The following is a 72,089-nucleotide window of genomic DNA, read 5'->3' on the forward strand; positions in this document are numbered from 1 at the left end:
TTGGAAGCTTTGAGGCATTTTTTCGATTAGTAAAGGTGGATAGTTGAGTCATAAAATTATAATTTTATGTTCTATCCCATGAAAAATTTACAATGGTATATCATATACTCAAAATGGTTTAGTGATGAATAAGAAATTGATGCTCAAAGTAAGTTGTGAATTATGTTGAGGAAAATGGAAAGCTTAGTCCCACATTGGTTAGATATCAAGTGTGAAATATGTTTATATATGCGAATCAACTTGATGGAATGCTTTCCGTCACGCGTAAGGGGTGCAAATCCAAACCAGCCAGGGTTGGGGGCACACTCGCACAACGTGGGCGACATGAAATGTTTGGACCAATCGGACCTTCTAGGCTTGCAGATATTTTAGCCCAATACATAATCTTATTTTTTTCCTAAGTAGAGCTTATTTGTTTGAAATTAAATGGCTCTTTTAATTCAAAAGTTAATTTGGGTTTAATGGCTCCTTAATTCATGGACACATTATTGGCTCCATTTGTAAAAAAATTTCTAAAATTTTTTCATTTGAATATTATTTAAAACCAAATAATTTGTAAGAAAAGATATACATTGAACTTTTTGAAATTTTGAGAGATATTTTCCCTGCATACTTTTCAAACTGTTTTCGGTGATAGATGAAGGCAAGGCTACTATTCGTTGATCACTGCAGCTATGCTACTGCTGTGCTCATCTTGTTGTTGTATCCTGGGAGACAGTCAACCAACGTACCTCCAGCACGAAATGAACGGGTGAATCTATCTTAAGGAAATTGTGAAAACAGTCCTCAACTACCAGTCCGTTTTTCCTACCTACCTATGAGTATAGTATTTTAATTCAGTCTTTATTTCTAAATTTTATGATTATATATATATGTATATATGTATATTTAAATTGTTCTCATTCGATCTTGTGATTTAAATAAATATTTACATTACTGTTTATTTTACAAACGTGTGTGCAACAATCTTAAGATAGATTTTCTTTAATACTTTCTAATTCGAGACGAATAAGACACCGAGGAGAAATTGTTTTCTGTTTTCTCCAGAACTAAAGGAGCAGCCGAATCTGTCTTAAGGAAACTGTGAAAACAGTCCTCAACTACTAGTCCGTTTTTCCTACCTATCAATGAGTATAGTATATTAATTCAATCTTTATTTTTAAATTTTCTGATTATATATATATGGATATTTATATTGTTCTCATTCGATCTTGTGATTTAAATAAATATTTACATTATTGTTTATTTTACTAACGGGTGTGATTACTAATATATATATACATAGTTTTTTTAATTAAGAACAAGTTAAATATTCATAGACTAACTTATTACAAACAAGACATAGCTAAGCAATTTCTTCAACTCAAATCTCGACAAAAATAAGGATTAAATTAATTTAGGGGATTTCAACAATAATGCGTTAAAGGTTAATATTAAGGGTAATACAAGAAATGGCTTGTTAGGCTCAAGGGGGTTTACTAAGGGTTAATCATGGAGGTAGGCTTTTCATGGCATGAGTGGGTTAATCCTAAGTGCCTTAATCATTTTGATATATCAAATCAAATGGTGTGGTCTCGTCATGCATAATCAAGCAAGTTCTAGAATAACAGTTCAATACTGACGCACTCAAAGCAATAATAAAAGTGAGCATGAAAGAATTAATAGATGCTCAAAAGGCTCAACAATCTCACAAAAAATTATGGCTTTTTGATGTTTAAACTCGTGAATTCCAACTCAAAGTAATACCTAGACTTGGGGAAACAACCTATAATTTTAAATTCTTAAAAATCAACTTATCATGCTTGATTCTCTAATGTCTTAAAGTTTAAATAATCAATGCATAAATCCCTATGTTTTAATTCAAGATATATCAATCAAAATCATAAATTAATTAAAATTTATCCTAAGTATGATATGAGAGCTTTTCAAGAGAACAAGGTGATTATTCAGGGATTTTTCTGATAATGAAATAAATACCTCCCCCACACTTAAGATGTACATTACCCTCAATGTACAAAGATAGGTATTATAAAATAAAAATAAGATAGAGAGAGAAGTGAAACTTCCTGTATGATGAATTCCTCGAACTAGAGTTTTAGAGAGTAATCGGTTCGAGAGTGGAGGAGGATACTCTGGAGGTCGTAGAGGTTCATTAGTGTAGTACCCAAACCCGGCCCAGACGTTATGACAGGATCCGACATGCCATATCGAAGCGTTCAAAACATTTTATATTGTTGATCCAGAAAAACTTACTTAGTGTTTTAAAAGATAATTTCATTATAGGTTAAAGTGAATGGAAGCTGTACACCAGGTAGGAAACCGAAAAAGAGGTGGTGAGTCCATCGGATTGCTTAAGTACCAAGGTCCCTTCGGATCCAATCCTAGACATGCATACCGCCATTGCCACACCTTAACGTCATGGATATTTCTAGGAAACCGATTTGATTAAGTCATTTTTAGGAAAATTGATTAATTTCGGAAAATACTTTCATTGCGGAAGCTTTGCTTGTTGTCGTGTTATTTTGAAATCAATTGTTGTTTTTGAAAACACACCCTAAAGCTATCCAATTTCAACAGTTAAAATAAGTAATACATATTAAAACCATAAAAAAATAATTAAGCGGCCTTATTACAATTAAAAACCCAAAACTTCAAACGTAAATAAAAGGATGTCCAGTTCACCAGAAGAAAATCAAACTTTCAGAACGGGTGGCCACTTCGAATTCCCTCACAGCTCCAAGCCCACTATGGTTGGGGATTACTTGCGTGGATGAAAATAAAAGGGGTGAGTTTGGGGAAACTCAGTGTGTAAATTAACCCAACCATAGCCTATATTAGCTCAAACCACAGAAATAGAATAAGTTGGCCTTAGCCCAGAATAGAATTCAGAATAAAGCCCATAGGCCCATAACAGAACAGAACAGGTATTACATGTTTATGCAGAAACCCAACCATATCCAACCGTATACACCCCCGTACCAACCTTACACCGTGTGGGGAGACAACTCGATCCACCCAACCGCTACACACCACAGAAATCGCAGCGAGGCTGCCAGATATTGTGACGGAGTCACCAGATACAGATATTGTGGCAGAGCCACTAGAACAGATATATGTGGCAGAGCCACCAGATCAGATAATTGTGGCATAGCCACCAGGACAGATATATGTGGCAGAGCCACCAGATCAGATAATTGTGGCATAGCCACCAGGACGCTTCCTCCATAGTATAACCCAAGTCCCCATGCAACAAATATATAATCATGGCATACATCATACAGAATCAGATCGTTATGCTTTTCAGTCAAAAGTAACCCTAGGGGTATAATGATAATTTTGCATACATAGGGGTATTCAAGTAATTTAACTATTCTTAAGGTTTTCATACATAACATAGCCATTTACGTACGATCAGAAACAATTATCGCGTTTTCTTACCAATTTGGGCTCGTTGGCCCATTATCCCGTTTTTGGCCCATTAAGCCCAAAAATATCAAAATGCACAGAATCGCGCACTCTGTAGTCTTATCACTTTAATTTATCATATACATCAAACTATTAATCTCATGAGCATTCACACACTCGCAAGATCTCAAAATAACGGATTTTCGGCATTTCGGCATTTCGGCTTTTCGGTTTGTGCCGATCTAGTCTATAAGAGGGTGTTAGTTACACACCTGTTTGCGACGATATGCTGACGAGATCCACACACGAACTGCCTACAATTGGATTACTAACACGTTAATCTAACTATTCAAATACGAACTATGTATTAACCCCTTACAATATTCGGCCAATCACACCTACAGATCAGAGTAAGCTTATAAGAAATCAATAAGCAACTCATTAACAAATTTGTCAATGTTTACCACATAATCATAATTTCACTGCAAGCTGTCTTCTTGAGCAACAATCACTAAATCATTTATAACTAAAGCTACGAAACTCCAAATCAAGTGCCGTTAATTTTCCCTGAAAATAGACTCATATATCTTCTATCCATAAAATTTTTAGAATTTTTGGTTTAGCCAATCAATACCAGATTTTTCTCAAAGTTTCCCATGTTTTACTGTTTGACTAATCTAACCACTCTTCATTACGAATCAAATTTATCATTGTACAGAATTCAAAATATGTTCTTGTTTATTTCATTTGAAACTAGACTCAATAAGATTTAATTACATAATTTATTCAGCTTCTAATTCATCTCCCACAAATTATGTTGATTTTCCAAAGTCACGTTACTGCTGCTGTCCCAAGCAGATTTATTACCAAATCACTCTTTCACACATACCTTGCATGTATGTTATTTAAACATGTATATCACCAATCAATCATCACATATCTATGATTTTACTTAAGTATAATCTCCATTTCATCATTTTAAAGCACAACATGTTAGCCAATTTTTCCCTTTAGCATCTAAGGCACATGCATGCTCATTTGTTTGGCTCAACTTCACCTATCTTCCATTTTTCATCAAAAGAACATGAAACAACAACCATTTCCTTCATTTTAATTCATGACTAAATGCTCACAACACAACTAAAAACCAAAATATGCTTCAAGAGTTAAGGTAGAATCAAGAAGAACTCATGAACATCAAGATAGAAGCAAACTACCATGAACTTACCTTCAATTTTCTTCCCCAAGTGACCGAACATTCAAGAGCTTTCTCCTCTCCTTTCTCTTCTCTAACTTTCGGCTATGATGAACAAAGATGGACAAAACTTTGTTCCTTTCACCCCTTTTTCTTTTAATAAAATTTCATATTTCATCCATTTAATTCTTTAATACAAAATACATGAAATGCCCATCATGGAACATTTACCTAAACCATTATCATGGAACATTTACCTAACCCATTATCATGGAATATTTACCTAATCCATTATCAATTTGTACAATTAATTATGGATATCAAGTGCTCATATTGTCTACAACAACATAATGGCTGGCCACTTCATGTAAAATGGGAGGTTTGTCATGGAAATCCTCCTATTTTGCACTCCTATTTATTTGACCACTTCAATTTAGCCTATAGCATTTTCAAACATTTTCACATAGGTCCTATTTCATAATTTCACCCCCTTTTTTCTTATGGAACAAAAATTAACTAAAATTGTCGGGTTCTATCTTAAGCTTGGGCCTTCTAGAGGCCCACTAACATAATTAAACCTATGCCAACATTCACAGAATTCCCGAAAATTGGGTCGTTACAATTAGTCCATAAGTCCTGCGCCAACAGAATATTATATCTAGTGGTAGCTATGGTCGTGGTCGAGTAGGACATGACAGTCGTGGAGAACCTTTCCCGGTGGAGTTTTGGTTCCTATGTGATGATGAGCTTTAAGAGCTCTATATAACTGTGATAAAATCAGGAACTTTTTAAGGGATATTAGGAAGAATAATTACTCGAAAAAATAACCGAATTTAATAATTAAAAATAAAAATTTCTAAAATCTAATAAAATAAAAAGTAGTTTCTATAAAAATAAAAAACATAAAATAAATAAATATTTTTAAACATCTTCATCACTGGATGGTTCGCGAGGTGGGACTAGCGATGAGATGTGGAGGTGTTGACAAATCTGTTGAAGAGTAGCATCAATGTTGTCAAATCATTGAAAACACTGCTGCTCGAGTCGGGTGAGGCGCCCAGTGATGTCAGCATATGAAGCCGACGTATGAACTGGACGAGAGGGTGGTGGTGGTTGAGTTGGTGGGTCCTCGTGCTGTGGTGGGACATCATCAGGAATGTCCTCGTAGGCCTTCTCCTCGGTAGATTAGGTGAGACGATACTGGGAAGGGTAGGTTCCTCGGCGACTCTCGATCATCCTTATGCTAAGCATGTTCGAGATGCCTTGTGGAGACATCTGGCCGATGAGGGTGAGGGATAATTCTTGGGCTGCGGTGTCGAGGAGCTCGAAGTGTCGAGCCAACCTAGTCACGTAGGGGCCAATAGAGATGACCCCTTTTCCGATGCCGTTCTGTCTGGTGCTAAATCGCAAGGGCAATGAAGACGTCGTGGGTGTTGACGACGCTAGTGCTCTCTCACCTCCTTGTAATCATGTGAGCTAAAATAGCGTTTAAGTACCTCAGGGATGGTGGGAGCGGCTAGGATTGTACGAGGCAGTGTTAAGGGCCAAAGTGTGCTAGCACTTCGAGGGAGAGAAATGTATGTGGCGACTAAGAGCATGTAGTTCATTCTCCTCCCTGAACTCCTCCGTATATAAGCCTAGTGCCGTACCAAACTCTAGGACGCTTAGCTGGCAAATTAATCTGCCTAGGCGAAATTGAACCATGCCGAGATAATCGTACCTTGTCATTACGGTCTGAAGATGAGTAGAGTTCCATTGTGAGCTCGAGGTATGTCAGCTCGATAATCCCGAAGAACAGCTCCCAAGGGTCGGTGGTTAGGAGAGCCCGAATCACGTCAGCCATCTGAACTTGTTCTATGGCAGCCCAGTCGATGCAGCAGCCCGCAATTAAGGGTTGGGCCCGAAGTATTTGGAACAGTTCTTCCTGAGGCCCTTGATGGAACTACAGGAGAGGGTGACGAATTTTCGCGGTTAGACCCACGGAAGATAACGCTCCCTTCCTTTTCTTTGAGGCTGGTACGACAGTTTTCTTTCCTTTTAAAAACGACATGGTACCTGCCATTAGAATCATCAAGTCATCTTGATGAGTGGTCAAAGTAGAAGGAATACAATTTTCAATTAAAAAGCCAAATTTTAGCCACAACCAAACATAACTAATATAATAATTTCGTGACTTTATCATTGTATGTAGTAATGGCATGTGTAAGACAAAAGAATGAAGCTTTCCTAGCAATATGAAATGTATGATAAATAATTGAAAAATGTAAATTACATGAGAGATATTGGCATGGAAATGTCATGAGGATGGGCATGGTAAAGTCATGGGTATGAAGTTTCCCTAATCACTTGATTTTAACATGCATTGTATAATACTAACATAAGAATGCAAACTAAAGGATAAAATAATGAGCAAAATGAAAAATAGTTCAAAAGCAATGAAGATTATGGTAATAATAAGCATTAGTAATGAGTAAAATAGAAATGAAGGGAGTAAACAAACGCTAAGGGAGAGAGATTGAGCGTAAAAAACAAAGTTGAAGGCGGCGCACGGGCATGGCAGGAGGGCCGTGTGGAGTTACAGCGAGTAGGGTTAGGGTTTTTGAATGGAAAAAAGTGAATAGTGCAAGATGTTTATAGATTTTGGGGCACACGGCCATGTCACATGCCCGTGTCCCCCAATTCCAGCCTGTGTGATTTGCGAATTTCAAATTTGGGTGCGTCTGACATTTAGTACACGCCCGTGTTCCTTGGGCATGCGGGTTCACACAGCCGTGTCGCACGACCATGTCTAGCTTCGTTCGTTTCTCCCACACCCGTGTGTGCAAGCCCCACGCCCGTGTTAATTTAACAGGTTTGACCACGGGTGTTAGACACGGGCGTGTCTCACACCCGTGCTAGTTTCTCTGTTTCAACCACGAGTATTCCACACAGGCATATCGCACGCCCGTGTTGTTTTGGCAGGCTTGACCATGGCCATATCGCACGGTCGTGGCGTTTAATCGTAGCCCATGTTGGGGAAATCTTTTGCCCTGTTTTCACACGCCTTACGCATGCCCGTGTGCTTGGCCTTGTCTCTGTGAAAACACTTGTGTTCAAGATTTCTATCAGTAAGTTAGGAGTTAAATACCAAAATTTAAAGAAATTAATATTGTTAGTGCTCGAGTTACCTCCCGAAAAGCACTTATTTATAGTCTAAGCTTGACTTACCTCTTCAGTGAAAGGTCATGGTGGTTTGAGGAGTTTATTCTCCTCATTCCTGCTATCAATCTAATCAACATAAGGTTTTAAGCGGGTGTTGTTTACCTTAAAAGTGCCGAACTTGGGATGACTCACCTCTACCGTACCGAATGGAAAAATACTGAGTACCGTTAGAGTGATTTCCTTATTCGGTGTGGTAGTGACAATGTGGGGATCTGCGGCATCTAATAAGATTTTATCACCAACCTTAAGTTGATTTGGAGAGGTATCATGCTCGTTTTGGCGTAGTTTCAGTTTGTCGGGTGTTCTTGGTTTGTGCGTCCGCCATTCATCGAGTTTCTCGATTTGTAGTCTTCGATCTTCATGAACAGGTCCTCTACTATTGCTTGAGAACGACTCGTGTGCTTCCTTCAGACTCATTTTCTGTAAAGTAGGTTGCACCATATTGTTAGGTTTAGTAGAATGGTTTAAATGATCACCTTCAATTCCTGATGTGTTGCCAGAATTGGGAGCTTAATGGGTGATTGTTTCATCTTTCACCTGGAGTGTGAGTTCACCTGTGCCAACATCAATTATGGTTTTAGCAGTTGCTAAAAAGGGCTTTCCTAGAATTAATGGAGTGTTGCTATCCTCTTTTATGTTTAGAACAATAATGTCAACGGGAAATATAAATTTATCGATTTTAACTAGCACATCTTCAATAATACCCCTAGGGAATCTTATAGTTTTATCTGCTAATTGAATGCTCATCCTAGTCTGTTTGGGTTTCCCAGGACCTAGTTGCTTAAAAATTTTGTAAGGCATGATGTTGATACTAGCCCCTAGATCAGCCAATGCATAATTAACGTCTAAACTACCAATTAAGCAAGGAATCATAAAACTCCATGGATCTTTTAGTTTGTTGGGTAGTTTATTTTGGAGAATGGCCGAGCAAACTGCGTTCAGCTCTACATATGACACCTCCTCCAACTTTCACTTATTTGCTAAAAGCTCCTTTAAAAATTTCATTGCGTTTGGCATCTGCGATAGAGCTTCAATAAACAATAAGTTAATATGTAATCTTTTTAAGAGTTTAAGGAATTTACCAAATTGTTCAGCTGAGCGGTCTTTCCTTGTCGCGTTGGGGTATGGCACACGAGGTTTATATTTGACAGTTACTGGTTTGTTTTTATTATAATCTACCTCACCTTGGCCTTTGCTTACCGCAGTTTCTTGCCTCAGTTCTAGTCTAGGCTCAACGACTCCTTCGTTATCTTGAATATTAATTGCGTTGAGTTGTTCCCTTGGGTTGGGTTCAGTATTACTTGGCAAGCTACCTTGTGGTCATTCGGAGATTAGTTTGGACAACTGGCCTATCTGAGTTTCGAGCCCTTGGATCGATGCTTGTTGATTTTTAAGTACTGTCTCAGTGTTCTAAAAACGAGTTTTTGACACTGAAATAAACTTTGAGAGTATCTCTTCAAGGTTTGGCTTCTTTTCCTGTTTGTAGGGTGGTTGTTGGTAGCCTGGAGGATGTTGTGGTCTTTGATTTCCTTGACCGCCCCACAAAAAATTAGGGTGGTTCCTCCAACCTGCATTATAAATGTTACTATATGGATTGTTTTGAGGTCGAGGATTATTACCCATGAAATTAATTGCTCGTTATCCATGTTGTGGTCATAAGGTTGGTATTTCGAATAGTTTGTTCCATCGCTACTTGCTTCGCACTGTATTATTGGGTGAACCTGTGAAGAATTAAGAAAACCATCAATCTTTTTTATTTACGAGTTCTACCTGATTAGAGAGCATGGTGACCGAATCGACGTTATAAACGCCGGCTATTTTCGTTGGCTTTGTCCTCATGACTTGCCACTAATAGTTATTCAGTGACATCTCTTCTATAAACTCATAGGCATCTTCCAGTGTTTTATTGTTGATGGTTCTGCCAGCAGTTGCGTCTACCATTTACCGAGTCAAAGGATTCAGACCATTGTGAAATATTTGTACTTGGAGCCAAAGCGGTAACCCATGGTGAGGGCACCTTCTCAGAAGCTCTTTGTATCTCTCCCATGCATCGTAGAGTGTTTCTAAATCCATCTGTACAAAAGAAGTGATATCATTATGTAATTTAGTCGTTTTAGCCGGCGGAAAATATTTTAGTAAAAATTTTTCGGTCATTTATTCCCAAGTAGTAATTGATCCTCGTGGTAACGAGTTTAACCACTGTTTAGCTTTGTTCCTCAATGAAAAGGGAAATAACCGAAGATGAATGGCATCATCAGAAACGCCATTGATTTTAAATGTATCACAAAATTCCAAAAAGTTTGCTAAATGAGCGTTGGGATCTTCATCCTGTAAACCATCAAACTGAACAAGTTGCTGTATCATCTGAATAGTGTTAGGTTTTAATTCAAAAGTATTTATAGCTACAGTAGGTCTAACTATGCTAGATTCAGTTCCTGATAAAGAAGGTTTAGCATAATCATACATAGTGCGTGGAGTAGGATTTTGATTAACCACAATTGCAGAAGGTAGCTGATCGCCTTGGTTTTCAGCCATCTTTTCGGTTGGGGGTTGAGTATCGTCTTCTTGCTCGTTCTCTGTGTATCTTAAGCTTCACCTTATTTCTCTTTGGTTTCTACGAACTATGCGATCGATTTTGTAACACGCCTCACCCTTATCCGACGCTAGGATAAGGTTCGTGGTGCTACCTGACTTAAACTCAAACCAACTGTATAAAACTGGGCCGTGAAATTTCAAACAATTTAAAAACTTCTCCTTTCACAAGCAACTATCTCGTATATGGGCTTACGAGGCCCAATCATAAATCCAGGGTTGTTTGCAACCCAACCAAGACCTCATGAAAACTTAGAAAATTTTTATGCATCAAAACTCCACACGCCCGTTGGGTATAGAACACACGACCATGTGCCAGGGACATGCTCGTGTCCTGAACCCGTGTTTGAAATCATAAGCATTCTGCCAAAACCACACGGCCCTCGAACATACCCGTGCCCTATAATCGTGTCCTTCACACGGCCGATACACACGGCCGTGTCTCTTGTCTGTGTACTACAAACATACATACTGACTTTATGACACAGCCTGAGTACACGCCCGCGTGGCCTACCCGTGTGCTAAAATGACATTAAAAATTTAAGTGCAAGGGACGCACGGCCATAACACACGCCCATGGGTGTGAGCTGTGTGTCACACACGGCCTAGACACACGCCCGTGTGTCTTACTCGTGTGGACAAACTAGGCTATTTCCCAAGCCCTTTTGTCACCCATTTTGCACAACCTACACAGGATCATTTCAATATATAAATCTCATCACAATGGGCACTAATTCATTCATAGAAAGAACATTATATGCATTCATCAAAATGAATGATAACCATTATTCCAGGCTTGATTACAAAATGAAGGGCCTTTGACTTAAGCCAAAATACATGAACCATTCTCTTAATACAACATCCTAGTCTAGCCCAATACATGCCACCATAAAAAATATAAATCCAACTATACCGGGTATTGCGGTCGATAGTGTGATTGATATCTCTGACTTTAAGGGATCCTTAAGTTAGCTTGATAACACTAAAAGAAGAGGGAAAGGAAAGAGGGTAAGCGTAGAGCTTAGTAAGTTGCATATAAATAAATATACAACAACAATCTCACCATTAGTATAGCTCAAAGGTAAACATAATTTAACTTACTCATTATCATTTACTCAAGTCACATTCTCTAAATTAAGCACGTTACTCATGCTTACCATATAGGTACCTGTACCACTCACAACATGATTATTCTTTCTTTATCAAAATTGATCTATAACTCTCATCATTGAAACGTTTGGAATACTACTGGATATTCTATGAACCTTCAACATGGGATATATTGTCGATGCCATGTCCCAGACATGGTCTTACACTGGCTCTCATATACATGTGCTGATGCATGTCCCAGACATGTCTTACACTAGCACATCTCTTAGCCGATGCGTGTCCCAGACACGTTTTACACTGGCTATCTCTGTCGAGGCTGATGCATGTCCCAGACATATCTTACACTGTCACTCATCTCTGTGCCGATGCCATGTCCCAGACATGGTCTTACACTGGCTATCATAGTATGGCTGTTGCATGTCCCAAACATGTCTTACACTAGCCCTCGTCTGGATCCGATGCCATGTCCCAGACATGGTTTTACACTGGCTATCATAATGTGGCCGATGCTTGTCCCATGTTTTACACTGGCGCACAAATCACCCAAATGTCTTGGTGTGAATATCCAATTCGTATCCTAATGTTTCAACGGGATATTTCTATCATCTCAAATATGACTAAGCATTCTCAATTCATAACTTGACAACTCATACAATATCAATTCAATGGTGATATGAATATAAGTATTAACAGTGTAGTTGTATCATTTACATACAACTTACCTCGGTTCACAAAAAGTACTTAACTATTCAGTTTAGTCGGTTTGCTTGGCCTTCCCCCGATCTAGGTTCAAATTTGGTAATTCTTAATCTATAATGACAATATGCACTTATTTAGTCACTAATTAGGATTAAGCAATCATAAATTTGTATCTTTGGTAAAATGACCATTTTGCCCCTATGCCCGAAAATCGATTTTCATCAAATTTCATTGTATCTTAGGCCTAACTAAACTATTTTTACTATTATAGCAACTTCAAATTATCACTATTCTACATACTTATTAACTATTTTACAACTTATGTAAAATAGCCCCTTTAGGTGTTTTCATGCTAACACCTTTTACAAAAGTTGTTTATAACACAACTAGGACTCATATTCCTCCATAAAAAATCAATAGACATTACAAATCCTTGCATGGAAACACTCTAAACTCTTGTCCATTTTGCAATATATCACCCTTATTTGAAAACTCATGCTTCGAGGGTCTCAAAAATGCAAAAAATCATTAACAAAGGGTGTGGGAGTCACTTACTTGTGAGGGCTTTTACTTGCTGAAAATTTTCAGCCTTAAGAACTCCATTTTTGCTAATATTTTCGGTGGAGAAGAGAGATGGAGAAGAAAGAAATGATAGCTACGCTTTTAGGCATTATTTTATCACTAAATCATGACATCATCCACCTAACCCTTTGACTATTTGCTTAAAACCCATCACATGGCCGGACAACACTAATAAAAGGGTGTAATTTCCCTTTAAAAGCCCTCAATTTAAGTTTTTTAGTAACTTTTGCCTTTTATGCGATTTAGTCTATTTTCGAAATTGGGCTAGAAAACATTAAAATTAGCTCACCAAATTTTTCATGCACTAATACAATCATACTATAATGTCATAAAAATTATAAAATAATTTTTTTCTAACTTCAAATTTGTGGTCCCAAGACCCCTGTTCTGACTAGGCCCTAAATCGGGCTGTTATAGATTCTTCGTCAAAAAGTAGTGGCCCTAACGGGTTTCTTCTAGTCATAAACTATGTAAACCAGCCAAGAGAAAGAAAGAGTAGGTTAATAAATAATAATAAAAATAAAATAAAATAAAATTGCAAGGAAAATAAATGGCTAAAGTAATAAAAAATTAAGCATTCCTAATATCTTAGTCTGCCAACAACGGCGCCAAAAACTTGATCGCGATATTTCGTGATGGGTTTTAAATATTTATAATTAATCGTTCTTAAAACTAACTATTATCGTGATATAGGCAAGTGTACCTATCGAACAGTAGTATAGTTTTAGCAAGACCAGATTGTCGAACCCAAAAGAACTAAAAGTACTAGTAATGACTGTCTTTTTATTATCTAGCCTAAGAATAATGAGGTTTTGTTTTTAACTAACTAATTATCTAAACTAAGAACTCACAGAGAATAGAATTGGGGAATTGCTTTTGGGAAAATCGATTGAATGAAGACAATACCTAAGGAAAAATCCACTTAGACTTTACTTGTTATTCTGGCTATGAATCGATGATTTATTCATTCAACTTGTTTCGTAGAGATCCCTAAGTTATGTTATTATCCTTATTCAAGACTAATAACGTCTAATCCCTAGATTGAATAACCGAGACTTTTCTTTAATTAACACACTAGGGTTGCATTAACTCGATCTATTGATCCCCTTATTAGGATTCACCCTAATCTGGCAAAATCTTGTCACCCTGAATTATGATAAATGTACTCTTAGACAGGGTCTATTCCACCTCTGAATAAGAGCTTATCTTGAACCAGTATCCTGGGATATCAAAACAAGAATTAAGAACACATAATTAAGAACAAGTTAAATATTTATCATACGATTCAGAAAATAATAACAAGATTCGTCTTAGGTTTCATTCCCCTTAGGTATTTAGGGGATTTATTTCATAACTAAATATTAGAACATCTCAGAAAAATAAAGAATACAAAACATAAAGAAAACCCAAAACTCCTGAAGTGGAATTGAGAAGAGATCTTCAGTCTTGATGATGAATCCGGCTTCTGAGATGAATCAATCAGCTTCCTTGGAGTAATTCCTTACTCCCTACTCAGTGTGTCCTCTTTTCTCCTCTTCTAGCGTGTATTTATAGGCTTTGGAATGCCTATTAGCCCTCAAAAGTGGCTATTTCTGAATTGGACTTAACTTAGGCTCGGCAGGGACACGTTCGTGTGACACGCCCGTGTGACGCGCCCGTGTGCGTTTATTTCAGGCTGTGTTCGAGCCTGTTAGAATGGTACGGGTGTGTGCTATACCCGTGTGAGTCGTGCTTCGATTCTGCCAGATTGACATGGCCGTGTGGTCTGCCCGTGTGAGGAAGTCCAGGCCGTGTTAAGTTCGTACTTTGGCCCATTTTCTCTGTTTTTGGCCCGTTTCTCATTTCTTTCGCTCTCCTATGCTTTCCTAAGTATAAAACATGAAATTAAAGCATTAGGAGCATCGAATTCACCAATTCTAATGGAAAATTATCCATAAAATGCGTTAAACATGGGGTAAAAATATGTATAAATTACGTTTTATCAATCAACTCCTCTTAATTATGAAAAATTTGCTCTTAGACAGAGACTTTTACTCCTCTGAATAACCGCATTAACTTGAATCAATATCCAGGAATATTAAGACAAGAATTAAGAACACATAATTAAGAACAAGTCAAATATTTATCATATAATTCAGATAATAATAACAAGATCCATCTTAGGTTTCATTCTCCTTAGGTATTTAGTGGGTTTAGGTCATAATTATAAAAGAAAACATCTCAGAAGAATAATAAATACAAAACATAAAGAAAACCCAAAACTCCTGAATGGAAATTGAAAGGGAGATCTTTAGTCTTGATGAATAATCCGACTTCTGAGATGGATCAATCGGCTTTCTTTGAGTAATTCCTTGCTTCCTACTCTGTGTATGTGTTCTAAGTGCCTCTTTAGGTGTTTAAATAGGCTTTAGAATGCCTAAGAGCCCTCAAAAGTGACCCTTTCCGAATATGACTATACTTGGGCTCTACAGGGACACGCCCGTGTGTGATTACTCTAGCCCGTGGTCAAGGCTGTTAATAGGCACGGGTGTGTAGTCTACCCGTGTAATTCGTGCTTCAATCCTACCAAATGGACACGGCCGTGTGGCTTACCCGTGTGAGGAAGTCCAGGCCTTGTTGATTTCCCATGTGGGTCCATTTTCTCCTCTTTTGGCCCGTTTCTCACTCTTTTTACTCTCCTATGCTCACCTAAGTATAAAACATGAAATTAAAGAATTAGGAGCATCGAATGCACCAAATCTAAGGAGAAACTAGCCATAAATGTGCTAAGCATGAGATAAAAATATGTATAAATTACGGTTTATCAAATACCCCCACACTTAAGCGTTTGCTTGTCCTTAACTCACAATCAAAATAAATTCTTCTCAATTTATAACACCTATCAATAATATCTCAAAATAATCCATAAGTATTCATACATTGAAAATTCAACTAAAAGTACATCAAAGTTTCAAACATTCCATGTTGAGCATTTTATCACGAAAACATAGGTGTCCCCCCTCATCTAAGTAATCACTTTTGATCAAAATATCACAGAGTTTAACATCCTCACTAAAGATTCACTCAAATCACTTGAGGTGTTTAAGGACATCAAATAAAGCACTCATTAGTCATTATGAAAAGTTTTTACAATAGGCTTGCATGAAAATCAAATCTCCACCACTATATATTGAGATGATACATCAATCAAAAAGGTCTTTAGAAGGTTGTAACGTGACTTTGGTTGGGGGTGTGGTCACAAGCTGAAAGAAAAGGTTAGAATCGAGATTGAATTGACAAAATCACCTAACTAGAAAAATAACTAATTATCAGTTGAATACAAGTGAGCTTCTTTTCAAAATATGGAATTAAGACTCAAGCTCAAAAATGACGAATTACTACTAATATGTATGTAAGTATTGTTTTTTTTTAAGAACAAGTCAAAAAACATAGAACTTAATTATTGCAACGAAGAATAAAACATAGCTAAGCAATTAATTCAAATTAAATCTCGACAAAAATAGGGATCAAATTAAGGGATTTCAACAATAATGGGTTATGGGTTAATGATACGTGATATTCGTGATAGGTTTTTAATATTTATACTTAATTGTTTTTGGAACTAACTATTATCACGATGAAGGCAAGTGTACCTATCGAACAATAATATAGCTTTAGCAAGACCGGATTGTCGAACCCAAAGGAATCAAGAGTATTAGTAATTACTTTCTTTTTATTATCTAGCCTAAAAATTAATGAATTTATTTATCTAAACTAATTAACTAAACTAAGAGTGCACAGAGAGAAAGTTGGAAAAAAACTTTTGGGAAAACTCGATTGATTAAGACAATACCCAAGGAAAAATCCACCTAGACTTCACTTGTTATTTGACTCTGAATCAGACGATTTATTCATTTGAGTTGATCCGTAGAAATCCCTAAGTTATATTATTATCTCTCTCAAAACTAATAACGTCTAACGCTAGGTTGATTAATTGAAATCTCTTTCTAATTAACACCTAGTGTTGCATTAAATTAATCTATGGATCCCTTTATTAGGTTTCACCCAAATTCGACAAAATCTTATCACCCTATCTCTAGGTTTGCAATCAACTCCGCTTAATTATGACAAATTTACTCTTAGACAGGGTCTATTCCTCCTTTGAATAAGAGAATTAACTTGAATCAATATCCTGGAATATTAAAACAAGAATTAAGAACACATAATTAAGAACAAGTCAAATATTTATCATACAATTTAGATAATAATAACAAGATCCATCTTAGGTTTCATTCCCCTTAGGTATTTAGGGGCTTAGTTTATAATTGTAGAAGAAATGGACCAATCGGCTTCCCTTGAGTAATTCCTTGCCTCCTCCTCTGTGTCCCCCTTCCTAAGTGCCTCCTCAGGTGTTTAAATAGGCTTTAGAATGCCTAAGAGCCCTCAAAATTGGCCTTTTCCAAATAGGGTTATACTTGGGCTCGGTAGGGACACGCCCATGTACGATTACTCCAGCTCGTGGTCAAGGCTACTGAATAGGCATAGATGTGTAGTCTACCCGTGTAAGTCATGCTTCGATCCTATTAAAGGGACACACCTATGTGACATGCCCGTGTGAGGAAGTCCAGGCCGTGTTGATTTCCCATGTCTCCACCACTATAAATTGAGCTGATACATCAATCAAAAAGGTCTTTTAGAGGGTTGTAATGTGGCTTTGGTTAGGGGGTATGGTCACAAGCTGAAAGAAAAGGTTAGAATCGAGATTGAATTGAAAAATTATCTAGCTAGAAAAATAACCAGTCATCAGTTGAATACAAGTGAGCTTATTCTCAGAATATGGAATTAACACTCAAGCTCAAAAACGACGAATTACTACTAATATGTATTGAAGTAATAATTTTTTTTAAGAACAAATCAAATACATAGAAGAACAAAACATAGCTAAGCAATTACTTCAAATCAAATCTCGACAAAAATAGGGATCAAATTAGGGGATTTCAACAATAATGGGTTATGGGTTAATATTGAGGGTAAATCAATTAATGGCTTGTTAGGCTCAAAGGGGTTCACTAAGGGTCAATTATGAAAGTAGGCTTTTGTGGAGTGAGTGGGTTAAACCTAAGTGCCTTCATCATCTTGACATATCAAATCAAACGGTGTGGTCTTGACATGCATAATCAAGCAAGTTCTAGAATAACAAATCAATACTGACACACTCATAATAAAAGTGAGCATGAAATAAATAAAATATACTTTAAAGACTCAAGATCTCACAAAAATTATGGCTTTTTGATGTTTAAACTTGTGAATTTCAACTCACGATAATACCTAAACTTAGGGAAACGACCTAAAAGTTTATAATTCTTCAAAAATCAACTTACCATGCTTGATTCCCTAATGTCTTAAAGTTTAAACAATCAATGCATAATTGCCTAATTTTTAATTCAAGACATATCAATAAAAATAATAAATTAACTAAAATTCATTCTAATAGTGATATGAGTGATTCACGTGAGAATAAGACAAAATTTAGGGATTTCTAATGATGATATGAAAGACCTCCTCACATTTAAGATGTACATTGCCCTCAATGTACAAAGATAGTTACAAAGATAAATAATCATAAGATAGAGAGAGAAGCGAAACTTCCTGAATGATGAATGAACTCCTTGATTTGGAGTTATGAAGAATAATCGGCTAAGGCAATGATGAGAGTGGAGGAGGATACTCCGGTGGTGGTAGAGGTTCATTAGTCCATAAGTCCTTCTCCATTGGAGTTTTTAGTTCCTATTTGATGATGAGATTTGTAGCTTTTTATGACTGTGATAAAATCAGGAACTCTTTCAGAAATATAATGGAGCATAATTACTCGTAATGAAATAGCCGAAAATAAAAATTATAAAAACTCAAGATAAAATAGTATTCAAAGGAAATAAAAAGTAATTTCAAAATACAAAGATAAAAATAAAATAAATAATAGGTGTTTATAGAGAAACTGGGGCACATGGCCGTGGGGCACGCCCGTGTGCCCTCATTTCAGCTCGTGCGTTTCGTGGTTTTTGAAATTGGGTGCATTGGTGTACACGGCCATATTGCACGGCCGTTTCAATTTTCATTCACTTCTCTCACGCCCGTGTATGCAGGCGCACGCCCGTGTTATTTTGACAGGCTCGACCACGATCGGTGGGCACGATCGTGTCGCTCGCCCGTGTTAAATTGGTAGGATTACCCACGGCCATTTTGCACGGCCGTGGCAACTTTATCGGATCCCGTGTTGGGGAAACGTTTTTGCTCTATTTTCACATGGCCGTATCACACGGCCGTGTTACATCTCGTGGTATGTGCACGGCCTACAGCATACTCGTGTGCCGGGCCGTGTGGTTCTGAAAATCCTGTGTTCAGTGACTCAGTTAGTGAATTAAATGTTAAGGACTAAAATTTAAAGAAGTTAACACCGTTAGTGCTCGGGGTGACTCTACCTTGTGGGTATCTTTGAAATTCTCACCGTTATACATTTTGAGACGATGTCCATTTACCTTAAAAGTGCCTTATGATGGATGACTTACATCTACTGTGCCATATGGAAACAAAGTTTGAACTACGAAAGGACCTGACCATCATGATTTAAGCTTTCCAGGAAACAATTTAAGCCTTGAGTTATATAACAGGACAAGATCTCCAACTTCAAATTGCCTTCGTTGCTTCAAACGGGTGTCGTGGCGACGCTTTGTCGCTTCCTTATATAGGCACGAATTTTCATATGCATTGACTCACCATTCATCTAACTCGTTCAACTGCATCAACCTATTTTCACTTGCAAGTTTGGGGTCAAGGTTTAGAAATTTTATAGCCCAGAATGCCTTCTGTTCTAACTCAAATGGTAGGTGACAACTTTTCCCATAAACAAGTCTGTAAAGTGATGTTCTTATGGGAGTCTTAAAAGCAGTTCTATAAGCACATAAAGCATCATCTACTTTCATCGCCCAATCCTTCCTATTTAATTCTATTGTCTTTTCTAGGATACGTTTAAGCTCTCAGTTCGCTACTTCGACTTGGCCACTAGTTTGAGGGTGATAAGGGGTAGCTGTTCTGTGATGAACTCCGTATTTCTTAAGGGTCTTGTCAAATTAGGCGTCACAAATATGATTGCCCCTATCACTGATAATTGCTCTAGGTGTACCAAATCAAGAGAAAAGTTTCTTAAGGAATCGTACTACTACTCTACCATCATTAGTAGGTAAAGCTTGGGCTTTAACCCATTTGGACATATAATCAAAAACAACTTAGATGTATTTATTCCCGAATGAACTAGGGAATGGACCCATGAAGTCGATACCCCAAACATCAAATATTTCACATGAGAGCATATATGTCTGAGGCATTTCATCACGTTTGGATATATTACCTGATCTTTAACATTTGTCACAAGATGTAACATACCTGTTGGCGTCTTTGAATAGAGTGGGCCAATATAAACCTGATTCGAGGACTTTATGTGCGGTCTTATTTCCACCGTAATGTCCTCCAGTCGGTCCTGAGTGGTAATGTTCCAAGATTTTCAATGCTTCCATCCTTATAACATATCTCCTAATGATTTGATCTGCATATTTACGGAAAAGAAAAGGGTCTTCCCAGAAGTAGTTTTTCACATCAGCGAAGAATCACTTCTTTTGCTAATGTGTCAACCCTTTTGGGATAATGTTAGCTACCAAAAAATTTGCAATATCTACAAACCAAGGTACCTTAGAATCAAATATAGCAAACAATTGTTCTTCAGGGAATAAATCATTTATTTCAATGTCATCTAACTCTTTGGTACTTGAGTTTTAAGCTTGGAGAGATGGTTAGCCGCCAGATTTTTAGCTCCTTTCTTATCCTTAATTTCCAAATCAAATTACTGCAATAATAAGATCCATCGAATGAGTCGAGGTTTTGCATCAGTTTTAGTCAAAAGGTGGCGAAGAGCGGAATGGTCAGTATAAACGACAACTTTAGACAATATGAAATATGGCCTTATTGAATGCAAAAACCACAGCTAGCAGCTCTTTCTCTGTGGTGGTGTAGTTTTCTTATGCGGCTGTCAAAGTTCTGCTAGCATAATAGATAGGTTGAAAATTTTTATCTTTTCGCTGTCCCAAAACTACACCTACTGCAAAATCACTCGCATCGCGCATTAGTTCAAAAGGTGAATTCCAATCAGGTGCAATTATAATTGGAGCTTTAGTTAGTTTATCCTTTAAAGTATTAAATGCTTCTAGACACTCCTGATCGAAATTAAAAGGCACATCTTTTTCTAGTAATTTAGTCAAAGGCTTAGCTATTTTAGAAAAGTCTTTAATAAATCTTCTATAAAACCCAGCATTCTAATGGCCTTAACTGAATTAGGGGGAGGTAATTTTTCAATGGTTTCAATTTTAGATTTATCAACCTCAATCCCTCTACTAGAAATTTTATGTCCTAACACAATACCTTCTTGAACCATAAAGTGACATTTTTCCCAGTTAAGCACAAGGTTTGTTTCCTCACATCTTATTAACACTCATTTTAAATTTTTGAGGCAGATATGGAAAGAGTTACCGAAAATCGAGAAATCATCCATAAATACCTCTATGACATCTTCTACGAGTTCGTCAAAAATGACCATCATGCAGCGCTAAAAAGTACCAGGAGCATTACATAATCCAAAAGGCATTCTACGATAAGCAAACGTACCGTATGGACATGTAAATGTCATCTTCTCTTGATCCTCAGGAGCTATTGGGATTTGGAAATAGCCAGAGAGTCTGTCTAAAAAGCAGTAGTACATGTGTCCTGACAATCTTTCCAACATTTGGTCAATGAATGGAAGGGGGAAGTGATCTTTTCTCGTGGCATCATTTAGCTTCCTATAATCAATGCACACTCTCCAACCTGTGACTATCCTTGTTGGAATTAATCCATTCTTCTCATTGGCTGCAACAGTCATGCCTCCTTTCTTAGGAACAACCTGCACTGGACTCACCCAAGAACTATCAGAAATAGGATAAATAGTTCCAACATTTAGGAGTTTAATTACCTCAGCTTTAACAACATCCTTCATGTTGGGTTTCAGTCGTCTTTGGGCTTGCACGCATGGTTTATATTCATCTTCCATTAAAATTTTGTGGGTGCAAAAAGAAGGGCTGATCCCTTAACTGTCAGAAATTTTCCAAGCTATGGCCCTTTTATGCTCTCTTAATACTTGGAGTAATTCCTCTTTCTTCTTGGGTTGCAAGATGGATGCAATAATTACCGGTAATGTAGAATTATTTCCAAGGAATTCATATTCCAAGTGATCCGGCAATTGTTTAAGTTCCAGTTTGGGAGGTTCTTCAATAGATGGGTTTTGCTTAAGTTCATCTTTTACCTTAATTCCCTCATATTCTGCTAGGTTTGGGGAGGCTTCATTGGAGTTTAGTTCGGTTCCTACCTTAGAATCATCATCCACCCCCTCTCCTTGGGCGAGACACAGTTCCATCGTGTCCTTTGTACGATTTCCTGAAAAGAATCTTGAGTAGCATGACCAATAAAGTCGGTAAAATAACATGAGTCATCTTGTTCCCTAGAAAATCTCATGGCATCATAAATTTTAAAAATAATCTCTTCGTCACCTACTCTAAGTACCAATTTACCATCACGCACATCAATTACAGCACTAGCATTGGCTAAAAATGGCCGACCTAAGGTTAAAGGTACCTCAACATCTTCATCTATCAAGCACAACGAAATCAACATGGAATATAAATTTATCTACTTTTACAAGTACGTCCTCTATAATTCCCCTAGGATATTTAACAAATCCATCAACTAATTGAATACTCATCCTAATGGGTTTAGGTTCCCCAAGACCAAGTTGTTTAAACATTTTATATGGCATCAAATCAATGTTGGTGCCTAAATCAGCTAGTGCTTTATCAACATTCAAACTACCAATTAAGCAAGGAATAGTAAAACTTCCTGGATCTTTCAGTTTGGTTGGCAGTTTATTTTAGAGTATGGCGGAGCATTTCTCATTAAGTTCCACTGTAGATAAGTCTTCAAACTTCTTTTTGTTTGTTAGAAGCTCTTTTAAAAATTTTGCATATGTAGGCATCTGCTATATAACTTCAACAAAAGGTAAGTTAACATGCAATTGTTTAAAAAGTTTAAGAAATTTACCGAATTGTGCATCCATGCGGTCTTTCTTCAACTTTGTTGGGTATGGGATTGGTGGTTTATATTCATTTGGCATTAGATTGTCATTGTTTTCGGGTTCGACCTCCTTTCTATCAGCTTCTTGTAGTGGTTTCTTTTCAGATTCAGCCAACACTTTCCCACTCCTTAGTGTAACTACATTCACGTGCTCTTTTGTGTTGGGTTCAGTGTTACTAGGTAGACTTCCTGGTGATCTTTTAGAAATTAGTTTGGCGAGTCATCCTATCTGAGTTTCGAGCCCTTGAATCGATGCTTGTTGATTTTTAAGTGCTGTCTCAGTATTCTGAAAATGAGTTTCTGACACCGAGATGAATTTTGTTAGCATCTCCTCAAGGTTTGGCTCTTTCTCTTGTTGGTAAGGTGGTTGTTGGAAGCTTGGAGGTGGTGGTGGTCGCTGATTCCCTTGGCCTCCCATGAGAAATTTGGGTGGTTCCTCCAACCTGCATTGTAAGTATTACTATAAGGATTATTTTGAGATCGAGGATTATTACCCATGTAATTTAATTGTTCGTTCTCCATGTTGTGGCCATAGGGTAGGTAATCTGAATTGCTTGCTCCACCTCCACTTGTTTCGCACTGCATTACTGGGTGAACCTGTGAAGAACCAAGAAAACCGTCAATTTTTATATTCAAAAGTTCTACCTGATTAGAGAGCATGGTGACCGAATCAACGTTAAAAATGCCAGCTGTTTTCGTTGGCTTTATCCTCATGACTTGCCACTGATAATTATTCAGTGACATCTCTTCTATGCCACTGATAATTATTTAGTGACATCTCTTCTATAAATTCATAAGCATCTTCAGGTGTCTTATTATTGATGGTTCCACCAGCGGTTGCGTTGACCAATTGTCGAGTTGAAGGATTGAGGCCATTATGAAACATTTGAACCTATAGCCAAAGTGGTAACCCATGATGAGGGCACCTTTTTAAAAGGTCCTTGTATCTCTCCCATGCATCGTAGAGTGTTTCTAAATCCATCTGCACAAAAGAAGAGATATCATTACATAATTTGGCTGTTTTAGCCGGTGGAAAATATTTTTATAAAAACTTTTCAGTCATTTGTTCCCAAGTAGTGATTGACCCTCGTGGTAACGAGTTCAACCATTGTTTAGCCTTATTCCTCAACGAAAAGGGAAACAACCGAAGACGAATGGCATCATCAAAAACAACATTGATTTTAAAAGTGTCGCAAAATTCTAAGAAGTTTTCCAAGTGGGCGTTGGGATCCTCGTCCTACAAACCATCAAACTGAACAAACTGTTGGATCATTTGAATAGTGTTAGGTTTTAGTTCAAAATTATTGGCAGCAACAGCAGGCCTAACTATGCTCGATTCATTTCCTGTTAAAGAAGGTTTAGCATAATCATACATAATACGTGGAGCAGGATTCTGATAAGCAGCAATCGCAGGAGGTAGCAGATTTTCTTGGTTTTCAGCCATCTCCTCGGTTGTGGTTGAAATATCGTCATCTTACTCTTCCTCTGTGTATCTTAAACTTCACCTTATTTCTCTTCGGTTTTTGCGAACTGTGTGATCGATCTCACTATCAAATAGTAATGATCCTGATGGGTTTCTTCTAGTCATAAACTAGAAAAACCTGTCAGAAGAAAATAAATCAAGAATTAGGAAAGAAAATAAAAATTTAAATTGCAATAAAAGTAAAATGGTAAAGTAATAAAAATCGAGTGTTCCTAATATCCTAGTTCCCCGGCAACGACACCAAAAACTTGATACGTGATATTCGCGACAGGTTTTAAATATTTAGACTTAATCGTTCTTGAAACTAACTATTATCACGATAAAGGCAAGTGTACCTATCGAACAGTAGTATAGCTTTAGCAAGACCGGATCGTCGAGCCCAAAGGAACCAATAGTACTAGTAATTAATTTCTTTTTATTATCTAGCCTAAAAATTAAGGGATTTGTTTATCTAAACTAATTAACTAAACTAAGAGTGCACAGAGAGAAAATTGGAAAAAAGCTTTTGGGAAAACTCGATTGATTAAGACAATACCCAAGGAAAAATCCACCTAGACTTTACTTTGTTATTTGACTCTGAATCAGACGGTTTATTCATTTGGCTTGATCTGTAGAAATCCCTAAGTTATATTATTATCTGTCTCAAGACTAATAACGTCTAACCCTAGGTTGATTAATTGAAATCTCTTTCTAATTAACACCTAGTGTTGCATTAACTCGATCTATGGATCCCCTTATTATGTTTCACCCTAATCTGGCAAAATCTTATCACCCTATCTCTAGGCGTGCAATCAACTCCGTTTAATTATGACAAATTTACTCTTAGACAGGGTCTATTTCTCCTCTGAATACATAATTAAGAACAAGTCAAATATTTATCGTACAATTCAGATGATAATAACAAGATCTGTCTTAGGTTTCATTCCCCTTAGGTATTTAGGGGGTTTAGTTAATAATTATAGAAGAAGACATCTTAGAAGAATAATGAATACAAAATATAAAGAAAACCCAAAACCCCTGAATGGAAATTGAAGGGAGATCTCCAGTCTTGATGATGAATCCGGTCTCTGAGATGGAAAATTGGCTTCCCTTGAGTAATTCCTTGCCTCCTCCTCTGCTTCTCCTTTCCTAAGTGCCTCCTCAGGTGTTTAAATAGGCTTTAGAATGCCTAAGAGCCCTCAAAATTGGTCTTTTCTGAATAGGGTTATACTTGGACTCGACAGGGACATGCCCGTGTGCGATTACTCCAGCCTGTGGTCAAGGCTGCTGAATAGGCATGGGTGTGTAGTCTACCCGTGTAAGTCGTGCTTTGATCTTGCCAAAGGGACACGGCTGTGTGACACGCCCGTGTGAGGAAGTCCAGGCCGTGTTGATTTCCCATGTGGGTCTATTTTGTTTGTTTTCAGCCCGTTTCTCGCTCTTTTTACTCTCTTACGCTCACCTAAGTATAAAACATGAAATTAAAGAATTAGGAGCATCAAATTCACCAAATCTAAGGAGAAACCATCCATAAATGTGCTAAGCATGGGATAAAAACATGTATAAATTACGGTCTATCAGTTAATATTGAGGGTAAATCAATTAATGGATTGTTAGGCTCAAAGGGGTTCACTAAGGGTTAATTATGAAGGTAGGCTTTTATGGAGTGAGTAGGTTAAACCCGAGTGCCTTTATCATCTCGACATATCAAATCAAATGGTGTGGTCTTGACATGCATAATCAAGCAAGTTCTAGAGTAACAAATCAATACTGACGCACTCATAATAAAAGTGAGCATGGAAGAAATAACATATGCTCTGAAGGCTCAAGATCTTACAAAAATTATGGCTTTTTAATGTTTAAACTTGTGAATTTCAACTCAAGATAATATCTAAACTTGGGGAAACAACCTAAAAATTTTTAATCCTCAAAAATCAACTTATCATGCTTGATTCCCTAATATCTTAAAGTGTAAACGACCAATGCATAAATGCCTATGTTTTAATTCATGACATATCAATAAAAATCATAACTTAATCAAAATTCATTTTAATAGTGGTATGAGAAGATCACATGAGAATAAGACAAAATTCAGGGATTTTTGATAATGATATTAAAGACACTTCACACTGAAGATGTACATTGCCATCAATGTACAAAGATAGATATATTGAAAAATATAGATATATAATCATGAGATAAGTGAAACTTCTTGAATGATGAATGAACTCCTTATGGAGAATAATCAGCCAAGGCAATGATAAGAGTGGAGGAGGATACTCCCGTGGTGGTATAGGTTTATTAGTCCATAAGTCTTGCGCCAAAAGAATATTATATCTGGTAGTAGCTATGGTCGTGGTCGAGTAGGACATGGAAGTCGTGGAGAACCTTTTCCAGTGGAGTTTTTAGTTCCTAAGTGATGATGAGCTTTGGAGCTCTTTATAACTGTGATAAAATCAAGAACTCTTTAGGAAATATAAAGAAGCATAATTACTCGTAATGAAATAGCCAAAATTATAAATTATTCAATAAAAATTATAGAACCTAAAATTAAAATAATATTAAAGGAAAATAAAATAAAAAGTACTTAGAGAAGATAAATAAAGATAAAAGTGGAAATAAAAATAAAAAAATAAAAATGTCTTAAACATCGTCATCGCTGGATGGTTCGTGAGGTGGTGTTGGCGATGAGATGTGAAGGTGTTGACAAATTTGATGAAGAGTAACATCAATGTGATCAAAGCGCTGAAAACACTGCTGCTCAAATCGAGTAAGGCACTCAGAGATGTCAGAGTATGAAGCCACCGCATAAACTGGACGATGGATGGGTGGTGGGTGAGATGGTGGGTCCTAATGACGTAGAAGGACATCATCAATAATGTCCTCTGGGTCCTCCTCATTGGTGGACTGGACGAGGCAGTACTGAGGAGGGTAGGTTCCACGTCGTTTCTCAATCATCCTCATATGTAGCATGCTCGAGATACCCTGTGGGGACATCTGGCAGATAAGAGTGAGAGAGGATGATTGTGCCGCTATGTTGAGGAGCCCAAAATGCTGAGCCAATCGAGTCACATAGGGCCCGATAGAGATGACTCCTCTCCTATGCCGCTCCGTCTGATGGCGGATGGCGAGGGCAATGAAATAGGCAAGGTCAAAGACGTGCCCATTCGCCATGTTCTACAAGAAATAGGCGTCGTGAGTGTTTACGACGCCAGTGCTCTCTCACCGTCCTGTCAGAGTATGGGCCAAGATGGCGTGTAGATATCGCAAGGATGGGGTGAGGGCTAATACCTTAGAGCGGCTAGGATCATAGGTGGCTGAGGTAGGAACGAGGTCCTTCCAGCACTTTGAGGGAGAGTAGTGGATGTAGCGATGAAGGGTGTTGAGTTCATTGTCATCCATGAACTCCTCCGTATACAGCCCTAGTTCAATTATGAACTCCAGTACGCTCAACTGGCACACTAAACCACCAAGACGGAACTGGATCGTTCCAGGATCGTCGAAGTTTGCCATGATGACTTGAAGATGGAAAGTCGAGCAGAGTACCATTTTGAGCTCGAGGAATGTCAGCTCGATGATCTCAAAGAAGAGCCCCCACAGTTCAGTCGTTAAGAGGGCTCAGACCGCGTCAGCCATTTGAATTTGTTCAAGTGCGGCCTAGTCAATGCAGCGGCCCACACCTAGGAGGCGGGCCCATAATATCTGAAATAGTTCCTTCTAGGGTCCCAAGGGAAACTGGAGGAAAGGGTGACGGATCTCAGCGGTAGGACCCGAGGATGACACTACTCCTTTTTTTTCTTCGAAGAGGGGATGGCGGTTTTCTTGCCATATGAGGTTGACATAGTATACCATAAATGGCAAGACGAAATAAAAATAAAATTACTCTCCAACAATAGCATGGAAAAATATGCATGGTAAAACAAATAGAGATACTTCATAGAAGTCACGTACTAAAGAACAATTATGCTTAAAAAAAACCCAATAAGATATATTAAGTCATTACTATGAATAGGACTATGAAAATATCTAGTGAGCGAATGCATGTGGGTTTGATAACTATGAAATATGGTGTGGGTAAACATGAAATCTACGGAAACAAGAAAAATTAATGAATGTAGCAAAATGTATTGACTAACATGGAAAATTTCTTAACAAAGAGAATAAGTATTCTATCATTATAACGATGATTAATTACTCAAAATAAAACAAAATATCATGAAATAAGTTAAAGATTTGGGGCATACGACTGTAGGGCACGCCCGTGTGCCCTAATTTTTACCCGTGTGTTTCTCGATTTTTTAAATTTGGGCGCGTTTGGCATTCGGCCCGTACCCGTGTTCCTTAAGCGTGTGGGTGCACATGGCCGTGTCACACGGTCGTGTTCTGCTTTGTTCACTTCTCCTACGCCCGTGCTAAATTCTCAATTTCAACCATGGTTTATAGACACGGGCGTGTCACACGCCCGTGTTGGTTTGACAGATTCGCCCACGGCCACGTCGTACGGCCATGGCAACTTATCGCATCCCGTGATAAGGAAAAATTTTGCCCTGTTTTCACACGGCTGTATCGCACGATCGTGTCTCCTCCCGTAGTGTGAGCACGACCTAAGGCACGCCCGTGTGCCTGGCTGTGTGGATTAGAAAACCTGTGTTTCAATGACTCAGTTAGTGATTAGATGTTAAAAACTAAAATTTTAAAGAAGTTAACATCGTCAGTGCTCGGGTTGCCTCTCGTTATCCCTGCTATCAATTTATAGTCTAAGCTTGACTTACCTTTCTGTTGCATGGTCATGGTGGTGCGAGGAGTTCACACTCCTTATCCCTGCTATCAATTTTATCAAAATAAGGTTTAAGATGAGTACTGTTTACCTTAAAAGTGTCGAATTTGGGATGAATTACCTTGACTGTACTGCTGAATCCAATTTTTTAAATTGAGTTTTAGAAAATGGGAATTGACTTTAAGAAAAATGAAAACAGGAGTCGCCACCAATCTTTTTAGGTGTGATTGGATCACCTTATAAAATGTTTTGTTTTAAAACATTAATTTTGGTCTACAAAAGTCGAGAAAACGGATTCGGGAGTCGGTTACGTACGAGGAAGGGTTAGCACCCTCGTAACGCCCAAAATTGGTACCTAATTGATTATCAAGTTCTTTAATGTCGGAAATTTGAAAGTTTTAAGATGCAAACCTATTTTAATTAGAATGTCTCAAATTTGAAAATTAAGGCTCACTTATTTTAAACAAGTCAATACATCACATCCAGTAAGTTAGGACGCAACATTTTAAAACCTTCGAAACTAAGCTCATCTTTCGAAAATTTCTATCTCAAAACAACAAAACGCCATATCCAGTAAGTTAAGGCACTATGTTTTGAAATCTCGAAATAATTGTTTAAGTTTTGAAAACTCAAAATCACCTAGAAGGGTGCTTGACTATTCGAATTCAACGAGAAAAGTCGCAACCAAGTAAGTTAGGGCACTACCTTTCTCGAAGTTTCCAAACATCAGGCATTGCCTTTTATTTTTTATTTTTTTAAAAAACCTTGGAATATTATTTTAAGTGATGTTTTAGGATGACATATTAATGCATCATGAAGCATAGATGTACAAAATATTCTAACATTTCCATACAAACATAAATAATATCATTAAGACAAAACTAAATAACATGAACATACGTTTAATGAAAAAAATCATACTAGGGTAAATATAAGATAATAAACAAATAAAAACATGAGTAAACTAAAAGAAAAACATAATACATGCAAAAATTATACAACAATATATATCATAAAATAGCACATAAAAGAAATAATTAAACATAGCATATAAAAAAATGAAACTATGCACAAATAAGATAAATGACATACACTAAAAAAATGAATAAATAGAACATTTACAAATTATAAAAATATAATGCAATAGTTCAAAATACATGAAATGATAATATAATATATATACATGCATAGAAATATATATTTGAAAATAAACTATATAAAAAGGTTAAATATTATAATATATAAAATACATAATCAAATGTATAAAAGATAGGAATAAATATACATATTTGAAAAATGAAGAAATTAAAATAAAAAAAGGGTTGAAAAACTAAGATAGACGAAGAATAAAATAAGAACAAACCACAGAGAGTAAGAACGCAAGAGGCAGAGAAATTTGAGTGAATGCTCTCAAGAATTCTTATTGCTTCCCAAAACTCAAGTGTGTTACAATGAAGGGAGAGGCCTCTATTTATAGTTGAGCCTCCTCAAATCCAACGGTACAGATCAATTACATCAATGGTTAAGATTAAAGGATATCTACAAATTAAATCTCCAAGATTACAAGATCATATCTTCAAGATTGCATATCATATCTTAGATTGCATATCATATCTAAGATTGTATCATATCTAAGATTGCATATCATATCTAAGATTGCATATCCTTAAAGATTATATTTCCATATGAGTCAAGCTTATAGATAGACCTTAAATCTTTTCAAGTAATGGGCTATTTCGATTGGGCCAAATTATATGTTTGTAATTTTGTACTGGACTTGGACTTGGACTTTGTTTTATTTTTATTTTTATTTTTTTTTGAACTTATTTTTGGGCCCGGGAAAAATTGAGTGTCTACATGTACCATATGGGAAAATGTTGAGTACCGTAAGAGGGATTACTCTGTTAGGTTCAGAAGTGGCAATACGAGGGTCTGCTGCATCTAATAGAACTTTGTCTCAAACCTTAAGTTGATTTGGTGAGATATTGAGCTCGTCATGGTGTGGTTTTGGTTTATCGTGTGTCCTCAGTTATGTGTCCGCCATTCATCTAGTTCCTCGAGTTGTAGCCTTCGTTCTTCATAGATAGGTCCTTTGTCGTTACTCGAACATGGCTCATGTGTGTTGTTTGAATGTGTTTCCTACCAGGAAGGTTTCACCACATGATCCAGTTTAACAGTATGATTTATACAACCACCTTCAATTTTCTATGTGTTACTCGAATTACGAGCTTGAAGGGTGATTGTTTCGTCTCCCACACGATGTGTGAGTTCACCTGTGCCAACATCAATTATTGTTCTAGTAGTTGCTAAAAAAAGGCCTCCTTAAAATTAAAGGCATGTTACTATCCTCCTCTATGTCTAAATCAACGAAATCAACGAAATCCTAGTTTGTTTGGGTTTCCCAAGACCTAGCTGTTTAAACATTTTATAAGGCATGACATTGATACTAGCCCCTAAATTAGCCTAAGCATTATTAACATCTAAGCTACCAATTAAATAAGGAACCGTAAAACTCCCTGGATCCTTCAGTTTGTTTGCCAGCTTATTCTGTAGTATGGCTGAGCAAACTGTATTTAACGCCACATGCGATGCCTCATCTAACTTCCGATTATTTGCTAAAAGCTCCTTTAAAAATTTGATTGCGTTCGACATCTGCGAAAGAGCTTCAATAAACGGTAAGTTAATATGTAATTTATTTAAAAGTTTAAGGAATTTACCGAACTGTTCGTCTAAGTGGTCTTTCCTTGTCGCATTTGGGTATGGTACATGTGGTTTGTACACTTTACTTACCTGTATTTGGTCATTGTGGTCCAACTCACCTTTATCTTTACTTACCACAGTTTCTTGCCTCAGTTCTGGTTCAGGTGCAACTAACCCTTCCTCATCTTGAATGGTAATTGTATTGAGCTACTCCCTTGGGTTAGATTCAGTGTTACTCGGTAGGCTACCTTGTGGTCGTTCAAATATCAATTTAGCGAGCTGGCCTATCTGAGTTTCGAGCCCTTGGATTGACGCTTGATGATTCTGAAGTGCCGTCTCGATATTCTGAAAACGAGTTTTTAACACCGAGATGAATTTTGTTAGCATCTCCTTAAGGTTTGGCTTCTTTTCCTACTGGTACTGTGGTTGTTGAAAGCCTGGAGGGGGTGGTGGTCTCTGATTACCTTGGCCTCCTCATGAGAAATTTGGGTGGTTCTTCAATCCTGCATTGTAAGTGTTACTATAAGGATTATTTTGAGATCGAGGATTATTACCCATGTAATTTAACTGCTCGTTTTCTATGTTGTGACCATAGGGTGGGTATTCTGAATCGCTTGATCCACCTCCACTTGCTTCACACTGCATTACTGGGTGAACCTGTGAAGAACCAAGAAAAGCGTCGATTTTTCTATTCAAAAGTTCTACCTGATTAGAGAGCATGGTGACCGAATCGACGTTAAAAATGTTGGCTGCTTTCGTCAGATTTGTCCTCATGAATTGCCACTGACAATTATTCAGTGGCATCTCTTCTATGAATTCATAAGCATCCTTAGGTGTCTTATTATTGATAGTTCCTCCAGCAGCTGCGTCAATCATCTGTCTAGTCGAAGGATTTAGGCCTGATAAACCGTAATTTATACATATTTTACCCCATGCCTAACGCATTTATGGATGGTTTCTCCTTAGATTTGGTGAATTCAATGCTCCTAATCCTTTAATTTCATGTTTTACACTTAAGAGAGCATAAGAGAGTAAAAAGAACGAGAAACGAGCCGAAAATGGAGAAAATGGACCTACATGGGAAAACAACATGGCCTGGACTTCCTCACATGGCCGTGTCACATGGGTGTGTTAGTTTGGCAGGATTGAAGCACGACTTAGACAGGTGGATCACATGCCCGTGCCCATTTAACAACATTGACCACGACCTTCAGTAATCGTACACGGACGTGTCCCTGCCGAACCCAAGTTTAGTCCAATTCGGGAAAGACCAATTTTGAGGGCTCTTAGGCATTCCAAAGCCTATTTAAACACTTGAGGAGGCACTTAGGAAAGGGGGATGCAGAGGAGGAAGCAAGGAATTACTCAGGGAAAGCCGATTGATCCATCTCAAGAGCCAGATTCATAATCAAGACTTGCGATCTCCCTTCAAATTCCTTAAGGAGTTTTGGGTTTTCTTATGTTTTGTTATCTTTATGCTTTTGAGATGTTTTCTTTCAGAAGTATGAACTAAACCCCTAAATACCTAAGGAGAATGAAACCTAAGACAGATCTTGTTATTATTATCTGAATTGTATGATAAATATTTGACTTGTTCTTAATTATGTGTTCTTAATTCTTGTTTTGATATTCCAGGATATTGATTCAAGTTAAGCTCATATTTAGAGGAGGAATAGACCCTTTCTAAGAGTAAATTTGTCATAATTAAGCGAAGTTGGTTGCGCGCCTAGAGATAGGGTGGCAAGACTTTTTTGGATTAGGGTGAAACCTAATAAAGGAATCCATAGATCGAGTTAATGCAATTTTAGGGTGTTAATTAGAAAGAGATTTTAATTATTCAACCTAGGGTTAGACGTTATTAGTCTCGAGAGAGATAATAATATAACTTAGGGATTTTTACGGATCAAGTCAAATGAATAAATCTTCTGATTCAGAGTCAAATAAGAAGTGAAGTCTAGGTGGATTTGTCCTTAGGTATTGTCTCAATCAATCGAATTTTCCCCAAAGTATTTTCCCAAGTTTTTCTTTCTGTGCTTTATTAGTTAGTAATTAGTTTAGACAACCAAACCTCTTAAATTTCAGGCTAGATAATAAAAAGGAAGTAAATACTAGTACTCGTAGTTTCTTTAGGTTCGACAATCCGGTCTTGCTGAACTATACTACTTTTCGATAGGTACACTTGCCTTAATTGTGATAATAAGTTAGTCTTAAGAACGTTTCATTCAGAAATCCTTAAAACCTGTTACGAATATTATGCATCAAGTTTTTGGCACCGTTTCCGGAGAATTAGGATATTAGGAAAACTCGATTTTTATTACTTTAGCCACTTTACTTTTATTACAATTTAAATTTTTATTTTCTTTTCTAATTTTTCTCTTATTTCCTTTTGACAGGTTTTTCTAGTTTATGGCCAGAAGAAACCTGTTAGGACCACTACTTTTTGACGGTGAGATCGACCACACAGTTCGCAAAAATCGGAGAGGAATAAGGCGAAGCCTAAGATACACAGAGGATGAGCAAGAGGACGGTTCTTCAACCACAACCGAGGAGATGGCTGAAAACCAAGAAAATCCGCTACCTCCTGCGATTGCTGTTAATCAGAATCCTGCTCCGCGCACTATGTATGATTATGCTAAACCTTCTTTAACAGGAACTGAATCAAGCATAGTTAGACCGACTGTAGCCACAAAAACTTTTGAATTGAAACCTAACACAATTCAAATGATACAACAGTTTGTTCAGTTTGATGGTTTGCAGGACGAGGATCCCAACGCTCACTTGTCAAACTTTTTGGAACTATGTGATACATTTAAAATTAATTGCGTTTCTGATGACACCATTCATCTTCAGTTATTCCCTTTTTCATTGAGAAACAAAGCTAAACAGTGGTTGAACTCGTTTCCACGGGGGTCAATCACTACTTGGGAACAAATGACCAAAAATTTTTTATTAAAATATTTTTCGCCGGCTAAAACGGGTAAATTACGTAATGATATTTCTTCCTTTGTGCAGATGGATTTAGAAACACTCTACGATGCATGGGAGAGATACAAGGACCTCTTGAGAAGATGCCCTCACCATGGGTTACTACTTTGGCTATAGGTTCAAACCTTTCATAATGGCCTAAATCCTTCGACTCGACAAATGGTTGACGTAGCTACTGGCAGAACCATCAATAATAAGACACCTGAAGATGCCTATGAATTTATAGAGAGATGCCACTGGATAAATATCAGTGGCAAGTCATGAGGACAAAGCCAACGGAAACAGTCGACGTTTATAACATCGATACGGTCACTATGCTATCTAATCAGGTAGAACTCTTGAATAAGAAAATTGATGGTTTTCTTAGTTCTTCACAGGTTCACCCAGTAATGCAATGCGAAGCAAGTGGAGGCGGATCAACCAGTTCAAAATACCCACCTTATGGCCACAACATGAGAACGAACAGTTAAATTGCATAGGTAACAATCCTCGATCTCAAAACAATCCCTATAGCAATACTTACAATGCATGTTGGAGGAACCACCCAAAATTTTCATGGGGAGGCCAAGGGAATCAGAGACCACCACCTCCAGGCTTCCAACAACCACCCTACCAATAAGAGAAAAAATCGAACCTTGAGGAGATGCTAACAAAATTCATCTCAGTGTTAGAAACTCATTTTTAGAATATTGAGACCGCACTCAAAAATCAAAAAGCATCAATCCAGGGGCTTGAAACTCAGATTGGACAACTCGCCAAGTTGATTTCTGAATGACCAGAAGGTAGCCTGCCAAGCAACACTGAATCTAACCCAAGGGAGAAACTCAACGTGATTGCCATTCAAGATGAGGAAGGGCTAGTTGCAGAACCAAGGCCAGAAACGGTGGTAAACAAAGGTAAGGATGAGGTAGGCCACAATGAGCCAAAGCCAGTGATTACAGAATATAAACCTCGCGTGCCATACCCCAAGGCGACAAGGAAAGACCACTCAGACGAACAATTTGGTAAATTCCTTAAACTTCTAGAGAAACTACATATTAACTTACCGTTTATTGAAGCCCTTTCACAGATGCCAAACGCAGTCAAGTTTTTAAAGGAGCTTTTAGTAATTAAACGGAAATTAGATGAAGCATCGCATGTGGAGCTGAACGTGGTCTGCTTAGCCATTCTACAGAATAAGCTGCCTAACAAACTAAAAGATCCAAGGAGTTTTACAATTCTTGTTTAATTGGTAGTTTAGATGTTAATGATGCGTTGGCTGATTTAGGGGCTAGTATCAATGTTGTACCTTACAAATTATTTAAACAACTAGGTCTAGGGAAACCCAAACAAACTAGGATGAGCATTCAATTAGCAGATAAAACTATCAGATTTCCTAGGGGTATTATTGAAGATGTACTCGTTAAAATCGACAAATTTATATTCCCAGTTGATTTCGTTATTCTAGACATAGAAGAGGATAACAACGTCCCCTTAATTTTAGGAAGGCCCTTGTTAGTAACCGTCAGAACAATTATTGACGTTGGCATAGGTGAACTCACACTTCGTGTGGGAGACAAAACAATCATGCTTCAAGCCCGTAATTTGCAAAACACATCAAAAATCGAAGGTGACTGTACAAATCATTTGGCTAAAACTAACCATATAGTGCAACCTTCTTTGCAGAAAACAGGTTCGAAGAACATACATAAGCCAAGCAACAACAAAGAACCTATCCATGAAGAACGAAGGTTACAAATCGATGAGCTAGATGAATGCCGGACACATAAACCGAGAAAACACGATAAACCAAAACCACGCCATGAGGAGCTTAATTCCTCTAAAAATCAACTTAAATTTGGAGTCAAAGTACTACTCAATGCAACAGATCCTCGAATCACCACTTCTGAACCAAATGAAGAAACCCCTCTTACGGTAATTAGTATTTTTCCATACGGTACAGTCGAGGTAAACCACTCTAAATTTGGCACGTTCAAGGTAAATGGTACTCGTTTTAAATCGTATGTTGATAAAATTGATAGTAAGGATGAGGAGTGTAAACTCCCCAATTTACCATGATCATGCACCAGAGAAGTAAGTCGAGCTTAAACTATACATAAGCGCTTCTTGGGAGGCAACCCGAGCACTAACAGTATTAATTTCTTTAAATTTGAGTTTTTAACATCTAACGTACTATCCGAATCATGGTACATAGACTCTCTAAATACCACACGGCCAGGCACACGGGTGTGCCTTAGGTCGTGCGAAAATAGGGCAAAATTTTTCCAATACGGGAAACGATAAAGTCGCCACGGTCGTGTGACATGGCCGTGGGTGAAGCTTCCAAAACAACACGGGCGTTCGACACGCCCGTGCCTCGAAACCGTGTGAGAACCTATCAAACTAGCACGGGTGTGCGACACACCCGTGCTAATCATCCGTGGGTGAACCTTTGAAGTAAACACTAGCGTGGAAGAAACGAACAAAGAGAGACACGGCCGTGTGCACTCACACGCCCGAGTAACACGGGCGTGGGCCGAATGTCAAACGTGCCCAAATTCAAAATTCGCGTGTGCCCCATAATCTATAAAAACCCCTCACTATTCATCATCTCCCTCCCCAAAAATCCCTAACCCTAGCCGCTGCAACTCCATACACCTTACCCCTCACGCCCGTGTGCCGCCTACAACACCAATTTCGACGCCCCAAGTTCCTTGTTTTTGATTTGTTTAGTCTTTTTTCTCTATCTCCTTTGAATATTTTGTTTAGTTCATGATTTCTCTGCTCCATTTCTTATTTTAAATGAATTCTCATAGTTAGAACAATAGAATACTTTTGCTTGTTTATAAGAATTTTGTCATTTTAGTTACTCTATTATGCTCTACTTTTTCATTTTTCCTAGTTTCATGAAATTTATGCTTCCCATATACATTCATTCATATTCCTGTTACATTATTCCAATAATACTATAACTTGATACATTTAGTAGTTTTGTTTACTTCATCCATTACGTAAGTCTCATGAAATCTTCATATTTAGTTTTGTGCTTCTATGCTATTTTTGGGACATATTGGTTAAGTTTCGATTTTTCAATGTAGGTACAATGTCATCGTCACGTGGTAAGCCTCGAAGAAGCGAAAAGGAGCAGCGTCATCCTCAGGTCCCATCTCAGAAAATCGACACCCCTTCCTCCAGTTTCCACGAGGAAATCAGGAGGAACTTTTTTAGATATTTCTGGCACGACCTTTAGGTGTGGGCCGCTGCGTTGACTAGACCTCGCTTGAACAAGTTCAGCTTGCTGACGATGTCCGAGCCTTCTCGACAACCTATCTATGGGAACTTTTCTTTGCGATCATCGAGGCAACATACCTTGAGCTTACACTTGAACTTTGCTCGACCTTCCATGTTTAAGATGTCATGGCCAACTTCGATGACCCTGGAATGGTCCAGTTCTGTCTCAACAATTTAGTCCACTAGTTAAGTGTGCCCGAGTTCGGTATCGCTTTTGGCCTTTATACGGAGGAGTTCATGGAAGAAAACGAGCTCAACACCCTCCATCGCCACATCCACTACTCCTCTTCGAAGTGTTGGGATGCTTTAGTCCCCAGCTCAGCTTCCTACGATACCAGCCGCTCCAAGGCATCGACTCTCTCTCCCTCCTTGAGGTACCTACACGCCATTTTGGCACACACTTTGACAGGCCAGTGAGAGAGCACCGGTGTCGACAACACTCACGATGCCTACTTTCTATGGAGTATGGAGAATGGACGCATCTTTGACCTCGCCTACTTCATTGCCCTTGGCATTCGCCTCCAGACGGAGCGGCATCGGAGGGGAGTCATCTCTATTGGCCCCTACGTAACTTGGTTGGCTCGACACTTTGGGCTCCTCAATACAGCAGCCCAAACATCCTTCCTCACTCTCATCAGCTAGATGTCACCACAGGGCATCTCGAGCATGTTACATATGAGGATGATCGAGAAGCGCTGAGGAACCACCCTCCTTAGTACTGCTGATAAACCGTAATTTATACATATTTTTACCCCATGCTTCATACATTTTATGGATGATTTTTCCTTAGAATTGGTGAATTCGATGCTCCTAATGCTTTAATTTCATGTTTTATCCTTAGGCAAGCATAAAAGAGTGAAAGGAACAAGAAACGGGCCGAAAACGGAGAAAATAGGCCAAAGTACGAAATCAACACGGCCTGGACTTCCTCACACGGGCAGACCACACGGTCATGTCAATTTGGTAGAATCGAAGCACGACTCACACGGGTAGAACACACGCCCATGCCATTCTACTAGGTTCGAGCACGACCTGAAGTGATCGTACACAGGCTTGTCCCTATCGAGCCCAAGTTGAGTCCAATTCAGAAAAGGCTAATTTTGAGGGCTTTTGGGCATTACAAATCCTATAAATAGACCCGAGAGGAGAAAGAAGGGGGACACGGAGAAAAGGAGGCAAGAAACTGCTGAAGGGAAGTCGATTGATCCATCTCAGAAGCCGAATTCACCATCAAGACTGAAGATCTCCCCTCAATTTCCCTTTAGGAGTTTTGGGTTTTCTTTATATTTTGTATTCATTATTCTTTTGAGATGTTTTCCTTTTTAGTTATGAACTAAATCCCCTAAATACCTAAGGGGAGTGAAACCTAAGACGAATCATGTTATTATTTTCTGAATTGTATGATAAATATTTAACTTGTTCTTAATTATGTGTTCTTAATTCTTATTTTGATATCCCAGGAATCTGATTCAAGATAAGCTCTTAGGCAGAGGCGGAATAGACCCTGTCTAAGAGTACTTTTGTCATAATTAAGCGGAGTTGATTGCACCCTAGAGATAGGGTGACAAGATTTTGCCGGATTAGGGTGAAACCTAATAAGGGGATCCATAGATCGAGTTAATGCAACCCTAGGGTGTTAATTAGAGAAAAGTCTCAATTATTCAATCTAGGGATTAGACGTTATTAGTCTTGAATAGGGATAATAACATAACTTAGGGATCTCTACGGAACAAGTTAAATGAATAAATCGTCCGATTTGGAGTCAGAATAACAAGTGAAGTCTAGGTGGATTCTTCCTTAGATATTGTCTTAATTCAATCGTTTTTCCAAAAGTAATTCCCCAATTCTACTTTCTATAAATTCTTAGTTTAGATAATTAGTTAGTTAAACCAAAACCCCATTTTTCTTAGGCTAGATAATAAAAAGAAAGTCATTACTAGTACTTTTAGTTCCTTTGGGTTCGACAATCCGGCCTTGCTAAAACTATACTACTGTTTGATAGGTACACTTGCCTGCATCGTGATAATAGTTAGTTTCAAGAACGATCCTTTATAAATTTTTAAAACCTATCATCACGAAAATCACGACCAACCGCCTCGTCCAGTCCATCGAGGAGGAAGATCCCGAGGACATTACTGATGATGTCCCTCCACGTCACGAGGAACCCATCGCCTCAGCTACCACTTGATCGTGTGATTTCGTGATAGGTTTTAAATATTTATAATTACTCGTTCTTGAACTAACTATTATTGTGATGTAGGCAAGTGTACCTATCGAACAGTAGTATAGTTTTAGTAAGACCAGATTGTCGAACCCAAAAGAACTAAAAGTACTAGTAATTATTGTCTTTTTATTATCTAGCCTAAGAATAAATAGGTATTTTTTAATTAACTAATTATCTAAACTAAGAACTCACAAAGAAAAGAATTGGGGAATTGCTTTTGGGGAAAATCGATTGACTTAAGATAATAACTAAGGAAAAATCCACCTAGACTTTACTTGTTATTCTGGCTCCGAATTGGACGATCTATTCATTCAACTTGTTCTGTAAAGATCCCTAAATTATGTTATTATCCCTATTCAAGACTAATAACGTCTAATCCCTAGATTGAATAACCGAGACTTTTCTCTAATTAACACTTCTAGGGTTGCATTAACTCTATCTATGGATCCCCTTATTAGGTTTCACCCTAATCTGGCAAAATCTTGTCACTCATGTCTAGGCGCGCAATCAACTCCGTTTAATTATGAAAAATGTACTCTTAGACAGGGTCTATTCCTCCTCTGAATAAGAGCTTGTCTTGAATCAGTATCCTGGGATATCAAAACAAGAATTAAGAACACATAATTAAGAAGAAGTTAAATTTTTATCATACGATTCAAAAAATAATAACAAGATTCGTCTTAGGTTACATTCCCCTTAGGTATTTAGAGGTTTTAGTTCATAACGAAATTAGAAAACATCTCAGAAGAATAAAGAATACAAAAGATAAAGAAAACCCAAAACTTCTGAAGGGAAATTGAGGAGAGATCTTCAGTCTTGATGATGAATCCGACTTCTAAGATGGATCAATCGGCTTCCTTGGAGTAATTCTTTACTCCCTATTCTTTGTATCCTTTTCTTCCTTCTCTAGGGTGTATTTATAGGCTTTGGAATGCTTAAAAGCCCTCAAAATTAGCCTTTTCCAAATTGGACTCAACTTGGGCTCGGCAGGGACACGCCCGTGTTCGATTACTTCAGGCCGTGTTGATTTTGTACTTTGGCCATTTTCTTCGTTTTTGGCCCGTTTCTCTTTCCTTTCGCTCTCCTATGCTCTCCTAAGTATAAAACATAAAATTAAAGCATTAGGAGCATCGAATTCACCAATTCTAATGGGAAATCATCCATAAATGCATTAAACATGTGGTAAAAATATGTATAATTTACGGTTTATCAAATATCCCCACACTTAAGCATTTGCTTGTCCTCAAGCAAAATTCTCAACTCATAATCAAAATAAATTCTTCTCAACTTATAATTTCTATTGATAATATTTCACATTAATCCATAAGTAATCATACATTGAGAATTCAACTAAAAGAACATAAAAGTTTCAAACATTCCAAGTTGAGTATTTAATCATGCAAACATATATGTCTCTCCTTATTTAAGTAATTACCTTTGAGTCAGAATATCATAGAGTTTCACATCCTCACTACAGATTCACTCAAATCACTTGAGGTGTTTAAGGAAAATAAATGAAGCACTCAATAGTCAATAATGAAAAGTCATTACCATAGGCTTGCATGAAAATCAAATCTCCACCACTATAATTTAAGATGATACATCAATCACAAAGATCTTTAGAGGGTTGTAATGAGGTTTGGTTAGGGGGTGTGGTCACAAGCTGAAAGAAAGGGTTAGAATCAAGGTTGAATTGAAAAATTGCCTAACTAGAAAAAGAGTTAATCTTCACTTGCGTACAACAGAGCTTCTTCTCAGAATATGGAATTACTAAAAAATATATATAGTGTTTTTTTTAAAGAACAAGTTAAATAACAAAGACTAACTATTAAGGATAAAACATAGCTAAACGATCCATTCAACTCAAATCTCGACAAAAATAGGGATTAATTTAGGGGATTTCAATAATAATGGGTTAAGGGTTAATATTAAGGGTAATAGAAAGAATGGTTTGTTAGGCTCAAGGGGGTTTACTAGGGGTTAATCGTGGAGGTGGGCTTTTCATGCCATGAGTGAGTTAATCCTAAGTGCCTTAATCATTTTGACATATCAAATCAAACGGTGTGGTCTCGACATGCATAATCAAGCAAGTTCTAGAATAATAGTTCAATACTGACGCATTCAAAGCAATAATAAAAGTGAGAATGAAAGAATTAATAGATGCTCAAAAGGCTAAAAAATCTCAAAAAAATTATGGCTTTTTGATGTTAAAAACTTGTGAATTCCAATTCAAAGTAATACCTAAACTTTGGGGAAACAGCCTAAGATTTTGAATTCTTAAAAATCTACTCATCATGCTTGATTCTCTAATGTGATAAAGTTTAAACAATCAATGCATAATTACCTATGTTTTAATTCAAGATATATCAATCAAAATCATAAATTAATTAAAATTTATCCTAAATATGATATGAAAGCTTTTCAAGAGAACAAGGCAATCATTCAGGGATTTTTCTGATAATGAAATAAATACCCCCCACACTTAAGATGTACATTGCCCTTAATGTACAGAGATAGACATTAAAGTAAAAAAAAAGATAGGGGGAGAAGTGAAACTTCCTGTATGATTTCCTCGAACAGGAGTTTTTGAAGAGTAATTGGTTCTAGAGTGGAGAAGGATACTCCGGCGGTCGTAGAGGTTCATTAATCCATAATTCTTGCCCCACAAGAATATTATATCTAGTGGGAGCTATGGTCGTGGTCGAGCAGGACATGGCAGTCGTGGAGAACCTTTCCCGATGGAGTTTTTGTTCCTATGTGATGATGAGCTTAAGAGCTTGATATAACTATGATAAAATTAGGAACTTTTTAGGGGATATTAGGAAGAATAATTACTCATAAAGAAATAACCAAAATTAATAATTAAAAATAAAATTCTAAAATCTAAAAAAAAATAAAAAGTAGTTTTTATAAAAATTAACGCAAAAACATAAAATTATAAATAAATGTTTTTAAACATCTTCATCGCTGGATGGTTCGTGAGGTGGGACTGGCGATGAGATGTGGAGGTGCTGACAAATCTGCTGTAGAGTTGTGACAGCCCAAAATTGACCCTAGTCGGGAAGTGGTTTCGGGACCACAAAACCGAGTCATAAAAATAATTGATTTCCATATTCTATGCTTATTATGTGTGTACATGAGTATGTGGAAGTTTCATTCTCCAATTTTGCCAATTGCATGAGAAATTATTAAATAGGGATTGATATGAGACATGGTGAAAATATGATAGGCTAATTTAAAATGGTCTATTAATGCATGTTGTGAAAATGATGGGTTTGCATGTCAAATTACCCAAAATTTGAGCTAGTGGTTGGCCATGCTATGGGTGGAAACATGTTGGGAACATGTTGGCCTAGTGAGGTATGTAGGAAAAAAATAAAATAAGGGGCATGGGCATAAAATAATGAAAAGGAGTATGATGAATACAAAAAAAAATGTGTGTAGTTGTTTTCCCCCCCCATTGCCGTGAGCTAAAGAAAAGAAAGGAGAAAGTTTTTGTTCATCCTTTCTCATCTTCATTTAGCCGAAACTAGAAAGAAAAAAACAAAGAAAAAAAAATGCTCATCCTTTGGTTCATCCTTGGCCAAAATTTTAAGGAGGAAGGAAGAAGAAAGGTTGAAGAGGTTCGGCCATGCATGTAGCTAGGCTAAGGTATGTTTGATGATGTTCCATGAGATGCATGCATGTTTTAGTTGTTAGCTTGAGTTCTACCTAGCCCATGGTCTAAATCTTGCTATGTGATGGAAATGACACTCGGCCATGGATGCATCATTCTTGGTTGATGTTTGATGTTGTGGTGATGAGGCATGAGGATGAGTTAAGATTCGGCCTAGGTGGAGTTTGTGTTAATGCCATTGCATGCTAAATATGAAGCTTGTTAATGATGCATGTGATGGTGGCTTGATGATTCTTGAACCTCCTTTTTAGCATTTTTGAGTGAGCACATATGTGCATTGGTTGCTAAATGGAGAAGAATCGGCTAGCAAGTTCTGTGCTAAGGCCGAATATAACTTTTGCATGTTAATGAGCAATGCATGTGTTAAATTGATGGAAAGGGAGAGGATGCTTTACTAGTGTGTATATGTGTGTATTAGCCAAGTTTTGAACTTGAAACAAAAGGGTGTTTAGTCAATACAAGTGACCATACTTGTAGAATGTATTAAGTGTTGAAATCGGCCCCAAAATAGACATGCATATTCGGCCAAGGGGGAAAAATTAGCTAAAATGTTGAGTTTGATTCATGATTCCGTACATATGTGACTTTAATGTCTAATGTATAAATATGGGCTAAGTGCCTTGTGTTCCTCTTTTCGATGCTCAAATGATTAAATCAATTTATTTGTTTAATTAAGCTCAAGAGCAAAGGGGAACTAAATCCGATAAAGGGAAGGAAAAAGTGGTCGAATAGCTATCGGAATCGTTCGACAACACCCGAGGTAAGTTCTTGAGTAAAAGAGCTTAAATTATGATGTGATTAGATCATGTTTTAAGCAAATTAAAATCATGCTCTTTGTGTGGCTATTGAGCCAAATTTGCAAGAATGATAAATGTCTTGTGTTTGAGTTTTGCTAACGAAAATGAAATACGAATGGGCCATGATTTATTGTTAAATGTGCATGGTTATTTGGATGATGTCCGGGCTAAGTCCCGAAGGCTTGTGCTAAGTGACAATATCCGGACTAAGATCCGAAGGCATTCGTGCGAGATACTAATTCCGGGCTAAGCCCGAAGGCATTTGTGCGAGTTACTAAATCCGGGTTAAGTCCCGAAGGCATTTGTGCGAATTACTATAACCAGGCTATGTCCCGAAGGCATTTGAACGAGGAGCTATATCCGGTTAAATTCCGAAGGTACGTGATTTGGGAATGAATGAACTTGCTGTAAAATTTCAGTTAATACTCTCGAAACATCCCAACATTGAGGTATGTTTCGTATGTGCTTGAATTTAGTTGAGCCCTTACAAATAAGTATTCGCTCAGTTGATAAACGAGCTACCGGCCTTTGGCTGAGTTGATCTTTTGTGTATGTACATAAGGGTTGATAATGTGAAGCAAGTACGATATCGTAATTTGTGCATATGAAATTATCCGTTTAGCTATATGAATGCTATACTTTTGTTGTGATGGAATTCCTTGCTCAAAACTTACTAAGCATAAATTGCTTACTCCGTTTCATTGCTCCTCTGTTTTATAGATTTGGTTCTCCAGCTATCGGACTCGGGATCTTGAGGTCAAAGTCGCCCACACTATCAAAGCCCCCTTTTGGTACAATTTTGGTTGAACTTCGAAATGGCATGTATAGGACTACCCGTTTGTTGTGGGTCGTGGACCCTTTGGACTTGTATAAATTTTGGATAGCCATGCGAAAATGGCTTATATGTGTTTGAGTATATTGTTATAATCATTTAGTGTGGATATGCTTGACAAGGATTGGCCATGGGGATGGTTAATCACTTTCATAAATTGTGCTATTTATGCAAAAAGGGCTAGTTGAATCATGGAAACCATGAAATAGGTAAAGTCTACCTTAAAGACAGATGCTGACAGCAGCAGTGATGTAGATTTGGAAAATCACTAAAAATAGTAGGAAGGGAATTAAATAGTGAATAAATTATGTAAACAAACCTTGATGAATCTACTTTCATAGGAAAGTAACGAAACAATCATATGGACAGTATGTTAAGAGATATTCAGGTTCTCGTGAGACAGGGCCAGAACGGTTTCTGGATTTCCTGTTCCGACTTTGGAAATTCATTATAAATTAACCAGAGATAATTAGGAGTCATACCATATATGTATAGATTCCTCTCTGAGTCTAGTTTCTATAGAAACAAACGACATCAGTATTGAAGCCCTGTACAGGGAGATATCCAAGTCGTAATGCTAAAAGGTCAGGGTAGTCGATCCCTGTAACATGGGAGACTTTGACTAATAAACTGTACTAATTGGCCTGACCAAAAATTCTAGAAAAAAATATGTAGATGGGCATACGAGTCTAGTTTCAGGGAAAATTTACGGAACTGGATTCCGAGTTGTGAAACTCAAGATATGATTTTTAAAGCGACTAGTATGCAGATTGCCAGTGTCTGGGAAATTTTTTTATAAGGGGCTTAAAGTCTGTTAACACCTCGTGTTCGACTCCGGTGTCGGTCTCGGGTTCGGGGTGTTACATTTGATTGGTATCAGAGCTACATTTTAGTCGATTCTAGGACTACCGTAATGCGTTGGGTCTAGCTATACATGCCATTTTATGTGATTACTTGATAGTGTGGTGATTTCTGACAATTGTAAATGTGTTTATTTATAGTAATGGATCCTGATCCCGACCGAGAGGTAGCTGATGATCTTGAGAGTGTAGCGCTTGCTCCTGCACAAGGGACATCGCCGGCAGACTCTCAACCTAATGCTAGTAACCCGAATGAGGAAGCTAGACAAGCTTTCTATAGCGTGATGAATGATTGGTTCAACCAATACATTCGAACTAATACGGCTGTTCCACAACCTCCATTCCCGACTAATACCACCCCCGCACCTACAATACCTCCGGTAACTGACCAAAAAAGGTCAAATAAGCCCCCAGTTGACAGAATCCGAAAACATGGGGCTACTGAATTTAAGGCTACGGATAGCGACGATGCCGAGCAAGCTGAATTTTGGTTGGACAACACTATCCGGGTACTCGATGAGCTATCTTGTACACCCGATGAATGCCTAAAGTGTACTATCTCCTTGCTACGCGATTCTGCCTACTATTGGTGGAGTACTCTGACTTCTGTTGTGCCCCGAGGGCAAGTAACTTGGGAGTTTTTCCAAACTGAGTTTCGGAAAAAGTATATCAGTCAGAGATTTGTTGATCAAAAACGGAAGGAATTTCTTGAGCTTAAGCAAGGTTCCATGTCAGTTACTGATTACGAGCGAAAATTTGTTAGACTTAGTAGATACGCTCGGGAATGTGTTTCGTCTGAGGCTATTATGTGTAAACGCTTCGAGGATGGGCTGAATGAAGATATAAAAATGTTCGTTGGCGTTCTTGAAATACGAGAGTTCGTAGTACTTGTCGAGCGAGCTTGTAAAGCCGAAGAGCTTAGAAAAGAAAAACAAAAAGTTGATGAGGGAACTGGAGAGTTTCGTAAAAGATCTTCGGGAAAGTCTCTTCAACAGGCATCGAAGAAATTTCGAGATGATGTGGGCTGGTCGAGAGGCACTTCGGGCCTTTTTAGACGAGATCGTGATCGACCCCCTATGGGTACACGAGGCACTTCGGTCGCCAGTGTTGGGAATGAACGTCGAGACAGAACGAAATGTCGATATTGCGGTAAATGGCATTCGGGGAGTTGTAGATTCCCTGACCGCTCCTGTTACAAGTGCGGATCGGTTGACCACTTCATTAAAGATTGCCCGAGGTTGTCTGAACAGAATGTAAATCAGAGTGGGAAACCGGGTGCTACCACTGCTCGAGGTAGACCATCTGGAAATACGGGCAATGCTAGTGGTGGTCAGAGAGGATCTAGAGATGCTACGACCAGATCCGAGGCTCGTGCGCCTGCTAGAGCTTATGCTATACGTGCCCGCGAGGATGCTTCTTCGCCTGATGTTATTATCGGTACTTTTACTCTCTTGGATACTAATGTAATTGCTTTGATTGACCCCGGTTCTACTCATTCTTACATATGTGAAACCTTAGCATCCAGTAAGACTTTACCTATTGAGTCTACTGAGTTCGTAATTCGGGTGTCAAATCCCTTGGGTCGTTACGTGCTTGTCGACAAAGTGTATAAGAAATGTCCCCTAGAAATTCGAGGTTCCTGTTTTCCGGTGGACTTGATGCTTTTTCCGTTTGATGAATTTGATGTTATTCTTGGTTTGGATTGGTTGACCGCGCATGATGCGGTTGTGAATTGCAAAAGCAAGACTATTGATTTGAGGTGCGCAAATAACGAAGTAATCCGAGTTGAGTCTACGGACTTGGAGGGGATGCCAGCTGTAATATCAGCAATGTTGGCCCAGAAATATGTAAGAAAAGGGTGCGAAGCATACCTTGCGTATGTACTTGATGACAAAGAATTAGAAAAGAAACCCGAATCTGTGCGGGTGGTTTGCGAATACCCGGATATTTTTCCTGAAGAATTACCGGGTTTACCACCTGTTCGGGAGGTAGAGTTTGGTATTGAGCTTGTACCTGGGACTACGCCGATTTCGATAGCTCCGTATCGTATGGCACCAACCGAGTTAAAAGAGTTGAAAGCTCAGTTGCAAGAATTGACGGATAGAGGTTTTGCTCGACCAAGTTTCTCACCTTGGGGTGCACCAGTATTGTTCGTGAAAAAGAAGGACGGAACCATGAGGTTGTGCATTGACTATCGCCAACTGAATAAAGTGACGATAAAGAACAAATATCCGTTACCGCGTATCGATGATTTGTTCGACCAACTGAAGGGAGCCTCAATGTTCTCAAAAATAGATTTGAGATCGGGCTATTATCAGTTGCGAATTCGAGATTCGGACATACCCAAAACTGCCTTCAGAACGAGATATGGTCACTACGAGTTCTTAGTGATGCCGTTTGGGCTCACTAATGCCCCTGCGGTATTTATGGATTTGATGAATCGGATCTTCAGACCATATTTGGATTGGTTCATAGTTGTGTTCATTGATGACATCTTGGTCTATTCAAGAGATGAGACCGAACATGCTGAGCACCTGAGACTGGTGTTGCAAATTTTGCGGGATAAGCAGTTATATGCTAAGTTCAGTAAGTGTAAGTTCTGGTTAAGAGAGGTTAGCTTCTTGGGTCATGTGGTATCCGCATCGGGTATTCAAGTTGACCCGAGCAAAATTTCAGCCATGCTTAACTGGAAGCCTCCAAGAAATATTACCGAAGTTCGGAGCTTTTTGGGACTCGCCGATTATTACCGACGATTTGTCAAAGGTTTCTCGATGATAGCCACACCAATGACGAAGCTCCTTCAAAAGGATGCTAAGTTCGAATGGACGGAGAAATGTCAGAAAGGCTTCGATCAATTGAAAACTCATTTGACTGAAGCTCCAATTTTAGTGCAACCCGAATCAGGCAAAGAGTTTGTCATTTATAGTGACGCATCCCTACTCGGGTTGGGTTGCGTATTGATGCAAGAAGGCCGAGTTGTGGCCTATGCGTCGAGACAATTGAAGCCACACGAGAGAAATTATCCGACCCATGATCTTGAACTAGCTGCCAACGTATTTGCTTTAAAAATGTGGCGACATTACTTATTTGGTGAAAAGTGCCATGTATTTTCGGATCACAAAAGTCTCAAATATTTGATGACTCAAAAAGACTTAAATCTGCGACAAAGACGTTGGCTTGAGTTGTTGAAAGATTACGAGCTTGTCATTGATTACCACCCGGGAAAGGCTAATGTGGTTGCAGACGCCTTAAGCCGGAAGTCATTGGTTGCTTTACGAGCAATGAATGTGCATTTGTCTGTTCTACCTGACAATGTGTTAGTTGCTGAATTAAAAGCCAAACCATTATTGATTCATCAAATTCGTGAAGCCCAGAAAGTTGATGATGAATTGGTTGCAAAACGGGCTGAGTGTGCTCCGAACAAGGAATCGGAGTTTCAAATTGATGATGATGGTTGTTTGAGGTTCAGAAGTCGTTTGTGTGTTCCAAGGAGTTCGGAACTCATTTCGATGATTCTGAACGAAGCCCATTGTAGCCGAATGTCAAGTCACCCGGGGAGTACGAAAATGTACAACGATTTGAAACGTTGGTTTTGGTGGCATGGTATGAAACGAGACATCTCCGACTTTGTTTCGAGATGTTTAATATGTCAACAAGTGAAAGCGGAACATCAAGTGCCTTCAAGATTACTTCAGCCGATCAGATACCCGAGTGGAAATGGGATCGAGTCACAATGGACTTTGTGTCTGGACTACCATTGTCAACAAGTAAGAAGGATGCGATTTGGGTTGTTGTTGATAGACTGACTAAGTCGGCTCACTTTATCCCCGTGCGTACGGATTTTTCATTGGATAAACTAGCCGAATTGTATGTTTCTCAGATTGTGAGATTACATGGAGTACCTATTTCTATCGTGTCGGATAGAGATCCGAGATTCACCTCGCGATTTTGGAAGAAATTGCAAGAAGCTTTGGGTACCAAGCTGCATTTTAGCACCGCTTTTCATCCCCAAACCGATGGTCAATCCGAGCGGATAATTTAGATACTCGAGGATATGCTGAGATGCTGCATCATTGAGTTCAGTGGTTCATGGGAACGGTATTTACCTTTGATTGAATTCGCTTACAATAATAGTTTTCAATCAAGTATTAAGATGGCACCTTACGAGGCTTTGTACGGTCGTAAATGCCGTACACCATTGTTTTGGACCGAGCTCGGTGAAAGTAAAATTTTCGGAGTTGATTTGATTAAGGATGCCGAACAGAAAGTAAAGGTAATCCGTGAAAGTCTGAAAGCAGCCACAGATCGTCAAAAATCGTATGCGGATTTGAAACGAAAGGATATTGAATATCAGGTGGGAGATAAAGTGTTCCTTAAAGTTTTTCCTTTGAAAAATGTACTCAGGTTTGGCCGTAAGGGCAAGTTGAGCCCGAGATTCATTGGGCCATACGAAATCTCCGAACGAGTTGGTCCGGTTGCGTATAGATTGATTTTGCCCCCTGATCTTAAAAAGATTCACGACGTCTTTCATGTTTCGATGCTTCGACGCTATCGATCTGATCCATCGCATATAATTAGCCCATCAGAGGTTGAAATTCAAGCCGATATGAGTTATGAAAAAGAACCGATGCGTGTCCTAGCTCGTGAAGTGAAAGAGTTGCGAAACAAAAGGGTTCCGTTAGTTAAGGTGTTATGGCTCAAACACGGGATCGAGGAACCTACTTGGGAAACCGAGAGCTCGATGAAAGAACGATACCCAAACCTATTTACCGGTAAGATTTTCGGGGACGAAAATTTCTTAAGTGGGGGAGAGTTGTGACAGCCCAAAATTGACCCTAGTCGGGAAGTGGTTTCGGGACCACAAAACCGAGTCATAAAAATAATTGATTTCCATATTCTATGCTTATTATGTGTGTACATGAGTATGTGGAAGTTTCATTCTCCAATTTTGCCAATTGCATGAGAAATTATTAAATAGGGATTGATATGAGATATGGTGAAAATATGATAGGCTAATTTAAAATGGTCTATTAATGCATGTTGTGAAAATGATGGGTTTGCATGTCAAATTACCCAAAATTTGAGCTAGTGGTTGGCCATGCTATGGGTGGAAACATGTTGGGAACATGTTGGCCTAGTGAGGTATGTAGGAAAAAAATAAAATAAGGGGCATGGGCATAAAATAATGAAAAGGAGTATGATGAATACAAAAAAAAATGTGTGTAGTTGTTCCCCCCCCATTGCCGTGAGCTAAAGAAAAGAAAGGAGAAAATTTTTGTTCATCCTTTCTCATCTTCATTTAGCCGAAACTAGAAAGAAAAAAACAAAGAAAAAAAAATGCTCATCCTTTGGTTCATCCTTGGCCAAAAATTTTAAGGAGGAAGGAAGAAGAAAGGTTGAAGAGGTTCGGCCATGCATGTAGCTAGGCTAAGGTATGTTTGATGATGTTCCATGAGATGCATGCATGTTTTAGTTGTTAGCTTGAGTTCTACCTAGCCCATGGTCTAAATCTTGCTATGTGATGGAAATGACACTCGACCATGGATGCATCATTCTTGGTTGATGTTTGATGTTGTGGTGATGAGGCATGAGGATGAGTTAAGATTCGGCCTAGGTGGAGTTTGTGTTAATGCCATTGCATGCTAAATATGAAGCTTGTTAATGATGCATGTGATGGTGGCTTGATGATTCTTGAACCTCCTTTTTAGCATTTTTGAGTGAGCACATATGTGCATTGGTTGCTAAATGGAGAAGAATCGGCTAGCAAGTTGTGTGCTAAGGCCGAATATAACTTTTGCATGTTAATGAGCAATGCATGTGTTAAATTGATGGAAAGGGAGAGGATGTTTTACTAGTGTGTATATGTGTGTATTAGCCAAGTTTTGAACTTGAAACAAAAGGGTGTTTAGTCAATACAAGTGACCATACTTGTAGAATGTATTAAGTGTTGAAATCGGCCCCAAAATAGACATGCATATTCGGCCAAGGGGGAAAAATTAGCTAAAATGTTGAGTTTGATTCATGATTCCGTACATATGTGACTTTAATGTCTAATGTATAAATATGGGCTAAGTGCCTTGTGTTCCTCTTTTCGATGCTCAAATGATTAAATCAATTTATTTGTTTAATTAAGCTCAAGAGCAAAGGGGAACTAAATCCGATAAAGGGAAGGAAAAAGTGGTCGAATAGCTATCGGAATCGTTCGACAACACCCGAGGTAAGTTCTTGAGTAAAAGAGCTTAAATTATGATGTGATTAGATCATGTTTTAAGCAAATTAAAATCATGCTCTTTGTGTGGCTATTGAGCCAAATTTGCAAGAATGATAAATGTCTTGTGTTTGAGTTTTGCTAACGAAAATGAAATACGAATGGGCCATGATTTATTGTTAAATGTGCATGGTTATTTGGATGATGTCCGGGCTAAGTCCCGAAGGCTTGTGCTAAGTGACAATATCCGGACTAAGATCCGAAGGCATTCGTGCGAGATACTAATTCCGGGCTAAGCCCGAAGGCATTTGTGCGAGTTACTAAATCCGGGTTAAGTCCCGAAGGCATTTGTGCGAATTACTATAACCGGGCTATGTCCGAAGGCATTTGAACGAGGAGCTATATCCGGTTAAATTCCGAAGGTACGTGATTTGGGAATGAATGAACTTGCTGTAAAATTTCAGTTAATACTCTCGAAACATCCCAACATTGAGGTATGTTTCGTATGTGCTTGAATTTAGTTGAGCCCTTACAAATAAGTATTCGCTCAGTTGATAAACGAGCTACCGGCCTTTGGCTGAGTTGATCTTTTGTGTATGTACATAAGGGTTGATAATGTGAAGCAAGTACGATATCGTAATTTGTGCATATGAAATTATCCGTTTAGCTATATGAATGCTATACTTTTGTTGTGATGGAATTCCTTGCTCAAAACTTACTAAGCATAAATTGCTTACTCCGTTTCATTGCTCCTCTGTTTTATAGATTTGGTTCTCCAGCTATCGGACTCGGGATCTTGAGGTCAAAGTCGCCCACACTATCAAAGCCCCCTTTTGGTACAATTTTGGTTGAACTTCGAAATGGCATGTATAGGACTACCCGTTTGTTGTGGGTCGTGGACCCTTTGGACTTGTATAAATTTTGGATAGCCATGCGAAAATGGCTTATATGTGTTTGAGTATATTGTTATAATCATTTAGTGTGGATATGCTTGACAAGGATTGGCCATGGGATGGTTAATCACTTTCATAAATTGTGCTATTTATGCAAAAGGGCTAGTTGAATCATGGAAACCATGAAATAGGTAAAGTCTACCTTAAAGACAGATGCTGACAGCAGCAGTGATGTAGATTTGGAAAATCACTAAAATAGTAGGAAGGGAATTAAATAGTGAATAAATTATGTAAACAAACCTTGATGAATCTAATTTCATAGGAAAGTAACGAAACAATCATATGGACAGTATGTTAAGAGATATTCAGGTTCTCGTGAGACAGGGCCAGAACGGTTTCTGGATTTCCTGTTCCGACTTTGGAAATTCATTATAAATTAACCAGAGATAATTAGGAGTCATACCATATATGTATAGATTCCTCTCTGAGTCTAGTTTCTATAGAAACAAACGACATCAGTATTGAAGCCCTGTACAGGGAGATATCCAAGTCGTAATGCGAAAAGGTCAGGGTAGTCGATCCCTGTAACATGGGAGACTTTGACTAATAAACTGTACTAATTGGCCTGACCAAAAATTCTAGAAAAAAATATGTATATGGCCATATGAGTCTAGTTTCAGGGAAAATTTACGGAACTGGATTCCGAGTTGTGAAACTCAAGATATGATTTTTAAAGCGACTAGTATGCAGATTGCCAGTGTCTGGGAAATTTTTTTATAAGGGGCTTAAAGTCTGTTAACACCTCGTGTTCGACTCCGGTGTCGGTCTCGGGTTCGGGGTGTTACAAGAGTAGCATTAATCTTGTCAAATTGTTGAAAACACTGTTGCTCGAATCGAGTGAGGCGCTCAGAGATGTCTGCGTATGAAGCTACCGCAAGAACTGGACGAGAGGGTGGTGGTGGCTGTGTCAGTGGGTCCTCGTGCTGTGGGGGGACATCATAAAAAATGTTCGTAGGCCTCCTCCTCAGTAGATTGGGCTAGACAATACTGTGGAGGGTAGGTTCCTCGGCGCTTCTCGATCATCTTATGTTAAGCATGCTCGAGATGCCTTGTGGAGACATCTGGCTGATAAGGGTGAGGGATGATTCTTGGGCCATGGTGTTGAGGAGCCCGTAGTGTCACGCCAGCCGAGTTATGTAGGGACCGATAGAGATGACGTCCTTCCTATGCCACTCCGTCTGGTGCTGAATCGCGAGGGCAATAAAATAGGCAAGGTAGATAACGTGCCCGTGCGACATGCACCATAAGAAGTAGGAGTCGTGGGTGTTGACGACGCCAGTGCTCTCTCACCTACCTGTAATCGTGTGAGCTAAAATAGCGTGTAAGTGCCTTAGGGATGGTAGGAGAACTGATACCTTGGAGCGGCTAGGATTGTAAGAGGCTGCGCCAGGGGCCAAAGTATGCCAGCACTTCGAGGGGGAGAAGTGTATGTGGCGACTGAGAGTGTCTAAGTCATTCTCCTCCTTGAACTCCTCCATATATAAACCCAGTGCAGCACCAAACTCTAGGACACTTAGCTGGTGGATTAATCCACCTAGGTGAAATTGAACCGTGCCGGGATCATCGTAGTTTGCCATTACGGTCTGAAGATGGAACGTTGAGCATAGTTCCATCGTGAGCTCAAGGTATGTTGGCTCGATAATCCCAAAGAATAGCTCCCAAGGGTCGGTGGTTAGGAGGGCTCGAATCGAATCAGCCAACTGAAATTTTTCTACAGCAGCTCAGTCGATGAAGTGGCCCGCAATTAAAGGTCGATCCTGAAGTATTTGGAACAATTCTTCCTGGGGCCTTTGGGGGAACTGTAGGAGAGAGTGAAAAATTTTCGCGGTTGGACCCGTGGAAGAGGACGCTTCCTTCCTCTTCTTTGAGCAGGTACTACTGTTTTCTTTCCTCTTGAAGACGACATGGTGGAAACATCAATTCGTCTTTTTGATGAGTGGACAATTTATAATATATAAAAGGAATGCGACTAAATTCAAAAAGGAAAATGCATAAATATATTCAACCACAATTTCTAAATTAAAACAATAAGTTCAATGACCCATTTCTTTGTGGCATGAGCATGGTGATTTAAGTAAAAATGACAAAGAATGGAATGCAAAATACTATATGAATGAAAAGAGATGTCAACACAATATGCATGATTATTTCAACTATCCTAGCTATGAATATTCACTTCTAACTAATTAAATGAAGTGTAGGAATCATGTAATGAGTAAGATTTTAAACATGAGAAAGATGATAACTTGTTTGATAAATGAAATTTATGTGATTATCAATATGGAAATAGCATGAAAAATATAGATTAATATGATAAATAGCATTATAAATCAGTGAAATAAAAGAAAAAGGAGTAAACAAACATTAAGGGAAGAGATTGGGCATCGAGAATGGAGTTGTAGGTAGTTCACGGGCGTGGCAGGGAGGCTGTGTGAACTTGCAGCGGCTAGGGTTAGGGTTTTTGAGTGGGGAAGAAAGTGAATAGTGTAGGGTATTTATAGATTTTGGGCTACACGGCCATGGCACACGCCCGTGTTCCCCAATTTTTTCCCGTATGTTTCGCGTTTTTCCTATTTGGGCGCATCTAAAATTCGTCCCACGCCCGTGTACCTCGAGCGTGTGGGTTCATACAGCCGTGTCGCACGACCGTGTCTAGCTTCGTTCGCTTCTCCCACGCCCGTGTGTGCAAGCCCCACGCCCGTGTTAATTTGAAAGCTTCAACCACGCGTGTTACACATAGGCGTGTCGCACGCCCGTGCTAGTTTCTCAATTTCAACCATGGGTCTTCCACATGGGTGTGTCGTACGCCCGTGTTATTTTGGTAGGCTTGACCACGGCCATTTCGCATGGCCGTGGTGTTGTATCGTAGTCCGTGTTGGCAAATCCTTGCCCTATTTTCATACGGCCATAAGCACGCTCGTGTGCTCGGCCGTGTCTCTGTGGAAAACCTGTATTAAAGAGCTCCGTTAGTAAGTTAGATGTTGAAGACTAAATTTTGGAAGAAGTTAATACAGTTAGTGCTCAGGTTGCCTCCTGAGAAGCACTTATTTATAGTCTAAGCTCGACTTACCTCTCCGTTGAATGATCATGGTGGTTCGAGGAGTTTATACTCCTCATTCCTACTATCAATCTGAAAATAAAGTTTTAAACGGGTATTGTTTACCTTAAAAGTGCCGAACTTGGGATGACTCACCTCCATCGTACCGAAAGGAAAAATACTGAGTACCGTAAGAGGGATTTCCTCATTCGGTGTGGTAGTGACAATGTGGGGATCTGCGGCATCTAATAAAACATTATCACCAACCTTAAGTTGATTTGGAGAGGTATCGGGCTAGTTCTGGCGTAGTTTCAGTTTATTGTGTGTTCTCGGTTTTTGTGTTCGCCATTCATCTAGTTCCTCTATTTGCAGCCTTTGTTCTTCAAGAATAGAACATCTACTGTTGTTTGAGAGTGGCTCATGTACTTCCTTCAGACTTATCTCCTGCAAAGTGGGTTATATCATGTGGTCAGTTTTAATAGAATGGTTTAGACGATCACCTTCAATTTTCGATGTGTTGTCAGAATTGCGAGCTTGAAGGGTGAGTGTTTCGTCTCCTACATGAAGCGTGAGCTTACCTGTGCCAACATCAATAATTGTTTTAGCAGTCGCTAAAAAGGGCCTTCCTAGGATTAAAGGAGTATTATCCTCCTCTATGTCTAAAACAATGAAGTCAAAGGGAAATATAAATTTATCGATTTTGACTAGCACATCTTCAATAATACCCCTAGGAAATCTTATAGTTTTATCTGCTACTTGAATGCTCATCCTAGTCAGTTTGGGTTTCCCGAGACCTAGTTGCTTGAATATTTTAAAAGGCATGACGTTGATACTAGCCCTCAAATCAGCTAATGCATTATTAACATCTAAACTACAAATTAAGCAAGAAATCATAAAACTCCTTGGATCTTTTAGTTTGTTCGGTAACTTGTTTTTCAGAATAGCTGAGCACACTGCATTTAGCTCCACATGTGACACCTCATCCAACTTCCGCTTATTTCCTAAAAGCTCTTTTAAAAATTTCATTGTGTTTGGCATTTGCAATAGAGCTTCAATAAACGGTAAGATCATATGTAATTTTTTTAATAGTTTAAGGAATTTACCAAATTGTTTATCTGAGCGGTCTTTCCTTGTTACGTTGGGGTATGGTACACAAGGTTTATATTCGACATTCACAGATTTGTTTGTATTTTGATCTACCTCACCTTGACCTTTGCTTACCACAGTTTCTTGCTGCGGTTCTGGTTCAGGCTCTATAAATCCTTCTTCATCTTGAGCATTAATCGCGTTGAGCTGTTCCCTTGGGTTGGGTTCAGTATTACTTGGCAAACTACCTTGTGGTCATTTGGAGATTAGTTTGGAAAGCTGGCCTATCTGAGTTTCAAGCCCTTGGATGGACGCTTGTTGATTCTTAAGTGCTGTCTCGGTGTTCTAGAAATAAGTTTCTGACACTGATATAAACTTTGAGAGCATCTTTTCAAGGTTCGGCTTCTTTTCTTGTTGGTAGGGTGGTTGCTAAAAACCCGGAGGATGTTCGTGTCTTTGATTTCCTTAGCCTCCCCACAAAAAATTGGGATAGTTCCTCCAACCTGGATTGTAAGTGTTACTAAATGGATTGTTTTGAGGTCGAGGATTATTACCCATGTAGTTTAGTTGCTCGTTATCCATGTTATGGCCATAAGGTTGGTATTCCGAATGGCTTGTTCCACTGCTACCTACTTCGTACTGCATTACTGGGTGAACCTGTGAAGAACTAAGAAAACCATCAATCTTTTTATTCAAGATTTCTACCTGATTTGACAGCATGGTGACCGAATCGACGTTATAAACACCGGCTGTTTTCGTTGGCTTTGTCCTCATGACTTGCCACTGATAGTTATTCAGTGACACCTCCTCAATAAACTCATAGGCATCTTTAGGTGTTTTATTATTGATGGTTCCACCAGCAGCTGCGTCAACCATTTACCGAGTCAAAGGATTCAGACCATTGTGGAATGTTTGAACTTGGAGCCAAAGCGATAACCCATGGTGAGGGCACCTTCTTAGTAAGTCCTTGTATCTCTCCCATGCATCGTAGAGGGTTTCTAAATCCATCTGCACAAAAGAAGAGATATCATTACGTAATTTAGCCATTTTAGCCGATGGAAAATATTTTAGTAAGAATTTTTCGATCATTTGTTCCCAAGTAGTAATTGACCCTCGTGGTAACGAGTTCAACCACTGTTTAGCTTTGTTCCTTAATGAAAAAGGGAATAACCGAAGACGAATGGCATCATCAAAAATGCCATTGATTTGAAATATATCGTAAAATTCCAAAAAGTTTGCTAAGTGAGCTTTGGGATCTTCATCCTGCAAACCATCAAACTGAGCAAATTACTTTATCATCTGAATAGTGTTAGATTTTAATTCAAAAGTATTTGTAGCTATAGCAGGTCTAACTACGCTAGATTCAGTTCCTGTTAAAAAAGGTTTAGCATAATCATACATAGTGCGTGGAGCAGGATTTTGATTAGCCGCAATTGCAGGAGGTAGCTGATTGTCTTGGTTTTCAGCCATCTCTTCGATTGGGGGTTGAGTATCATCTTCTTGCTCGTTCTCTGTGTGTCGTAAGCTTCGCCTGTTTTTCTCTTTGATTTCTGTGAACTGTATGATCGATTTCTTCGTCAAAACGTAATGGTCCTGATGGGTTTCTTCTAGTCATAAACTATAAAAACCTGCCAAGAAAAAGAAAAGTAAGTTAATAAATAATAATAATAAAATTAAATTAAATTGCAAGAAAAATAAATGGCTAAAGTAATAAAAATTGAGCGTTCCTAATATCTTAGTTCCCCGGCAACAGCGCCAAAAACTTGATCATGTTATTTCGTGATGACAGGTTTTAAATATTTATAAAGGATCATTCTTGAAACTAACTATTATCACGATGTAGACAAGTGTACCTATCGAACAGTAGTATAGTTTTAGCAAGACCGGATTGTCGAACCCAAAGGAGCTAAAAGTACTAGTAATGATTGTCTTTTTATTATCTAGCCTAAGAATAAAGAAGTTTTCTTTTAATTATCTAAACTAAGAACTCACAAAGAAAAGAATTGGGGAATTGCTTTCGGGGAAAATCGATTGACTTAAGACAATACCTAGGGAAAAATCCACCTAGACTTTACTTGTTATTCTGGCTTCGAATCGGACGATTTATTCATTCAACTTGTTCTGTAGAGATCCCTAAGTTATGTTATTATCCCTATTCAAGAATAATAACATCTAATCCCTAGATTGAATAACCAAGACTTTTCTCTAATTAACACTTCTAGGGTTACATTAACTTGATCTATGGATCCCCTTATTAGGTTTCACCCTAATCTGGCAAAATCTTGTCACCTTATGTCTAGGCGCGCAATCAAATTCGCTTAATTATGACAAATGTACTCTTAGACAGGGTCTATTCCTCCTCTGAATAAGAGCTTGTCTTGAATCAGTATCCTGGGATATCAAAACGAGAATTAAGAACACATAATTAAGAATAAGTTAAATATTTATCATACGATTCAGAAAATAATAACAAGATTCGTCTTAGGTTTCATTCCCCTTAGGTATTTAGGGGTTTTAGTTCATAACTAAATAAGAAAACATCTCGGAAGAATAAAGAATACAAAATATAAAGAAAACCCAAAACTCCTGAAGGGAAATTGAGGAGAGATCTTCAGTCTTGATGATGAATCCGGCTTCTGAGATGGATCAATCGGCTTCCTTGGAGTAATTCCTTACTGCCTATTCTTCGTGTCATTTTCTTTCTTCTCTAAGGTGTATTTATAGGCTTTGGAATGCCTAAAAGCCCTCAAAATTAGCCTTTTCCGACTCAACTTGGGCTCGACAGGGACACGCCCGTGGCTCACGCCCGTGTTCGATTACTTTAGGCCATGTTCGAGCCTGCCAAATTGACACGGCCGTGTGGTCTACCCGTGTGAGGAGGTCCAGGTCGTGTTGATTTCGTACTTTGGTCCATTTTCTCTGTTTTTGGCCCGTTTCTCGTTCCTTTCGCTCTCCTATACTCTCCTAAGTATAAAAAATGAAATTAAAGCATTAGGAGCATCGAATTCACCAATTCTAATGGGAAATCATCCATAAAATGCATTAAACATGGGGTAAAAATATGTATAATTTACGGTTTATCACCACCTCCTCATAGTCCAGTTCATGCGGCGGCTTCATACACTGACATCTCTGAGTGCCTTACTCAATTCGAGTAGCAGTGTTTTCGGCACTTCGATAACAGTGATACTCTCTACAGCAGATTTGTTAGCATTTCCACATCTCATCGCCACCCCCACCTTGCGAACCATCTGGCGATGAAGATGGTTAAAAACTTTTATTTATTATTTTATGTTGTTCCTTTTATTTTCATTTAAGACTACTTTTTATTTTCTTTCAACTTATTTTTATTAGGTTTTATAATTATTATTTTACAATTTTTAATTTTGACTAATTCATTACGAGTACTTATTCTTCCTTATATATTTTCTAAAAGAGTTCCTGATTCTATCACAATTATAAAGAGCTCCAAAGCTCACTATTACTCAGGAACTTGAAAATCCACTGAGAAAGGTTCTCCACGACTGCCATGCCCTGCTTGACCATGACCATAGCCAACTTGAGATATAATATTCTTTTGGCGCAACATTTGTGGAACCCAACCTCCACCACCACCGGAGTATCCTTCTTTACCCTCCTCATTGCTTTGGTCGATTATTCTCCATAACCCCAATTCAAGGAGTTCATTCATCATTCAGGAAGTTTCACTTCTCTCCCTATCTTATGATTATCAATCTATCTTTTTCAATATATCTATTTTTGTACATTGAGGGCAATGTTCATCTTAAGTGTGGGGGGGTCTTTCATATTGTCATTAGAAATCCCTAAATTGTGTCTTATTCTCATGTGATCTTCTCATGCCATGATTAGAATGAATTTTGATTAATTTATGATTTTTATTGATATGTATTGAATTAAAACTTAAGCATTCATGTATTGATTGTTTAAGCTTTAAGATATTAAAGAATCAAGCATGATAAGTTGACTTTTGAATTTAAAATTTTATAGGTTGGTTCTCCCAAGTTTAGCTATTATCTTGAGTTGAAATTCACAGGTTTAAAAATCAAAAAGCCATTTTTGTGAGATTTTGAGCCTTTAGAGCACCTACTATTTCTTTCATGCTTACTTTTATTGTTGCTTTGAATGTGTCAGTATTGGATTGTTATTCTAGAACTTGTTTGACTATGCATGTCAAGACCACACCATTTGATTTGATATGTCAAAATGATAAAGGCACTTAGGTTTAACCCACTCACTCCACAAAAGCGTACCTTCATAATTAACCCTTAGTAAACCCCTTTGAGCCTAACAAGCCATTAATTGATTTACCCTCAATATTAACCCATAAACCATTATTGTTAAAATCCCCTAATTTGATCCTTATTTTTGTCGAGATTTGATTTGAACTAATTGCTTAGCTATGCTTTGCTTCTATGTATTTGACTTGCTCTTAAAAAAAACATTCATACTTACATATTAGTAGTAATTCGGTATTGTTGAGCCGTAGTATCTAAATTCTATCTTCTGAGAAGAAGCTCACTTGTACTCAATTGATGTTTAATTACTTTTTCTAGTTAGGCAATTTTCCAATTCAATCTCGATTCTAACCTTTTCTTTCAGCTTGTGACCACACCCCTAACTAAATCCACGTTACATCCCTTTAAAGACCTTTTGATTGATGTTCATTTCAATATATAGTGGTAGAGATTTGATTTTTATGCAAACCTATAGTAATGACTTTTCATTATTGACTATTGAGTGCTTCATGTATTGTCCTTAAACACCTCGAGTGATTTGAGTGAATCTTTAGTGAGCATGTGAAACTCTATGATATTTTGATTCGAAGGTAATTACTTAGATGAGGGGAGACACCTATGCTTTCATGATAAAATACTCAACTTGGAATGTTTTGGAACTTTGATGTTCTTTCAGTCAAATTCTCAATGTATGATTACTTATGGATTATTTTGAGATATTATTAATAGGAATTATAAGTTAAAGATAATTTATTTTTATTGTGAGTTGAGGGTTTTGCTTGAGGACAAGCAAATGCTTAAGTGTGGGGGTATTTGATAAACCGTAATTTATACATGTTTTTACCCCATGCCTAATGCATTTATGGATGGTTTCTCCTTAGATTTGGTGAATTCGATGCTTCTCATCCTTTAATTTCATGTTTTATACTTATGAGAGCATAGGAGAGTAAAGAGCGAGAAACGGGCCAAAAACGGAGAAAATAGACCGACATGGGAAAACAACACAGCCTGGACTTCCTCACACTGCCGTGTCAATTTGTCAGGATCGAAGCACTACTTACACAGGTGGATCACAAGTCTGTGCCCATTTAACGGCCTTGACCACGACCTTCAGCAATTGTACACGACCATGTCACACGGGCGTGTCCCTACCGAACCCAAGTTTAGTCCAATTCAGAAAAAGACCAATTTTGAGGGCTTTTAGGCATTCCAAAGCCTATTTAAACACTTAAGGAGGCACTTAGGAAAGGGGGATACAGACGAGGAAGCAAGGAATTACTCAAGGAAAGACGATTGATCCATCTCAAGAGTCGGATTCATCATCAAGACCGAAGATCTCCCTTCAAGTTCCTTCAGGAGTTTTGAGTTTTCTTATGTTTTGTTATCTTTACGCTTTTGAGATGTTTTCTTTCATAAGTATAAACTAAACCCCTAAATACCTAAGGGGAATGAAACCTAAGAGAGATCTTGTTATTATTATCTGAATTGTATGATAAATATTTGACTTGTTCTTAATTATGTGTTCTTAATTCTTATTTTGATATTCCAGGATATTGATTCAAGTTAAGCTCTTATTCAGAGGAGGAATAGACCCTGTCTAAGAGAAAATTTGTCATAATTAAGCGGAGTTGATTGCGCGCCTAGAGATAGGGTAACAAGATTTTGCCGGATTAGGGTGAAACCTAATAAGGGAGTCCATAGATAGAGTTAATGCAATTCTAGGGTGTTAATTAGAAAGATATTTCAATTATTCAACCTAGAGTTAAACGTTATTAGTCTCGAGAGAGATAATAATACAGCTTAGGGATTTCTACGGATCAAGTCAAATGAATAAATCGTCTGATTCAAAGTCAAATAACAAGTGAAGTGTAGGTGGATTTGTCCTTAGGTATTGTCTCAATCAAATCGAATTTTCCCAAAAGTATTTTCCTAAGTTTTTCTTTTTGTGCATTCTTAGTTAGTAATTAGTTTTGACAACCAAACCTCTTAAATTTTAGGCTAGATAATAAGAAGGAAGTAAATACTAGTACTCGTAGTTCCTTCGGGTTCGACAATCTGGTCTTGCTGAACTATACTACTGTTCGATAGGTACACTTGCCTTAATTGTGATAATAAGTTAGTCTCAAGAATGTTTCATTTATAAATCTTTAAAACATGTTACAAATATTACGCATCAAGGCCATTGTGAAATGTTTGAACTTGTAGCTAGAGTGGTAACCCATGGTGAGGGCATCTTCTTAAAAGGTCATTGTATCTATCCCATGCATCATAGAGTGTTTCTAAATCCATCTGTACAAAAGAAGAGATATCATTACGTAATTTGGTTGTTTTAGCTGGCGAAAAATATTTTAATAAAAAATTTTCGGTCTTTTGTTCCCAAGTAGTGATTGACCCTCGTGGTAACGAGTTCAACTACTATTTAGATTTGTTCCTCAATGAAAAAGGGAATAACCAAAGACGAATGGCATCATCAGAAATGCCATTGATTTTAAATGTATCACAAAGTTCCAAAAAGTTCGCCAAGTGAGCGTTGGGATTCTCGTCCTGCAAACCATTAAGCTGAGCAAATTGCTGTATCATTTGAATTGTGTTAGGTTTTAGTTCAAAATTATTTGCAGCAATAGCAGGCCTAACTGTGCTCGACTCAGTTCCTGTTAAAGAAGGTTTAGCATAATCATACATAGTACACGGAGCAGGATGCTGATTACAGCAATTGCAGGACGCAGCTGATTTTCCTGGTTGTCGGCCATCTCCTCGGTTGTGGTGTTAATATCATCCTCTTGCTCTTCCTCTGTGTATCTTAGGCTTTGCCTTATTTCTTTTCGATTTCTGCGAACTGTGTGATCGATCTCACAGTCAAAAAGTAACGGTCCTGACGGGTTTCTTCTGGTCATAAACTAGAAAAACCTGTTAGAAGAAAATAAAAGAAAAGTTAGAAAAGTGAAATTAAACTAAAAATAAATTGTAATAAGAGTAAAATGGCTAAAGTAATAAAAATCGAGTGTTCCAAATATCTTAGTTCCCCAGCAACGGCGCCAAAAACTTGATTTGTAATATTCGTGACAAGTTTTAAAAATTTATAATTAATCGTTCTTGAAAGTAACTGTTATCATGATGAAGGCAAGTGTACTTATCGAATAGTAGTATAGCTTTAGCAAGACCGAATTGTTAAACCCAAAGGAACTAAGAGTACTAGTAATTTTTTCTTTTTATTATCTAGCCTAAACATTAAGGGATTTGTTTATCTAAATTAATTAACTAAACTAAGAGTGCACAGAGAGAAAATTGGGGAAAAGCTTTTGGGAAAACTCAATTGATTAAGACAATACCCAAGGAAAAATCCACCTAGACTTCACTTGTTATTTGATCTGAATTGGACGATTTATTCATTTGACTTGATCCGTAGAAATCCCTAAGTTATATTATTATCTCTCTCGAGACTGATAACGTCTAACCCTAGGTTGATTAATTGAACTTTCTTTCTAATTAACACCCTAATGTTGCATTAACTCGATCTATGAATCCCCTTATTAGGTTCCTCCCTAATATGGCAAAATCTTGTCACCCTATCTCTAGGCGTGCAATCAACTCCGCTTAATTATGAAAAATTTACTCTTAGACAGGGACTTTTACTCCTTTGAATAAGCGTATTAACTTGAATCAATATCCTGGAATATTAAGACAAGAATTAAGAACACATAATTAAGAACAAGTCAAATATTTATCATATAATTCAAATAATAATAACAAGATCTGTCTTAGGTTTCATTACCCTTAGGTATTTAGGGGGTTTAGTTCATAATTATAAAAGAAAACATCTCAGAAGAATAATGAATACAAAACATAAAGAAAACCCAAAAATCCTGAATGGAAATTGAAGTGGAGATCTTCAGTCTTGATGAATAATCCGGCTTCTGAGATGGATCAATCGGCTTTTTTCGAGTAATTCCTTGCTTCCTACTCCATGTGTGTGTTCTGAGTGCCTCTTCAGGTGTTTAAATAGGCTTTAGAATGCCTAAGAGCCCTAAAAAGTGGCCTCTTTCGAATAGGACTATACTTGGGCTGGACAAGGACACGCCTGTGTGACACGCTCGTGTGCGATTACTCCATCCCGTGGTCAAGGCTGTTAAATAGGCACGGGTGTGTAGTATACTGATCGCGTGATTCGTAACAAGTAATAAATATTTATAATGAAGATCAAACCTAGACTAACTATTATCACGATGAAAAGGCAAGCGCACCTATCGAACAATAGTATAGTAATGGCAAGACTGGGATATCGTACCCAAGGGAACCAAAAGTACTAGTAATTACTGTCTTTTTATTATCTAGCCTAAGAATAATTGGGTTTTGTTTTAATTTAACTAATTATCTAAACTAAGAACGTACATAGAAAAGAGTTGAGGAATTGCTTTTGGGAAAATCGATTGACTTGAGACAATACCTAAGGAAAAATCCACCTAGACTTTACTTATTATTCTGGATCCAAATCGGACGATTTATTCATTAAACTTGTTCCATAGAGATCCCTAAGTTATGTTATTATCCCTATTCAAGAGTAATAACATCTAATCACTAGATTGAATAACCGAGACTTTTCTCTAATTAACACTCTAGGATTGCATTAACTCGATCTATGGATCCCCTTATTAGGTTTCACCCTAATCCGGTAAAATCTTGTCACCCTTTTTCTAGGCGCGCAATCAACTCCTCTTAATTATGACAAAAGTAATCTTTGACAGGGACTATTCCTCCTCTGAATAAGAGCATGTCTTGAATCAGTATCCTGGGATCTCAAAACAAGAATTAAGAACACATAATTAAGAACAAGTTAAATATTTATAATACGATTTAGAAAATAATAACAAGATTCATCTTAGGTTTCATTCCCCTTAGGTATTTAGGGGATTTAGTTCATAACTAAATAAGAAAAGATCTCAGAAAAATAAAGAGTACAAAACATAAAGAAAACCCAAAACTCCTGAAGGGAAATTGAGGAGACATCTTCAGTCTTGATAATGAATCTGGCTTCTGAGATGGATCAATCGGCTTCCTTGGGGTAATTCCTTACCCCTATTCTCCGTCTCCTTTTTCTCCTCTTCTAGGGTGTATTTATAAGCTTTGGAATGCCTAGAAGCCCTCAAAAGTAGCCTTTTCTGAATTGGACTTAACTTGGGCTTAGCAGGGACACGCCCGTGTGACATGCCTGTGTGAGTCGTGCTCCAATTCTGCCAGATTGACACAGCCGTGTGGTCTACCTGTGTGAAGAGATCCAGGCCGTGTTGATTTCGTACTTTGGTCCATTTTCACCTTTTTTGGCTCGTTTCTCGTTCTTTTCGCTCTCCTATGCTCTCTTAAGTATAAAACATGAAATTAAAGAATTAGAAGCATCGAATTCCCCAATTCTAATGAGAAATCATCCATAAAAAGCATTAAACATGGGGTAAAAATGTGTATAATTTACGGTTTATCAAATACCCCCACACTTAAGCATTTGCTTGTCTTCAAGAAAAATTCTCAACTCATAATCAAAATAAATCCTTCTCAACTTATAATTTCTATCAATAATATCTCAAATTAATCCATAGGTAATCATACATTGAGAATTTAACTAAAAGAACATAAAAGTTTCAATCATTCCAAGTTAAGCATTTTATCCCGAAAACATAGGTGTCTTCCCTCATCTAAGTAATTACCTTTCATTCAGAATATCACAGAGTTTTACATCCTCACTAAAGATTCACTCAAATCACTCGAGGTGTTTTAAGGACAATAAAGGGAGCACTCAATAGTCAATAATGGAGATTTATTACCATAGGCTTGCATGAAAATCAAATCTCCACCACTTTAATTTAAGATGATACATCAATCAAAAGGTCTTTAAAGGGTTGTAATGAGGTTTGGTTAGGGGGTGTGGTCACAAGCTGAAAGAAAGGGTTAGAATCGAGATTGAATAGAAAAGTTGCCTAACTAGAAAAATAGTTAATCTTCACTTGCGTACAACAGAGCTTCTCTCAGAATATAAAATTACAGATATGCATACATAATTGTTTTTTTTTAAGAAAAAGTTAAATAATATAGACTAAATATCAAGAACAAAACATAGCTAGGCAATCCATTCAACTCAAATCTCGAAAAAAATATGGATTAATTTAGGGGATTTCAATAATAATGGGTTAAAGGTTAATATTAAGGGTAATACAAGAAATGGTTTGTTAGGCTCAAGAGGGTTTACTAGGGGTTAATCGTGGAGGTAGGCGTTTCATGGCATGAGTGGGTTAATCCTAAGTGCCTTAATCATTTTGATATTTCAAATCAAATGGTGTGGTCTTGACATGCATAATCAAGCAAGTTCTAGAATAACAGTTCAATACTGACGTACTAAAAGCAATAATAAAAGTGAGCATGAAAGGATGAATAGATGCTCAAAAGGCTCAAAAATCTCACAAAAATTATGGCTTTTTGATGTTTAGACTCGTGAATTCCAATTCAAAGTAATACCAAGACTTGGGGAAACAGCCTAAGATTTTGATTTCTTAAAAACCAACTCATCATGCTTGATTCTCTATTGTCTTAAAGTTTAAATAATCAATGCATAAATGCATATGTTTTAATTCAAGATATATCAATCAAATCATAAATTAATTAAAATTTATCCTAAATATGATATGGGAGTTTTTGCAAGAGAACAAGATGATTATTCAGGGATTTTTCTAATAATGAAATAAATACCCCCCACACGTAAGATGTACATTGCCCTCAATTTACAAAGATAGATATTAGAGTACAAAAATAAGATAGGGAGAGAAGTGAAACTTCCTGTATGATGAATTCCTCGAACTAGAGTTTTGAAGAGTGATCGGTTCGAGAGTGGGGGAGGATACTCCGGCAGTCGTAGAGGTTCATTAGGCCATAAGTCTTACGCCAAAAGAATATTATATCTAGTGGTAGCTATGGTCGTGGTCGAGCAGGACATGGCAGTTGTGGAGAACCTTTCCCGATGGAGTTTTAGTTCCTATGTGAGGATGAGCTTAAGAGCTCTATATAATTGTGATAAAATCAGGAAGTTTTTAGGGGATAGTAGGAAGAATAAGTACTCGAAAAGAAATAACCAAAATTTATAATAAAATTTTAAATCTGCTAAAAAAATAAAAATAAAAAATAAAAAGTAGTTTGAATAAAAATTAAAAACATAAAATAATAAAATAAAAATTTCTAAACATCTTCATCATTGGACCCGCGGAAGATGACATTCCCTTCCTCTTCTTCGAGGCTGGTACGACGGTTTTCTTTCCTTTTGAAGATGACATTGAAGGCACTAAGGGAGAGAGATTGAGCTTTAAAAATGAAATTGGAGGCTGCGCACGGGCGTGGCAGGGGGTACAGCCGTGTGGAAAGAAAATGGAGGGAAAAGAGATGGGAAAGTGAGGATTAATGCAGGGGAAGTGGATTTTAGGATGGTTTGGGGGTTGGAGAAATGAGAATCCGAGAAATGGTGGTCAGAATAGGGATTAGGGAGTGGAGAATGAGAGATTTCGGCTAGGGTTTTGAAAGGAAGAAGAAAATGAACAGTGATTTGCTTATATAGGGGAGGTGCACACGGCCTAGGGCCACGCCCGTGTACGCTGAAGGTGAGCCCATGTTTTTCAAATTTTGCAATTTAGGTCATGCTCGGCTATTATCCCACGCCCGTGTGGCTTGGGCGTGTGTGGTACACGGCCATGTCGCACAGTCATGCCTAGCTTTGTTCTCTTCTTCCACGCCCGTGTGTTAGGGTACCACACCCGTGTATTGTTGTCCACGGCTTAACGGCACAGGCGTGTCTCATGCTCGTGTCGAAGAAACAGAATTGAGCCTTACCCCTGGCATGCTCGTGTTTTTCCATTCCCATGCCTGTGTTCACGTATCAAGTTCGTCCACGGTTATGTCGCACGGCCGTGGGGATTTATCGCATCCCGTGTTTTAGGGAAACCATGCCCTGCTCGTACTCCTTATTCCTGCTATCAATCTCATTAAAATAATGTTTTAAACGGGTGTTGTTTACCTTAAAAGTGCCGAACTTGGGGTGACTCACCTCCACCGTACCGAATGGAAAAATACTGAGTACCGTAAGAGGGATTTCCTCATTCGGTGTGGTAGTGACAATGTGGGGATCTGCAGCATCTAGTAAGTCTTTATCGCCAACTTTAAGTTGATTAGGAAAGGCATCGGGCTTGTTTTGGCATAGTTTCAGTTTATCATGTGTTCTCGATTTGTGTGCTCGCCATTCGTCTAGCTCCTCTATCTGTAGCCTTCGTTCTTCATGATTGTGTTCTCTATCATTTTTGGAACATGGCTCGTGAACTTCTTTGAAGCTTAATTTTTGGAAAGTCATATTGTCAGTTTTAGTAGATTGGTGTGGACTATTACCTTTAATGTTCAATGTGATGCCAGAATTACGAGCTTGAAGGGTGATCGTTTCATCTCCCACACGAAGTGTAAGCTCACCTGTGCCAACATCAATAATTGTTTTAGTAGTTGCTAAAAAGGGCCTCCCTAAAATCAAAGGGGTGTTATTATCCTCCTCTATGTCTAGAACAATGAAATCAACAGGGAATATGAACTTATCTACTTTCACGAGTACATCTTCAATAATACCCCTAGAAAATCTTATAGTTTTATCTACCAATTGAATGCTCATCCTAGTTTGTTTAGGTTTCCCAAGACCTAGTTGCTTAAACATTTTGTAAGGCATTACGTTAATACTAGCCCCTAAATTAGCTAATGCATGACTTATATCTAAACTACCAATTAAGCAAGGAATTGTAAAACTCCCTGGATCTTTCAATTTGTGGGGTAGCTTATTCTGTAGAATAGCTAAGTAGACTGCGTTTAGCTCCACATGTGATGTTTTATCCAACTTCTGCTTATTTACTAAAATCTTTTTTAAAAATTTCATTGCATTTGACATCTGTAACAAAGCTTCAATAAACGTTAAGTTAATATGTAATTTTTTTAAAAGTTTAAGGAATTTACTGAATTTTTTGTCTGAGTGGTCTTTCCTTGTCGCGTTAGGGTAAGGCACACGAGGTTTATATTCGACAGTCACTGGTTTGTTTGTATTTTGGTCTACCTTATCTCTCCCTTTGCTTACCACTGTTTCTTGCTTTGGTTCTGGTTCAGGCTCAACGACTCCTTCGTCATCTTGAGTATTAATTGCGTTGAGTTGTTCCCTTGGGTTAGGTTTTGTATTACTTGGCAAACTACCTTGTGGCCATCCGGAGATCAGTTTGAAAAGCTGGCCTATCTGAGTTTCGAGTCTTTGATCGATGCTTGTTGATTTTTAAGTGTTGTCTCGGTATTTTGGAAACAGGTTTCTGACACTGATATGAACTTTGAGAGTATCTCTTCAAGATTTGGCTTCTTCTCCTGTTGGTAGGGTGGTTGTTGGTAACCCAAAGGATGTTGTGGTCTTTGATTTCCTGGACTGCCCCATGAAAAATTTGGGTGGTTCCTCCACCCTGCATTATAAGTATTAGTGTATGGGTTATTTCGAGATCTAAAGTTATTGTTACCCATATAGTTGACTTGTTCCTTTTCGGTTGTGGGATTGAAGGATTGATATTCTGTATGCACACCTCTTCCGCTTGAGTCACACCTCATTATTGGTTGTACCTGTGTAGAACCAAGAAAACCATCAATCTTTTTATTGAGAAGTTCTACCTGATTTGATAGCATAGTAACTGAGTCGACGTTATAAACGCCGGCTGTTTTTGTTGGCTTAGTCCTCATGACTTGCCACTGATAGTTATTCAGTGACATTCCTTCAATGAATTCATAAGCCTCTTCAGGTGTTTTATTGTTGATGGTTCTGCCAGTAGCTGCGTCAACCATTTGTCGAGTCGAGGGATTCAGACCATTGTGGAATGTTTGTACTTGTAGCCAAAGCGGTAACCCATGGTGGGGGCACCTTCTCAAAAAGTCCTTGTATCTCTCCCATGCATCGTAAAGTGTT

At 38.1% G+C, this 72,089-nt stretch overlaps 6 non-coding genes across 6 annotated transcripts in view; 5 read left to right on the forward strand and 1 right to left on the reverse strand.

The window, feature by feature from the left end:
• Positions 1–9,800: 9,800 nt before the first annotated feature.
• Positions 9,801–9,906, forward strand: LOC121205821 (small nucleolar RNA R71). Its single transcript, XR_005900894.1, has one exon. It is a non-coding gene; the product is annotated as a small nucleolar RNA R71 (small nucleolar RNA).
• Positions 9,907–23,880: 13,974 nt separating this feature from the next.
• LOC121205643 (small nucleolar RNA R71) lies at positions 23,881–23,987 on the forward strand. The gene has a single exon (XR_005900719.1). It is a non-coding gene; the product is annotated as a small nucleolar RNA R71 (small nucleolar RNA).
• Positions 23,988–34,890: 10,903 nt separating this feature from the next.
• Positions 34,891–34,997, reverse strand: LOC121205716 (small nucleolar RNA R71). Its single transcript, XR_005900791.1, has one exon. It is a non-coding gene; the product is annotated as a small nucleolar RNA R71 (small nucleolar RNA).
• A 23,776-nt stretch (positions 34,998–58,773) lies between these two features.
• Positions 58,774–58,880, forward strand: LOC121205526 (small nucleolar RNA R71). Its single transcript, XR_005900602.1, has one exon. It is a non-coding gene; the product is annotated as a small nucleolar RNA R71 (small nucleolar RNA).
• A 5,430-nt stretch (positions 58,881–64,310) lies between these two features.
• Positions 64,311–64,417, forward strand: LOC121205721 (small nucleolar RNA R71). The gene has a single exon (XR_005900796.1). It is a non-coding gene; the product is annotated as a small nucleolar RNA R71 (small nucleolar RNA).
• Positions 64,418–72,026: 7,609 nt separating this feature from the next.
• LOC121205869 (small nucleolar RNA R71) overlaps positions 72,027–72,089 on the forward strand; it is a 107-nt gene continuing 44 nt past the window's right edge. The window contains exon 1 of the small nucleolar RNA XR_005900942.1: positions 72,027–72,089. This exon is cut by the window's right edge and continues 44 nt beyond it. This is a non-coding gene — a small nucleolar RNA (small nucleolar RNA R71).

Source organism: Gossypium hirsutum, chromosome A08 (genome assembly GCF_007990345.1).
Source record: "Gossypium hirsutum isolate 1008001.06 chromosome A08, Gossypium_hirsutum_v2.1, whole genome shotgun sequence".
Classification (NCBI taxonomy): domain Eukaryota; kingdom Viridiplantae; phylum Streptophyta; class Magnoliopsida; order Malvales; family Malvaceae; genus Gossypium; species Gossypium hirsutum.